General features: G+C 35.9%; 1 pseudogene; it reads right to left on the bottom strand.

Moving 5' to 3' along the window:
• Positions 1-21914: 21914 nt before the first annotated feature.
• Positions 21915-43120, bottom strand: LOC149186228 (3-ketoacyl-CoA thiolase 2, peroxisomal-like; annotated as a pseudogene).
• Positions 43121-72089: the final 28969 nt, after the last annotated feature.

Here is a 72089-nt window from a genome sequence, read left to right on the forward strand (position 1 = left end):
TGGAGACCATGATGATGTGACTGAAGTGATATTAATGATGTTTTCATGATGGTAGACTCAACTGAGTGATGAAAGTGATCGGCATATGAAATTCTTGAGAGAGTGGAAATAGCCCTAGACACACTAGCGAGTGACCAAATTTTTATTTGAAGACACACTCAAATGACAAAACATTGACTTGACACCATAACAACACCTTGTAATACCATATTTGATCACTAGTGACAAGCTAAACTGACTGACACTAACACCCTCATAGATAAACTTACTTTTTTTGCGACTTGGGATCCCAACCAATTCATTAGCAAAACAATATTGTGCCCAACCCAAAGTCTTCCTTTCTCTAAAATTGTTTTGTCCACGCCTTATCGTAACCATAGGCTTGCCTCCTGCAAATCCTATTATGAACTTCTCCTAAGACACTTGGAATTCACTGAGACTCCTTGGCACACAATCTTATTTGTTCATTTCCAAGCATTTTGACCTAGTTCTCCCTTTTGTTCCCCTGACTCTCCCTAACACTCCTCACCATCCATTGAAACTATCTATCATGTGTTAGCACACCTTTTCATTCCTTGGCATGCCATGACACTCCTTAGCTATCATGCCCTCACAACTACCCTTACTTTTTTTTAGACTTGGCCAGAACCCAACCAAATTCTTCCCCGACTACAAAAAATTAACCAAGTTATAGTTACTACAACTAGACTATGCCTTGTTCACCTAAGAACTACCTATAACACATCTTAGGCTACTCATGTCCAATCGCAACTCATCCCATTTAACAAGTTACCAATCAATGCTCACGTCCAACCATGGCCATAAAACAACTCAGAAACACAGTTTACATCTTAACATGCCATAATAGATGGCGCTTCTAACAATCCCTTATCCCTATGTGGCATGTGTTAGAATCCCCTACATTTCTTGGCATGCTTTGCACTCCCTATCACACCCTAGCACTCTCTGACATGCCTTGGCACTATAGCATGCCTTGGCATTGCCTAGCATATAACCTTGTCATTCCCTCCTTAGGACACTTGGAACTCGTTGACACTCCCTATCACACACTCTTATCTCTTCATTTCCATGCATTTTGAACTAGTTCTCTCTTGTGCTTCTATGGCACTCCCTAACATTCATTAGCACGCATTGACACACCCTGGCACTTGGCACATCTTGGTATGTTGCCTTGGCACTCTAGCATTCCTTAGCACTACGTAACATATCTTGTCACTCCCTCCTTACCACACCTAAAACTCACTAACACTCCCTGTCACACACTTCATGGAATTTCCTAGAACACCTCGGCACTCCCTACCTGTCATACCCTCATAGATAGCCTTACTTATTTTGCGACTTGGGAACCCAACCAAGTCATTGACAAAACAATGTTACGCCCAACCCGAATTCTCCCTTTGTCTGAAACTACTTTGTACACACCTTATCACAAACAGAGGCTTGCCTCCTTCAAGTACTATTCTGAACCTATCCTAACACACTTCATCCTTGGGACACCTGGAATTCACTGACACTCCTTGGCACACTGCACTCTTATTTGTTCATTTCCAAGCATTTTGACCTAGTTCTCCCTTGCGATGCCTTGGCACTAGCTAGTATAACTTTTCACTCCCTCCTTAGCACATTTGGAACTCATTGAAAATTAATTTCCATGCATTTGAAATGATTTCTCCATTTTTTTTCCCTAACACTTGGCCCTCACACTCCCTAGCATGCATGGATAAAATATTTGCAAAATTTGCCCATATCCTACTATCTAGGGTTTGGTTTTTTACTATATAAATCTGTTATAAATAAATATATAATCATTATATATGATATAAAAATCCTCAAAATTCATTATCCAAATATATTTGAGGTCAACCATGCCAAGTTTGAGGTCAACCAAGTTGAATTTCAAAAAGTTCTAGAACCCTATCAACAATTCTGGCCTATTGAAATTGTGAAATATGCGTCTCAAAGTGCCACCTGTAACTCCAAGACAATAACTTTTGTGTAAGAAATTAGAAAGGATTTTATTTTTGGGTATGTTATGAACAAAAACATCCTCCCATTTTCAAAAATACTTTACCATTTGTTCAGAATCCAAGATTGAAGTTGGTGACACAAAAACACAACAAAACGTGGCAGAAGCGCAACAAATAGTTGACTTGAAATTTTGATGACTTGAATGAGGTTTTGAGTGTTGTTGAAGACCTGTGAAGAAACTTGGATATCTCCGCTACATCCTGGAGCCTTCAAACCATGGGAAAACATCATTTTAGCCTCTTCAAACTTGATTCCAAAACTGACTGTCCAGAAGCACAGTGAAAAGAGAAGCAAGGAAGACAAACTCATATCTCTTTAACCATAAGACCTGTGAAAAAAATGGAGGTTATTGTGACTGTTTCCATGATTAACTAAAACCTCCTTTTGTTTTCCAAAATTATTTTCCATTTTGTCATAAATATCTTTTGAAAATGATGATAAAAACAGAGTCAAAAGCACAACAAGTCTTGTGTAGAAATTATATTTTGGGAATATCTCCCAAACGGTAAATCCAAATGGGCTGAAATTTTTATATAAAGTTAATATCATCATAATTAACCTCAAAAAAACATTTCAGCCCAATTAGAGTAACAAATATCGATAAAATCCAAAAATGGTTGTAGATGACGATGGATCATTTCTCAAAAACTGTGCATCATTTTGAGCTGAAATTGAGTGGGTGTTTTCATTTCATCCCCGTGCATCCTGTGTAAAAATTTCATGGAAAAAAGGTGTGAGTTTTAAGAGATATGACAATAACATGGTGACTAGGTAAAAGCAAAGCGCAAAAGAGAAACAACTTAGGGGAAGGGAATGAGAGGGAAGGGAGGTAGGAAAAATTATAGGAAAAATATGGGGGATAGGTATGGGTGTTAGGAAAATACTAGAAGTGGAATTTCTCAAAAATAGTGAGAAAAAGGGGGGCAAAAGGTCAAAACATAGACCTAGGGTAAAAGCGTAACAATTTTCTAGGGTTTTTGGTAAAATAAGGAAATGAAAATATTTTGATGAGGGGAATGATGGAGAATGGTAAGTGAAGTATGATGAAGGAGGTATAAGCTTGAAACGAAGGCCTTTGATTCCTGAATGAAGCTATGAACTATGGAAAAGTGAAAGTGCAACAAAAACCCTAGTAACATAATTTTGACTCAATCTCTGAGGAAAGAAGGTGAAAGTATGATTGGTAGGGTTTGAATAACCATGATTAATTAAAAGACTCATGAAATATGGAGATGACCTGCCATGATGAAATGATCTTGATTTTTGGAGTGGGAGTGGCAATGAAACCTATACAGTGAGTCATACTCTTCGCTTTATAACTTGGCAAATTTTGCTAGTATAGACCAAAATTTGACTTTTGACCTTGATTGACTTGAAATATTAACAAATCTCGATTACTATGGAACATGCGACCCTAACAGAGACCATATCAGATGTTGATCAATATCACTAGGTTTTATGCACAACCGTCATGCTTCTATACATCAAGTACCCATATGGAAGAGTCCTTATTTCATCTAGTATTTAACCAAGACATACCATGCACATGATTCCAAATATATTTCTACATCTAACTCTTCCTAGCATATTTTTGAGTACATGAATTCTACTTTCTAAAGAAGAGCTCTTATCTAAAGATGTTCATACCTCTTTCCTTCATTTTGTCATCTAGTCAGCTTTTTTCATGAACTGCCTCTTTCTTTGAAGAAAATGTCTATGATTAGGATCCTTTCTCAAGATGATAAAATACTTCAATTATGCCTTCATGCTACAACTAAACTAGTAAACGTCTTTGATGTTTGCTTCCATAAGATGCCAGACTACATCCACAAACTTCTAGTGGAATATACTCTTTCCAAGATTCTTCCATATATTGAAGAACTGTCTCATTAAGGATCCTTGTGATCCTTTCCTGCTAGAAGACTATTTCTATAACATGCCATCCCTGCAAAAGGACATCTCTGAGGTAAAAAATATTTCTCAATGTATCATCAGTGAGCAATTCAGCTTGTTTCAAATAAGGAAATGTACTTGTCATTGCTACAATATTCTTTTATGCCCAGTGTTAATGGTAGATATTTCTTAGTTGGAATTATGAGTTTTCAACATGGAGGACATAATGATGTTGTAGACATAATAAAGAGTATTTTGAATTTCACCCAAAATCATGGCAATGATATTCCTTGTGGTAGCAATGGTGATTGGTTGGAGATGGATAAACAAGGTACACCTTTTATTATATTTAATCAAAACCAAGACCACATGGAAAGATGAATCACATCTTATATTTGGAGGAAGTCTAGCGTGTTGTGTGTAGATTATGTATATTGGCCATTGATGTTTTTGAGCTTGATCTTAGCTAGAGTTGGTTTTGGGAGGAGTGTTGTATTAATATGCAACAATATAAAAACTTGTACTTATTTCTTACATGATATGGAGCATGTAAATAGTATGTTTACATAATATCTATGTATTACGTAAATGGTGTATCATTGTATGACTCTTGTATGAATGCATACCCATTATCCATGTGTCCTTGATGATCGGGATAACTTTTTTAGCACAACCTCTGATAGAGTATAGGCAGTTTGTTAGTTGAATTCTCTATGAGTGGATTATGTTGGTTGTAAACTCTATGGGGAGTGATAGGTCTAAAAACCTGAAGTTTCCTATACATTTAGGTGGAGTTCATTGAGAATATGAATGAACCATGTACTCGAAGGAGATCTTAGTGGGTTAGTAGTTGCAATAGTTAGGAACCCATGTATTTTGGTGGATTGTCACTCCCTTATGTGGATGCTAACAATTTGGTAATCTCTACATGATCGAGGAATGAGATGAAAATGTCGAGTTAGATCCAGGGAAAATTTTAGGGCTAATATTCGCCCATGGGCTAATTTTCTATACCTTTCCCAAAAAAAAGATTCGCTAATTTCCATTTTTTTGTAAAAATGATTTTCCCAAATTTTATTGAGTGAAATTATTTTACCCTTAAAATAGCCAAAAAATTGTATATAGACTATATAAAAATATTATAAAGTTGAATATTTTTACAAAAATATCTCCAAACATTTTATAGATTCCATATGATGGACTAGTGGGATTCGCCAAGGTTTCTAAACTTTAAGACAAATTTTCATCCTTAAAATTGTCCCTGGTTAGATCATATATATACTTTATTGATCAAGAGTGTCTATGATGCATTGAACCAATGGAAGATGATGATGAAGACTTACCTAACAAAGATAAAGACATGTGCAACTCACTAAGGGTGAAAGTTGGGATTATTAACTCCTACCTATTATATAGAATATTATGTGATGCTTATGATCGTACATGAAAGGGTTGTGGTTTGTTAATGTATTGATCATTGTGATGTAGAGTTGGTCTCAACATGTGTATTCTTCTTATGTGTTTTTAGGAGGTTGTTGGATCATGGCTTGATGAAAGTTTTTGGTCAACAATTTTTTTTTAGTTAGTGCATAATTGAAATTTCCTCAACAAGTTTTTAATCTATGAAGATAACACATCTATCTCAAAACAAACTCTTATTTATTTATATATGTACTATTACATTGTTAAATAAACTGAACACACACAATTTTGGTGTATAAAATATGTTCACTTTTATTATTTAGATTAAAATTTCAAAATTTTATTTTTAAATATATAAAAAGTAAAAAGAGACAAATTAATCTTACATGAATTGCATTCTATCACATGTATCCATAGGTTATTCATCCATAATACCTATACAAACCCATGAAAAGAGAACTTTATGGTTAGGTATATCATGATCTAGACAATTTTCCTCGTTAATGCTCAAACAAGCCATGTTGGGAGAAATAAGTGGGAAACAATTAGGGTAGGCCCACAATCCATATGGATCCATATGTTTATCGAGCGGGTTCACTTTAACATATTGATGTCACTTTTAGAAATGGTGTACCAACTACCCTCTATAGAATAGAGATTAAAAATTTAACCACCCATAGGTTTTTTATTGTTTTATCTAGATGGGAAAAGAGACTTACTTTTTTTGTGGCTTGAGAACCCAACCAAGCCATTGGCAAAACAATATTATGCCCAACCCAAAGTCTCCCTTTGTTTGAAACTACTTTCTCTAGCCCCTTATCACAACCATAGGCTCGCCTCCTGCAAGTCCTATTATGAACTTCTCCTAAAACACTTCGTTCTTGGGACACCTAGAATTCACTGACACTCCTTCACACACACTCTTATTCATTCATTTCCATGCATTTTGATCTAGTTCTCCCTTGTGATGCCTTGGAACTCTCTAACACTCCTCAATATGCATTGACAATGTTCGACATGTGTTAGCATGCCTTTTCATTTCGTGGAATTCCTTGACACTCCTTAGCTATCATGCCCTCATAACTACCCTTACTATTTTTGGGACTTGGGAACCCAACCAAGTCCTTCCTCGACTACAACAACTTGACCAAGTTATTGTTACTACAACAAAAATATGCCTTGTTTACCTAAGTGTTGGGAATCACGGTTGTCGTTAGACCAAAACCTGCAGGCATTAGTTAATGATCGCATCGCCAGAGATAAGGATCCACAAGAGGTGGTTAGTCCATGTCGCGAAACAAATGGGGATCGTTGGTTTATCCAATGTGCAATAATCTCCCCCCCAACATGATTCTGGTGTGTATCGAACTCGTGACCGATGCTCTAATACCACTTGTTGGGAATCACGATTGTCATTAGACAAAAACTCGTAGGCGTTAGTCAACGATTGCATTGCCAGATATAAGTATCCACAAGAGGCTTTTAGTCCATGTCATGAAACACACAGAGAGCATTGGTTTATCCAATGTCCAACACTAAGAACTGCCTATAACTCGTCTTAGGCCACTCATGTCCAATCTCAACTCATCCCACTTAACAAGTTATCGAGTTAAGGCTCACGTCTAACCGTGGCCATAGAACAACCAAGCAACATAGTTTACATCTTGACATGCCATAACACCTAGCATGTCTAACAATCCCTTGGTTGTGGCATGTGTTAGCATATGTTGCATTTCTTTGCATGCTTTGACACTCCCTAGCACACCCTAGCAATCCTTGACACACCCTCGCACTCTACCATGTCTTAACACTGCCTAGCATATAACCTTGTCACTCCCTCCTTAGCACACGTGGAACTCATTGACACTCCATATCACACACTCTTATTCATTCATTTCCATGCATTTTCAACTAGTTCTCCCTTATGTTTCTATGGCACTCCTTAACACTCCCTAGCATGCATTGGCACATCCTAGCACCTGGCACATCTTGGCATGTTGCCCTAGCACTCTAGGATTCCTTGGTACTACCTAGCATACCTTGTCACTCCCTCTTTACCACACCTGGAACTCGATGACACTCTCTATCACACACTCTTATTCGTTCATTTCCATTCATTTTCACCTAGTGCTCCCTTTTGTTTCTTTGACACTCCCTAACACTCTCTAGAACACGTTGGCACACCCTAGCACATCTTGGCATGCCTTAGTAGTTGGAATGTCTTAGCATGCCTAACATGCCTTTGAACTATCTAGCATGTGTTAGCACTTCCTGGGATTCCCTAGCACACCTTCGCACTCCCTAGCTATCATGCCCTTATAGATAGCCTTACCTTTTTTCATGACTTGAAAATCCAACCAAATCATTGACAAAACAATGTTGTGCCCAACCCAAAGCCTCCCTTTGTTTGAAACTACTATGTCTAGCTCCTTGTTGCAACCACAGACTAGCTTCTTGTCATTCCTATTTTGAACTTCTCTTAGGACACTCAATCCTTGACACACTTGGAACTCATTGACACTCCCTATAACACACTCTTATTCATTCATTTCTATGAATTTTGACATAGTTCTCCCTTGTGTTGTGCTAACACTCCCTAACATGCACTGATAGTCTTTGGCACACCTTCTCACTCCCTGACATGCCCTATCCACTCCATAGCATGCCCTATAACTCCCTGACACATATTGGCTCTTGGCACTTGGTGGAACTTGACAATTCTTGGCATGCATTGGGATTCCCTGGAATGCCTTGGCATGGTTTAAGATAAAATTTATTTGAGATCAATTATTCACAATTAAGAGAGAAGTAATAGAGGATGATTTGGCACTTAATACACACTAACACTTGGCCCTTGGCATGTATTAACACTAGTGTTGGTATGCCTAGCATGCCCCTCTTGAAAAGGTAAGGTCCTGACTTATTAACCCTCTTATGTGTTCATTTCTTTGCATTTTAACTTGGTGTTCCCTTTTGTTTCCCTGACACTCCTTGACACACGTTCACATACCCTAACACCTGGCACATCTTGTCATGCCTTAGCACATGGCATGTCTTAGCATGCCTGGCATGCATTGGCATGCCTTGGAACTATCTAACACGTGTTAGAGGACCCAAACACTTCTTAAAATACCCTAGCATGCCTTGGCACTGCCTAACACGCCTTGTCACTCCCTCCTTGGCACGCCCGCCACTCGCTGACATTCCTCAACACACCCTTGTATTCATTCATTTCCATTCATTTTGACTCGATGATTTATGTTTAATGGGGTGCATCTCTAGAAAGAGTTACTTTAAGAGAATACAAAAATGATCACACCATTACTGACATAAGTAATTGTGATATTTTACTTGAATGAAATTAGGAAACTACACAAGAGATTTTAAGAATGACATTTTTAGGCTTTGTTTTATGGTGTGGGAATGGTAAGAAGTGAGTGGTTAATATTGTGATTTTCTTTCTCATTAAGGTGCCTATCCTTATGAGAGACTCATCTTGAGAAAACGACAGCCTCATCATGCTTACCCTCCACCTCCTAATCTTCTCAAAATAAAGGCCAACTTACATAGTGAGGGAAGGCATGTTAGTCTATGGTGTGCTGAGTGACTAGGTGAGAGTGTTAATGTACTATGAGAGGGACCAAACCATTTACTTTGTGTCCTCTATGGATGATATGTTTTAGGAGTGTGTCATGGGACCACAGGGCCACTAGAAATATTTTGTAAGATATAGCCCAACATAATCAATGCCTTGAGAGAAATCTATGGAGAGGGAACAAAATAAATTATATTGGTGAGTCCACCAAAAAATATTTACAAGAGTGACACCATGGTGATCAATGCCACACATGGAGTCTTTTGAGCTAGGCCTTTCTTTTTCTAAAAATGTGTTTGGAGTGTCACCAAATTGGTGGAATTTTCAAATTCATGACATTGTAAATTATTTAGGAACTTTGTTGCTTTTGTTATAGAGGCTAAGGTTTGCAAGGAGAATATAGGGTTTGTAGGGTCTTAGGGTAAAAGAAGCATCAATTTCGAGCTCTTTGATATACCAAAGAGTTTCTGATAATAATATTTGGTCAAATATTCCAAGGCACTAACTAAGGAGGACATATAGTGCCCTCACTTGTACTACTCAATTTCTTGGTATGCAATATTGATCTCCTCAAATGTTTTTCTTGATGTATTATAATAATATTTTTTATAGGATTATGTTATGCAAATTTCAAGTGTTCTTTAGGGTCTTCCACTATCCTTAAGGACATGTGGAAGACAACTCTATATACAAGTGTTGTTTGATGGAATACTACTTCAACGCACACCAGCAAAGGTTAAAAGGGTGTCCAACCAAGTGATGCCAACAAGATGGATGATATGATTATGTTATGTTGGTTTCAAGTGCTCCTAGGGGGCTTCCAATTTTCTTGAGGATATGTGGAATACAACTTCATATACAAGTGTTTTCCGATATGATACTATGCAAAGGGGTACTAATAGAGGTTAGAAAGGTGTCCAACCAAGTCATGTCACTTGTATTTTCTATGTGTATTTTTCCCCAACCACCGATTTACCTATTAAAAAACAACACCATGATATTTAGAGACATCAAAACACATCCTTGGTCTTTTTTTTTCTCTAAACTAAGAGTGCATGCTAGCAAAACAAAGTGCTATGATACCACTTGTGGTGTTCCTTGTTTGTTGAAATATAATAGTTAGAGAAAAATATACATAAATATAATTGCAAGAAGTAAGTAAACAAAACCAAAATTGGGAGATAAAAATAGTAAGCAAACCTTTATTAATATTCAAAATTGAGTGCAATGTTCAATTTCCTCCTAGAGGGGGAAACCCCAAACATAATTAGATTTCCAAATACAATAGCATTTAAATGGAAATTTCTTACATAGCTTCTACTAATGTATATACTTTCTAATTGACCAAAACCCTAACCACTTAGTGGAATTCTCTTAGTGAGGCCTCAACCACTAACTAGTGGACCTTCTTCAATGAGACCACTTACAATTATTGATTTGACACTCTATTACCTCATGGGAATTATTCAATAAATATTACCCTAATACATTAAGTGATAGTCTATTCTCCTAATTAGGGGAGTTAGCGTGGGACCCTAAACACGTTCTAATGAACAAGTCAAAATTTCATAATGCATAAATAATATATATTCTTTATCTATTCAAAAACTATTGTACATATGCTTCATGCTATTTATTACTTTGGTTCATAATCAAAATACCAAGAAAACAATAGATAGCCAAACATAAGAACATCCACACACCACATTACATAATATAATAAGCTTTTCACTGGAGAGTGCTCATAGGTAGGAAACTCTAGGTCTTATTATGAGTTTGTCAATCCAATGATTGGAAATTAATAAGAACAATTTCATTGATCTTTAAATTGTTGTGGATATTCTATTGGAATAGTTTGTCACACTAGTTCTTACAATGTTTTGAAATATTTTATTATGTAGTTTATTATCTTAGATCTTAGATTAAATATTACTAGTGTAGCACTCCAAATTATGGATATATTTGAAATCAAAATGGAAGAAACGATAAAATAAACAAATCATCCACACAGATTAATAGAATATATTACTTGGGAAACCTAAGACGAGAGAAAGCCTAGCTAGAAGGTGAGGCATATGCTCCAGTCTCTCTTTTTCAATTATGAAATATAAGTACAAAGAAAGGGGATGGAGTGGGCATGGACATTGGGGCATGAAAAGGTTATTACAAAAATCTTCTACCTCCTATGTTATGCTCGATATCACATTCTTTGATGCCATGCTTAACTATGGAATAATAATAATGCCTAAAGAATGGAGTCCCTTCCTTTCCTAGTAACCTAGTACAACACAACCTGTAGTCATTCAACATCAATGTTAGGGTTTTTACATGCTTCAACCCTCAAATAGTGTCTATATTTTGGAACACCCCCACATGTGTGAGTAATGGGGGTTGACATGGCATCCACTCAGTGCCATGGTGGTAAATAAGGTAGGTCAACTTACGAGAGGCGTAACTTTCACATAAAAACTTCATTTGGGGTGATTTTCACACAGTTGGAAATATTCTAGTGTCTCGAGTAACATCAAAGGGATGGAGCTATGCAAGAAAAATGAGCTCCCAATTGAATCTATGAGACCCCAAATCACTAATGTGGAACCTGACTCTAAATTGGTCCCTATAAGACAATTCCCCCATTTTTTCCACCAAGAAAGTATGAAGATATATAACAAAATATACCATGATCCATTTTGGATTATGAGTTCCATGGTATATAGGAAGAGTTTTCAATGTTTGACACTATCGACAATGGAGTTAGAAGGATTTTAAGCAACAACCCTCTTATTCTCCTTCTCCATAAATTACATTAATAATATCTATATCAACCAATTTCTTAATGTTTAACAACTCTACCTTATATCTTATTTGTCCAATAATAAGTTCTATAAATGTTAATGATGTTTTTCCTCGTATAATTGGTGTTACCAATCATTACTTGGATTATTCCTAAGAAAAATTAATACACTATCTGTTAGATGTATGTATTACACTAACATGCCAACTCAATTTCATACCTTACCCCTTCAATTAGACTCCAACAGTAAGTAAAGGATCATGTCTTGAGAGTCTTCACTGCCTGACACAATACTCAAGAATTTGTTGTTATTCACCGAAGAAGGAGGGTGGTTATTTTTGCATCCCCTCTATTAACAAATATGTCCACTAACCATGTGACATGACCTATTATCACCATATTAAGAAAAGTTTGTCTAGGTGGTGAAAGGTCAAAGGGGCTCCTTACACGTGTTACAAGGGGAAACGCCCTATAATTATAGTAGTTGCCATAAATACCCCACTTTTATCTAAATCCTTTGAACCTGCATTATAATTTGCAAGAGTAGGTTCATACAAATCAATGTGTTATCATACCATGCGAAACTTTATGAAGGCTCTTTATCATAAAATAATATTTCATTGCATTTCGTTCACAAAAAGCAAAACACTTTAACATGAACAACAATCTAGGAAGAATTAAACTCTGTGGCCTAAGGAAGATTTTTTCCTAACAAGATTGCATTCCATCTAATATTGGAAGGGTAACTGGCAACACAAAGACTTTTGCCAAGCCCATGTAGATTTGGCTAAGGGAGAAAACTAGAACACATGTTTTAGGTTTTTAACTCATCTACAATGGAAACACCATGAGTTACAAACACTCAAGTATATTAATATTTTATTTACAAGTATATCCCCATCATTAATGATCATACAAAAAGGACTCTCTATGGCCTTACCATCGACTTTCATAGGGTTCACCAAAGGGAGACCTAGGTTTTTTCTTTGGACATAATAGTTTGTTCAAATAACCCTCAAGGATAAGGTTAAAATTAAGCCACATGAAATACATATTAGGTTCATGTTTCATGAACATTATAAAACTACCCCATTTTCAATCTCACCACCAATATTTAGGTGATTGAATTATTAACATAAAAATGAGATCAATTGAATCAATTTATGAACTTGTTCAAGATAATATTATTAGGGTTAGCTAACATGTATGTAAGCTTAAACCACTACTATGGAAGCCAAACACTTAGATGCTAATTTAGGTACACACTAACATTTATTTGAAAAGAACAATAGCCAATGATTGGTTTGTAAAATATTTTAGAGGAAATCAAATGATATTGGTTTATTCAAGATTAAGTGAAAGTCTTGGTGTCAATTGATTCCTTCAAAATTTTAGTGAAAGTCATAACATTGGATATAGTTTAGCTATTATCAAAATTCCAATAAGATTTTCACCAAAATTTCAATGAGGTTTTGAGTCTCTTAATTAAATAAAAAATTAACCTTAAACCATACTAAGTAAATGAAAAATATGTCATATACTAAGTAAATGAAAAGTATGTCATACTTCGAAGAGGATGAACTTTTTCAATTTGTATGAAATAATATTTATTTCGGATAAAAAGTTAATAAAATGCATCATCTTCTTCCATATTTTTTAATTAAAACTAATAAAATGTATCATCTTCTTCCATATTTTTTAATTAAAACTTAATTAAATTCAGTTATACATTATTGGATGAATTTTGTCTTTGTAGGTTTTAATAACGATTCATTATTTAGGCAACATGGTTTCAGCTAACCCAACCTAAAAGGCCACATGAAAACCCAAGTGACCAAGGGCAAAGATAATTTCCTCAGCCAAAAACTTAAACCCTCATACTTAATTCAGTCGTTCTAAAGTTCATCTCTGAACAAAATCTTGTCCTGGAAAAATGTCGACAAAGGTTCCTCCCAAAGCTTGGCATCATCAAGCGAAGACTTAGCATCATCATCTTCAATGATCTCTTGATTGTCATCTTAAGCTTCCTTATAGTGCTCTCAGAGTACCCCACATGCCCCTGAACATGCCCTCCTTTTCCCTTCCCTCAGCCACTACTATCTTCTCCTCATCTTGGCCACCTATTTCTTGTTGTTCTTCAGCTTCATCTATATCATCGTCGAGCTACTAGTCATCGGGAGTGCACAGGATCCTATCCCAGGGAATGCAAAACCAATGGCCTTCTCTCCAGAAGAGTGAACGAGAAATATATTATCGTTGGAGTTTATGTTCTTTCTTGGTGATATGGGGATAATTTTGCTAGACTTGGCCCTAAACAAACATAGAGCGAGGAATGTCAAGTCTCTTTTTCGGTGACAGGGGTTTCTTATTATGCGATCATTTATATCATGAGTATGATATTAGTTCACATCAAAATTTTGTTTTATTTGAGTTAATTGGGGTTTTGGATAACAAATCTAGATGTTTTAGGTCCATTGTTGTTTTAGTAAAACATTTGTACTGTTATTTCGATTTTATGTTCAAGACTGTGAGACCTCTTCATCCCTCACCATGTTATTATTCATTGGTTGACCTTCCTCTATTATGTAGGTTTAATTATGAGACTGGGAATTATAATAATCGAGAAGTGTTGGGGAACGATAAGCTTAAATTGTTGACTAATTTATCATTTGATTCAACTTTCCTGTAGAGATCTGCCAAAACCACCTTGACCTCAAATGTCTGATTCTCCATTTTGTCGACTGATTCTTGTCCTTTCCATATGTCGCCACACTATATGTTTTCACCCTTATATGCTCTTGTTGTTGTTCTTCACAATCTACAGCACCGATCGTGCACTTATCTTCCTCTAAATTTTTGATAACCTCTTATTTCTCGGGTTCCATTTTTTATAATTCAGGAGTACCACTCTTTGGGTTAGCGTGGGAGTGAGAATCCCTTTCAAAGATATGCTCATGATTTTTCTAAAATTATGGCATCGATAGTCTCTTGCAGCTAAAACACTAGACGATATGCAGCCTTCCTTAACTCTCGCACAAATGACTTCACACCCTGCACATAAAGAAGAGCATATATTATTTAGTTAAACTTAATGGTAAATCTCATGTAATAATTAAGGTTTCATGCCCCATTATTAAAGGAAAAGGTAGTCAAAATAAATACTCCAATCGCATCAAGTCTGAGCAGCAGAGACATGATCTGGGAATTATAATGATCGAGATATTCTCTCAGTTTCTCTAACTGTGTTCGGAGTTTTCTTTTTTGGGCGAAGCCCCACCTACCAGATATATAAATGTGAATTTGAGTTTTATTAAATTCAACTGAACATTTATCCTCTGGATGAGTATTATTTTAAAATATTTACGTGATCTTGTCATCCCCAAAAGCCCATAAATTTCTTGCCAAGATGGAAGATTAAATTTGGAAGGTCCTTTTTAAAGTATCATGATATGGCCCTCGGCTATATGTTCTGAAAATGGAATTGGAAATATGGATATTTCCTGCAGCCCATGTCACTTGACCAGATAGCATCCCATATCCAGAAAATGTACTATACAAATAAAGAAAAAGTAAGCTGAAAAATATTGCCTTCATCCATCCTCAACAAACTGATAATTTATATGAAAAACAAGAGTAATAGAGGACTGATAACTCTGGAAAAATGCTGACAAGCAGGTTGCATCAATATGATAACTAGGAAAGGTAAACACAGATACTCAAAGCTAGTTCATTTGTTAAAACATGTTTTGCAATAACAAAATCCAGATAGAGACTAATGCTTTAGATCCATACAAGAATTATTTATTCTAGAACATATAAGTTGTAACTCAACTAAAGAATAAAAGCGTCATGGCTTAACACTTGATAAGAGGAGCTAAAACAAATTTTCAGATGAAATGAATAGAATTCATCTTCTAGGCTTCTGACCACCGAAGAGATGCAATGTTGCTCAACTGTTTTTCTTATCCAGAGAAAGCCATGCAAGGAAAATTTTAAGGATGGAAAATTTTCTTGAAGTTTAAAACATTGGCGAATCTCACTAATCCCTAATATGCAAATTATAAATGTTTATTGATATATTTGTAAAATTAATCAAATTTATAATTATTTTATATATAGTCTCTATATAATTTTGGCGATTTTTAAGGTAAAATAATTTTATATTCTAAAATTTGGGCGAATCGTCTGTTATAAAATTGGAAATTGTCGAATCTTTTTTGTGGACAAATCATGGAAAATTAGCCCACTGGGCGAACATTAGCCCCTAAAATTTTTCACTTAGCCATGTCTCGATAATTAAGAACAATCCATATAATACATCAACAAAGTAGGGTTTGGTTCATCCAAAAAACATAGAATCTTCCTTTTCATTGCGGATATATGACTTCCCCATCCAAACATCTTCTCATCACAATCTCCAGGCTATTATTCACGGAAGATGGTAGAACATCACAATAATGTCTCCTCGGATACTACAAACACAAATCCACATTTTCTTAATTATTATAAAAAGGAGTAGAAATTTCCCAGTTTACTCACTCAAGTCAGAAGTTAAGATAAATCATAAATACAAGGATGTAAAATTTCACATACTTTCTTCCAGTTTAGTTGTGACTTCTGTGATAGAACGTTGATTTGTTGCAGAGCCTGAAACACACTTTTACCTAGTTGGCAACTAGCCCCAGTTTTCCTTATATAGGTAGTGGTGATTACCTTAGATCCAGTGCTAACACTTTTCGAAAATAAGACAGCAAGCCTCAGGAAAGGATTTCTAGAAACATTATGAGTGTTGAACATAAATTATCTATCATCGTTTTCCTCCAATGCATGAAATTCTGCTGAGGAGATTCGAATTCACGTAGGAATTGCAGGCTATCAAAAACATGTACAATGTATCCTTGGTGTAATCTATCATAGCGGATAGTCTGTTGAAGAATCCTACTAGAATAAACCTTCACTGCCTTAGAGAGATGTCTAAAGGCCTGTGTTTGATTCATATTAGGGAATATGGGTTCCATTGCATCTAAATGATGAAGTAATACCAAGGGTGTCAGTGGGTGAGCAGATAACTAGCCTAACAAGTTTCTACGAAAATCGACCTATTGATTGCAGAAAAATATAACTCAAAATCCTTGACCATGTATTAAGTTTCTGATTGCAACTGTTGAACATAAACTACTCTCTCATAGTTTTCCTCCAATGCATGAAAGTTTCTTTAGGAGATTTGAGTTCATGTGGGAACTGGAGGCTATCAAAAACATGTACATTGTAGCCCAATGACACATACAATGACCCCTGCCGCAATCTATCATAATAGATAGTCTGTTGAAGAATCCTACTAGAATCAACCTTCACTGCCTCAAAGTGATGTCCAAAAGCCTGTGTTTGATTCATATGAGGGAATATGGGTGCCATTGCATCTAAATGATGAAGTGATACCAAGGGTGTTAGTGGGTGAGCAGACAACCAGCCTAACAAGTTTCCACGAAAATCAACCTAATGATTGCAGAAAAATATAAGTCAAAATCCTTGACCATGTATTAAGTTTCTGATTGCATAAACTGTCACATGGTTAATTTTTCTCACTTATAACTTCTCACTTATGTGCTCAGATGTGCCGGATGGGATTTCCTCCTTCGGAAGGTTTCTTCATCTATGTCAACTCCAAACTCAAAGATAGATACTGTTATTTTGATTTTATGTTTTATTTTTTTCAACCTGAAGAAACTAAATATATTTTATTGATATGCAAAAGGTAGTTACATTCCGTAGATAGGTGTAACTTAGGTGTTTAAGAGCTTGTTCAAGAAATGCATGATGCTGCTCCAACTGGCAGAGTTCGAATAAGGAGATGTTAGCCCTTGTTCTCTTCATGTCCTTAGCCAGATTATAATTGATACCCAGCGAGAGCTCAGGACTAGAAGCTTTATTCTACGTGATTGTCTTTGGTGCAGGAGTGGGACTTGACGGGTTTGGAAGAAAGTGCATGTGATTTTTATTTCTTTAAAGGACCCATTTGCATAAGCTTGTACTGCTCCCTGGTTAGCACAACATCAAAATTCTCAAGGGATGGCATCTTATAAGCAGTTTTGAGTGCAGTCTTGGTAGCGTGGAAGGTAGAAATGAAAACAAAGTAATCAGGTTCAAGTTTGGCAAGAATGGACAAAACCAATTGGTTGTCCTCCTTGTCAATCCCACATAGCTTAAATTGTAGCCTTAGATACTTTAACATGGTGAGAAAGTCCTATATAGTGTTAAAGCTACTCGGGCTCAAGTTGATGAGCTCATTCTCTAGCTGGTGACCTCGGCTAATGATCGTATAAGTGCATATGAGCCCTGACCTATTCTTCATCGACCCAAGTGCATGTGAGCATTGTTATTTGCCTTGATCGACCAACCAAAGTACGTATGATCTTTCTTGCCCATAATGAGAGGTATTTTTTGTGTTTGCCTTGCTTCCATGCATGGGTCCTACCTTCGTGCTTGTTATGACAGGCCATAGCCACGATATTATATGAATCATTACATTCATTTATGAATCATTATATTTATAGCCACGATATTATATGAATCATTACATTCATTAATGAATGTAATAATATGAAGATCATTTGAATGATGGTAGATTCATTGGCCCCAACCTTCAGGGCCAACCTCCCAACTTCTAAGAAATGAGCGACTTCATCCTTTACATAATTATTTTCTTTTTTCCCTATCATATGTTTCCCAAACTTAAAAAAATTTGAGCATGTCATCCCCATTCAACTGTGCAACAAGTATACCAAGCTCCTCATGAAACTATAAACTCTCCTTGTCTTCATTTGTTATAGTAGGCCTCAATGACTATTGGATCCGGATCCAGAAGTGTTTCTGCATAAAGTGGTTGTTATTGTTAGCTCTTCTATGGTATATATTAGGGGAATCCAACAAATTTCTCCAAGAACCAAAGAAAGGAATCAATTCTGCCACCAACATTCTCAAATGAGGAAATGCTAAGGATGCAGAGACATTTTCTGATGCACAAAAATTATTGTCACAAGGGGAGAATAAGTGAAATCCAAATCATGATGGCCCCTAGAAGCCCTAGTTGCCAAATCACAGGCATCAGACATTTTCTGATGCACAAAAAATATTGTAACACAGGGAGAATAAGTGAAATCCAAAACATGATGGCCCCTAGAAGCCCTAGTTGCCAAATCATAGGCATCAGGTTCTACATGCACAAAGTCATTCAGACTGAACAATTAGTAGGTGATGGTCTCTGGAACCTGGTAAAATTGCCCATTATCTGCATGGTTAGAAGTTTCAAACTTCGAACACAATGCTTGCTTTGCCACTAAGACAAATTCTACATTATTCATGATGATCTTTGATGCGCAGATCAAATCATCACTGTACATGTGCATATTATGCATGTTTCTGAGTGAATAAGTATGAAAAAAAAAGATTTCACAAACAAGTTTGTATTAAAGTTTGAGAAGCATGTAGAACTGAATGTACAACTTGCAGCCAATTACATCTACAATATGTAAACCATAAGAATATTTGCAAAGAATTGAAAACGTATGTTATTGTGCATAGGCAAATGAGACAGGAATAAAAAAAATCTTAAATCCCAACTATAATCAAGTAGGATCAATGGAAAAGCATCCCTTCATGAAGAGTCTTTGGAAATACCCTTAACATATAGCTTGAGCATATGTCCAAATAGACCTTGTTTATAATGTGTTGTCTAGAAAGAAATTATAATCAAATAAGAACTATGAAAATTGTATTTTCACTCACACTTTCTTTGGAAAGACCTCTAACATATAGCTTGACTGTATGCCCAACCAGATGTTATCCAAAGTTGATTAACTAGGAAAGCATTGACAAATTTAAAATATTACACGAGCCAATAAATGGAAGCATGCCATATAATAATTTCCATAAAAGAAAGGTTGTGAAAATCAATTTGACAACATGAAATGGAAGGAACATTTATTCAGGCATAAGAAATTTAATCGACACATCCTTGGCTTAGCAGTATTAACAGTACTAGTCAAGAAGCTATGAAGATTTACGTATGAGCTTTCTTACCCATAATGAGAGGTATTTTTTGTGTTTGCCTTGCTTCCATGCATGGGTTAGGTACCAGTCAATTGTGGAAGTAGGTGGGACAATGGATGAATGACAAACAATGGTTTTTTGAGCTTATTCTTATAACATTCATTGTACATTATAATGTGTCTATTGTGAAGTATTGTTCTTTTGGATCCAAATGTCTTATTCACTATAGATCAATTTTGCTAAAAATAAAAAAACAAAAAAACAAAACTCCCAACAGCTTCTAAAACTTTATTCCCTTATCTGATTGCCAACATGAAAATAGAGTGTCAACAGACAATCGCTGTGACTAAGCTACTTTGACCAAAAATAAACAAAAATGTTATTGTCTGACTTTATTCATTCTATCCTTCAGAATAATGTGTATTCTATTCATCCAAAAGAGCCATGACGATAGCAAGGAAAAATCCCACAAATTTTGTAGCAGTTCAAATAGCTCAATTCATAGCCTTAACCCTATCCTGAAAGGTAAAAACACTAACCATCATATTCTGTGGTGATTTCCCTCTCTCTACAACAATCATTTTTTATTTTTTTGTTTGAAATAAAGAATGTCATTCTCCTTTAGGATTGAGGTTTATTGGTTGGAGATTGTTTTTCTAACTAACTTATATAGGAAATTTTGGTGATTTTCACCATGTATTATGATTGTTGTCTAATATAATAATCAATTCATCTTGTGAATTGAGTCTATCTCAAGTGGTTAAGAAGAAATTGTTATTCACCTCAACCATTTTCAATCTTTGTGATGTGTTCACTCTTCGTGAGCCAGTGGTTGATTGAGACTCTTTATGATCTATGAGGATTATCCCTTTCTTGTTCATTGGCTAGAGGATGGGTGGCTTGAAGGTGGGGTTGTAAGTTACATGTGAAAAAAATAAACATCTCATTTTGCATAGCTTACTACTAGAACATGTCTTGTGCTAATCTTCGATGAGATGCAGTTTCAAAGTAATATGCTATTCTCTTGTTTTTTCATGTAGGTAGAATTTCTTTTTCCTTGGAAAAAAAATCCAATAATTTTATATTGATAATAAGATTACATCCATATATGCTAGTAGGCATTCCTAAAGGCCAAGTAGCCTCAAAAACTATTTGTCGAGAAGAGTCCAGATCTACAAAAACTTAAAAGCATTTGTAGCCATGTGATTTGTCAAGTGACCACCCTCTCAAAAGGATACATCTGTACTCCTATTATCTATACAGACCCTTTGTCCATAATCCAAAATTTAATCATTTACCTGCCCCTATTTATATAATTTACATCCCTGTTATAGTCAAAATGACCATATAGAACTGCTGAAAACACTGATAAGATCATTTGTCATATTTGAGAAAAAAACATAGAGAGAGTAACAATATTATTTAGTGCCAAGTGTCATGAAGAAATTATGTTTGCTGGCCTTCCTTCAAATTTGTGACTTTCAATGAGGTTGGGTCCATTTCCAAGCCGACTTTGGACAATCTACCTGCTTCTTGATTCCTGTTCCTGGTCAAAGGAAACATAAAAATTGAAGGTAAGTTGTATGTTTTGAAAAAGAGGCTGCAAGTGGTAGCTCAAAAGTTTAGAGGCTCTTTTCAGCCAATTTATGACTGGCTTTGAGTCCCCATACGCATGAAGGTAGGAAATCTTGTATTCTTGAGCTAAGCTGAAACAAAAGTTTTAGAGACATTAAGTCTGCATAGTTTTCTAAGGCATGATTGATGCAAGCTGAAAAGGATATGGGTCCCTAATACTCTTTTTGTGTCATCCTGTAAATTTTTTTGCATGGATTCTATTTTGTTTTATGAGTAGGTTTTCATGTGTAAAAGTCTACAAGTAAAGCACAACCTTTTAAGTGGTGCACTTATGCATTTTTATTAATCCCAACAATGTTATGGTTGGAAATGAACTTTTGCATCAGTGGGATTTTAGTTCGGAACATTTTGTAGAAGGTGGAGGCAAGAGAGGTGGGAAATAGATGGTTTAACAAGATGAGAAATTTGCACTCATCCATTAAGCATATTTGTGGTTATAATGAAACTTCATGAATTGATCCTCTTGTTTTCTATTGTTCATTGTGCACCCTTTTGCATGGCCACCGCCTTCTTCATCAATATTACAACACCAACTCCATCACTTACTTGGCTTGATTTTCTTTTGTGAGATTGAAACAAAACATAGACATAACTCAAACATACTGAATACTCAACATCTAGTGCTTTACAATGGCATAAAATCTAGCATGCTGTAACTTTTTTGATAAAATAAACAACATAGAAAACATGCTTAGCATGCAATTGGGAAAGAAACTCTATACCAACAGTGGTGCTTCCCCTCTTCTTAAATGCACGTCTGAGTTTCCCTAAATCATAAAGAGAAGCATTAGGATGAAAGCCATCATCCACATATATCGTCATGGGCTTCTCATCTCCAGTTTTAGGATCAACAATCTTCAACACAAAAACAAGAAACACATTAAGTACCATTGTGGAAACTCTCCAGCGACTCCAACTTTGGAAATTATAGAACATGGGTGTTTTGTACCTTTGCTTCAACTGGGATGATCTCATATTTGAACTTCCCTACAATTATTGCTGCTATTGTGTGCCTATGAGATTCAACCTGAAAAACAATTCTAGCAGTTAATATTCAACTCCCATTCCTTACCTTCACTGATTAATTCATATGAACTACACCAACATTGACTTCACTCAAATCAAAATCTTAAAATATCATCCATATACCACTGCTTGATCTTGGTCTTGACGTGAAACTCCATAGTGGTCAACTACATTTTCTGAGATGATACCCATGGGAAAAAGACAATCTTGTGCTTTTCTGAAAAATTCAACCTATTGCAAGTGGCAACAAAATCCATTAGTGCCTTTCACACAAATCTTTAATGAAGTACTTATATATCTATCCTTGTGCAGGTGTATATATATGCATAAATATGAAGGATATATTAAAGACATAGAAGAGTATGGACAAAAACATCAAATTGAAACTATTGACAAAATTAAAAGCCTTATGTTTACAACATCATTAACTTTTATTGATGCCTACCTTTGAATTGATAGAACCTTCCCACACCATAGGATTGATAGTCATTAACTCCACTCCTGCACTAACGCCTGAAGAAAACAAATTGAAATCATAAACTTATCTAAACTCAAACCTGCTATGATAATCCAGTGGTAGAAAACATATATTGACATACCAATGTCATAAAACCCAGCTTTAATTGTAGCTGCAACATCTACAATTGCTTGTAGGTCTGAATATCATTGTCTATTGACAGTGTTGACATGTACAATCTCTGGAGAGATGATGTGGTAAGAAACATGCAATTGTCACAAAAAATCAGGCATCCAACAAGAAAATAATTCATTTGACACATGAAATGGTAGGATATACACTTGGGAATCCATCATAAAAAGAAACCATCCTAAACTCATTGGCATGTTGAGAGCCAGGTGTAAGAACAATACCCACTACAATATCACCAACTTCAATTGGATTAAGTCCAGTCTTTTCAATCAATGTCTGCAGGAAGCTAGAGAACATTCAGAGACAAATTTGTGCACTCATGCTTCATGGACCATAATGGTTAGGGGGAGAATTTTCAAACTGCATAAAAAATCATGAATCAATTTATCGGTGTAACCACTGATCCATACCTTAAAAACAGGAGCAAGAAAGTCATCGGTAAGAGTATCCTTAAATCCTCCACATTTAACCTTGCAAATAGGGGTATGATAAGCCTTGCAAAAGTGACAATCAGATAGAGAAAAACTAGGTGTTGATCAGCTAATCAACAAGAATTAGGAAAACTTTGAACTCAATCAACCACATATGATAAAATGCAAAGCATTGGAAGAGATTTCCTAAAAACCATCAATTAAGCTGGAAAAAAATGGAAACTTACGCAACAATGACAACATCATCACCAAACTCAACAACTCTTTCATAGGAAGCACTGTCTCCAGTAGCATAAACTGAAGCCTAGTAAAAAAAAATGATCGATACTTATATTCTCGCTAGAAGATCCATGTGTTAAATATACTCAACATAGTCTTGACTCTCTTCTAATGTAAAGAAGATAAAATACATTTTTAATAATATATTTATGGCAAAACCAAATTAACAACTGCCTAAAACAAGGGTACAACAAATCTAGTTAAGGGGATTCAATTGTTAGGATTCACCTTGACTCAGGAATGATAGTCTATAGCTAGTGGTTTTGGGCCCATGGTATTATGCCAGTTATATTTGGATGGAAATAAGCTTATAAATAGGCTTATTAGTCTCCATTGTAATGTGACAAAGGTTGAGAAAGTGTGGGCTCCCCGCCCATTGTAAGGGGCCAAGGGTTTACTAACTTGGCCAGGCTTTCATGGAATTCTATTAGTTGGGTTATCCCCATAGTTGGGGTTTTCCTAGGGTATTTATGGGATTGTTAGTGTGCGTGATTGATTCTATATTGTGTTGATGATTATGTTTATTTACCTTGACTTTTATACATGACACCAATTAAGTTGAATTTAACACAAGCATCCATTAACTCCCATACAATAGTACCTCAAGAATTCTGAATCCATCAACACATTTGAACATATAACGTCAAATTTATCATCTCAACACAGTATCAACTACCATACCCATTGCATAGAAAGTTATGAAAAATAGTTTTCACCCAAAAAGTCCACAAAACACAACACTCACAACCCCTGCCCAACCCCCACCCGGACTAAATTCAAAAAAAAAAAACAAAAATAGGAAGGTTGATATGTAAGCATAGAGTAGATTTCACCATATTTTTTTATTTCAAAGAATTCTTAGTGAGTATCCATTTGTATGGATTACTTTAACTTTATTTCTGGTGTTACAATTCCCTTTAGGCTTTGACACAAGACCATCATGTGGGTTGGGGCTGCCCATTCTTCAGGGCACATAGAGAGTCGAGTTTTTGCCTTTCACTCCCCTCCATTCTAGTAATTTTGTGGAATTATTTTGGGTGGTGCCAAACATGGTCCATTAGACTAGAATCATAGATAATCCTAAAATTTAACTATAACACTTAATAATTCCCAAAAAACTATAGCCTCAAATTGCACCCAATAACCAAAATAAAAAGGAAACGGAGCAGAAGGATCTAGGTCCATTTTGAAAAAAAAAACATCTTGTATGAAGTTAAGTTCTACTATAATTTTTAAAACCTATGTGGGAAAACTCATTAAAGTTCAAAGAACAATAATCTTGTAATTAAATTTAAAAATAAAGAAACCTCTTCATATTTTGGTTGCGAATACAATGACTTGCAACCTTGGCTCTCATCCATCATCACTGAAGAGTCTGGCCCTGATGTTTGCTACATCCCCCAACTCTCTTAGATAGTTGAACTGCCAATACCTTGGTCCACATTTAAATGGTTCCGTCTATTATTATTATTTAGGTTGTCATCTGTGATGCTATCCTCCAAGTCTGTGATTTTCCATCTGTGAATTTTGCATCATTATCCTATAGGAGCTTCAGTAGAATTTTCCATTTAAACTCAATGTTCTTAAAAACCTTAACTTCATGATGCCAATCCTCTTTGTTCAACTCCATTCGTTGTCAATCCCCTACATTCTCTAACTATTTTCTCCACCTTTTATAACATTAAGTCACGTCACATGATACAGTCTCTTCCTAGTGGTTGTATCATGGAAGTGATGCCACCATGGCTTGGTGAGCTAACAAGTTTGAAGGAATTGTACATTTAACATGACTAGAGGTGCCAGTATTCCCATACATCCACATGTGTAGCACGTTCTCTTAATTTCTTCCAACAAGGAGGGGTCTGAATTCTCACTTAAATTTTCTTTAGTCCCAAATGATCTCCTTAGTTACCTATCTAGTTCCTCATTTTTTGAACCATCTTGTTACATAGGAAAACCTTATTACACGAATCTTCACAACAAGACACCTAATTTCCTACAAGATATCTTGAATACTCCTATATTTGATACTCGATTTATTTGAAACCTGATTACTGGAGAGTAGAGACTCTTTCAATATTGAGCATATCATTTCCTTATTTAGTACATAAGTTAGTCCCTAAATTGGAGCCTCAAATTCAACCTTTGTTTCATATGCCAATGGAGAAAGAAAAAATGATACTATCTTTGTGATTCATTATTACCCCATCATTCCCAGATTTGCTTGCTTGGACCCTAGTTGCCCCATCAAGATTTAATATGAACCGACTCTCAAGTGGTACTTCTGTAGGCAAGGGGTTTAGTTTGGTGGAAAATTGTATCAAGTTGTGGATGTATGTCTATATGTGCTCTTGTTTTGACTATTTTGAATTTTCTTTTCTTTGTTGATAAACCTTGTTGTTTTTCTTTGTGTACCTTTTTTTTACTTTATTTATACTATGTCTAATTTTCACACAATTGGGAAGATTTGTGACACTACAAAAGATGATTGAATGGTAAGATAATATTCTTCGCATTCTATGGATTATTACTTATCTTTTGGTAGGCCTATTACATCATTTGGTGAGAATTTTTTGGTTGTCCCTTTGAAGAGGCAAAGTTCTGATCTGCATATGCTAAGTCTCTAAACTTATGGAATTGATAATATGTGTACTTGAAGAGGAAAATAAAAGTGTAGCCATTATGTGTGTACTTATATCATTGTTTCATAGTTCCATGCATTACACAAAATCTACAAATAGTTAGTTTCTCTTCAGACAAGAAATCTCGTGATTTTTCCTTCTTGAGTAGTCCATCATGAACAACTTTGTAAAATAATACTACATTGTGTCACATGTTTATTTTTTAGTTTAACTCTTAGTTTCATTGTGAGTAGACATTCTTGGGCCCCTCGCCAAGTTTTCCAGTCACTGTCTTTGACAATATCTTCTCAAAATATATAAAAATTGTTTAGAAACTACATCAGAATCTAGATCATATTAGATTGGTTGCTTGTAGAATATTCATAATTATGCTTGTATTTGTATCAAATAGAGTGCTCTGTTCTTCATTCATTTTAGCTATTCGACAGATAGCTGAAGAAAAGTAAAATTTTGAACTTTGAATGGCTAACAAATTTCATTTGGATATATTTGTGTGCATCAACAATTTGATTGCAAATTTACTAATAAAATTGTGATTATTGAAGCACTGAATTTTTGAGATATGCAGATCCATTCTAATTCTAACACTAGTTTCGAGGAATATTTGTTGCATGATTTTGATAGTTGTTCAACTATATTAACTTGGACTAGATTCTGTCCTGCATGAGTTTCACTTCTCTTCTTCCATATGTTATCCACTTATGACATTTCCTTTGCAATGTTTGGTGCATTTGCTAGTTATAGGTCATTTATAAGTTATAAATGTCTTCAGAGTTTCACTTCTAATTGAGTATTCAAATGAGCATATTGATTCTCTTATACATAACTATTTTTCCATCCACCCACTTTTCATAACTTCCATAACCACTAGGTAGGGACCTGCAGCTTCGATGCCACTTTTCTTATTTAGTAAGATATTGTCGAGACATTAATTTATTGAAAGTTGTAGAATTTACAATATATAAGTTTCAAGGTCTAATTTTTAAAAGTCTAATTCTTTAAAGGGTGCTAGCTTAATGGAAGAGCACCTACTTTACAAGCAAGAGGTTGGTGATTTGATTCCATCGTGCCCTGACATCCATATGGAATGGTGACGATCAATTTTCGGTGATGGAGGCTCTTTGACCATCACCAATGAGCTTTGTCGATATTTTTCAACCCTCACCAAAATATGAAATGGTGATGGTCAACGAACGCCACCATATATATGCATCAATAGTCATGACCCTCAAAGGTCGATAACCATAAATTGTTGTTGTTGATATGAAAAGGTGACGGTCATTTTTTGTCATTATAGTCATTATTTGTCACAGGCCTTGAATGTCACCACAACACCTATACTTCTAGTAATGTGGCTTTTGGTGACAATCCATCACAATAAATCATTTTTGTTCATAGGAAATGGTGACGGTCACTATCCGTCATTATAATCAATATTCATGATGGACCTTGAATGTCACCATAACACCTATATTTTTGGCGATGTCGCCTTTGGTGATGTTTAGTTTTTGGTGACCAAGACTATGGTCCGTCACCATAGCTCATATAAAATGGTGATGGTTGCTATCCGTCATTATAAATCATTATTGGTGACAGACATTGAATGTCACTACAACACCTATACTTTTGGCAACGCCACCTTTGGTGACGTTCAATTTTTTATTATGGAGGCTATGGTCCGTCACCATTGCTCATATGAAATGGTGATGGTCATTATCCATCATTATAAATCATTATTATTGATTAACTTTGAATGTCACCATAAAACCTATACTTTTGGCAATGAAGGCTCTTTTGACCATCACCAATGACCTTATGGTGACATTTTTCGCCCTCACCAATGTCCTTTTTTCTTGTAGTGTAGGGCTTAACCAATCAGATTATTCCACAGGCTTTGAGTGGACCTTCTCCTTGTATTTTGGATTCAGGAAATAAGGTCTCTACTTAACTGGCTTTGCGCCAGGTTTTAACGTGATCTTCATCACTCCTAGGTCTTTGATTATTTCGTTCAAATCTGTAAACTTGGTATGGAATAAGTCATGGTATTTGTAGAGAAATTTAGCAAGCTTACCCACTGTTGCGTCATCCCATCAGTCTCCAATCTTCATGAATTTTGGCTCTGCCTCCATACCAATGTTCACTTGTTTTATTTTCACCGGTGCGGTTATATCAGGGTTCTCAATCTGGAACCTCGCAGTGTCCTTCTATTTTTGGAATGTTGATCTTCTGCGGATCCTCATCCTCATCTTTAGTAGTTACATTATAATGTTTGAGCGTGTGACTTAGCTGAGTAGCCCATTCAGGCTAAATTAGGTCTAAAGCATCCTGTGGTATCCTAAAGATGGTTGCTTTCACCTCTTGTAGCGCCTCATCAATACTATCAAACCCGTCCTCAAAATTGAATGTCATCATGAATCCTTCACACAGGATATCCCATTGCCTTGTCACATCACAAAGCTCTGTTTATATATACCAATTCATTGGGATAACATCCAAGGTATGATAGAACAGGTGCACCCACTCAGGTTGGGGCTTTTCTCCATAAGCCTGCATCCATTTGGCCAAATGCGTGTGCGGATCATTCTGCCCATCGTACTTGTCTGTCAGTCATGTCTTACACTTCCCAAATCATGTTCTCATCATCCTCCTATATTCGTGCCAATCATAAAAGCTTCACTTGTACGTACCCCACCATATTGCGGGCATAGTGCGCAGTGCCCAGTCCAAGGCCTAGAAGCATTTCCTTTCTGGTACCTCCCTTTCAAATGCATCCAAAAAGATATCTACCTCATGTAGACCATCATAAGTAGGCATATTTCTTACCTCTGATGACACACAATGCAGCAACTGGGTCATCATGTTGCAATTCAGCGTAGTTACTTCATGTAACTGATATTGCCAGCATTCTATTTCTTCGTCAAAATCCGAAGTGCAGGAACTCTCACGATCCCATGTAATCAGTCCTTCCGTGGTGGGATTCGCCCAATCTTGGTCTCGTGCTGTGATCTTATAGATGCACTCTAGATCATCATCACTCTCATAATCGCGGACTAGTTTTGTATAGTGTGATCCTTCAGCAAGATCCAGGGGTATTATTACGTGCAGTGATTTCTTCTCAAAGATCATCTTTCACTTCTTCAGGTTGATCACCCCATTCATGTCAGTAGCCCAGTCAATTCCCAGGAGTGAAAGGTAGGGATTGCTATCATACACTATCTCTATTATTTCAAAATCCGCCAGCGCGCTCGCTTCCTCAATGTCCACGGCCACCCCCTGCAGTTGCCCCATGGGGATGATTTTTTGCTGATTTTCCATCCATAGCTGAATCAGAGACCATTGCAGTGCAGGTATCCCCATTCGCTCCCAAGTCTATTTTGGTAGGACATTCGTAGCTGACCCCAGGTCTAAAATGACTTGATCCATTTCGTACTCTCTTATTTGTGAGGTTAGTCTCATCTCCCGTCCCATCCTCGTTTTATGCTTATCAATTTTTCGTACTACGCGCAGCTCACCTGGCATGGTCATAGCACATATATTGATGAGTTCTTGGAACCCTTTCACAGCCTTACTGTCACGCAATAACTTCATACAGGTTTCCAAGAAAGTTGTGAGCATAGAGGGGTCCATCTCTGACTCAGGCTTACCCTTACTTCCTGAGGTGGAGACCTCGACGAAGCTCTTCTTAGCTTCCATGAAGGCTTCACGAGTGTGCTCCAAGTCAAATTCAACCTCTTTTGTCGGGGCTTTGTGAACCCATGTACTATCTTCTAGCTGTTTCCCCTTGTCATCCCCTGTCGTGATCCCACTCCTGAGCACTATGTTTACGTTCAGATCCTCCTCGCACGGTTCAGACCTCATCATCTGCAAGTTCTAAGTCAGTGGAGGTGGTAGCGCCCCTTTGTCTCGTATCCTAGCTATCAAGTGTAGGACAATCTTCTGCTTCATGATCAAACAACATGCAATAATTGCACGACAGACGTGTTGGATTAGTGCAATCACGGGCATAGTGTCATGTCCTCCGCAATTGTAGAAAATCAACTGTCCTCAACCTCTACTAGGTCCTCCTCCGCCTCGGCCTCATTCGCGCCCCTGAAACCCTGTCTGTGCCATTCCTGCATTCTAGTCGAGGGGCCGCGTTTCGGCTTGAACCTTGTAGGTGGGAGTTCTATCCATCATCAATTCATATCTCCTGCAAGTATGCTCATCATGTCCTACTGACCTACAAAAGTTGCAGAACAACTATTTTGGTGCTTGCACATACTTCTGTGGCAAGTGACAGTTATCTGTGGCATGTTTTCTTGCTACTTGACAGATAGCGCACCATAATGCAGGCCATGCCCTAGGTCTTGCTTGAGCTTCTGGCCATCAAGGCATCAATCCTCACCCTACAAGGTAATTTGCAAAGGCTGGGCAATTGTCTTTGTCATGACCCTGACTCTTGCATTTCAAGCACCATACTTCCTCACATACCTCTGGTCGAGTCGTCCTCTCCTGCTTTAGACCTTGCATCTCAAGGCATAGATTCTTTAGCTGCGCATGGATGCACTAAACTCCTAGATTAGGATCTTGCATCAGAGTCTCATGTAGTCTCATGGAAATCTCCAAGGCCTCTTCCTAAGTTGCTATCTTCTGGTGTGACAACGCACTCCTTAAGTGTGGTAGTAGCGAAGCCACAAACCACTCACGATGTTGTCCATCTATCAAATTCATTTTGGCTTCGCGGATTGTACATTTCAACCTCTGGTCTAGTTCCCAAGGCGTCTTTTCTGGTCGCATCATGATCTCTTTGAATCCCACAATCTACTGCACCTCAGATTTAGGCCTGCTAAATTCCCTATTTAGTGCTGCCTGGATGTCTGCCATTCCAACATTCATGTTATCATTAGAGTACTTAATATACCAGGTTAGCACGCGATCTTGCAGAGCACTAACTAGTGTCACCTTCTTTATATGATCATCTGTAACACCTTGAGCTTGCCATACCACCCTCACAATGAACCAGAACTGGTCCAAGTCCTCATCTCCCAAGCCTTTGAACAAAGGAAACTTCATTGTATTTGCCATACTGAACCATGGTGGATATGGAGGTGGTATGGGTGAAGTTGGAGGCGATGGCGGTGAAGTCGGAGGTGGTATTCGCGGGAATCCTTGTCTTATTAACTGAATAGCGCTTCGTGGAGAAACCTCGCTATCGCCTCTTCGTCCCTTCAAGAACATGAAATTAAGGGGCTATACTTTGGACCCTTATTTCCTTCGTTTCTGTAAATTTTTCCGCTTCGTGTAGTCCCGAACATCAAGGTAGCTGCATAACCCATTTTTCACACAACATCATTTTAATCCAAGTATTCAAAGATTTTACGCACTTACCTCACGATCCTTTGAGAAAGTTTCGCTCCACCTCGATGTAGCTGACTGATGTGTCGACCATGAATTCAGTAACAAATCCTCCTATGACACGATCGAGCCAATGATCGATAATGCGAGAGATCTTATCCTCTGATTCTTCCAACCTTCGCACTAGCTCTGGGGTCCACACAATAGGACCATCAAGCTTCCACCTTCCTTGGCTATCTACTAGCTTCATCATCCACTCGTATACCTCAATAGGGAAAGAGCAGAAAAAGATTTCGTGGATCTCTGTATACAAGTATCGGTCCAACCATTGTTCTTTTGATAGTCACGAGTTTCTTTTCTCCTACGCCGCGAATTCATGTATATTTCTATCCAACCATTCTCCAATCTCCTTCTTAGTTGGATTCCAGTGATACGACATCACACATCTCTTATGCAGATTCCAGTCGCGGCAACGGAACCATTTTTTGGCTTGAGGGGGCCTGACCCAGGTTTAGTGTTAGTTAGTCAAACAAATCCCTACACTACTAGCCCTTTCGGCATCAGCCCGTGGAGCGTGGACCGAAGTCTCACCTGAAGTAGTATGGGGGGATGCTGGAACCAAGTTTTTGCACCCTTGAGATGGTTGTGATGTCATTTGATCTCTTCTATCCCTACCTTCAAGCAGGTGATCTCGCTCTAGGGCTTGTAAGACAAACACTCTGTTCCAGCTTTCAGTACCTTCGCGAAAGTGAATGATTGACCTTCATGCAGCTCTAGCATGTAGCTCAGGTACGTTCGTGTTGTTAGGGCAACGAACTATGATATCTCTCAAACTAGGCTAAGTGTCTTACTTATCTTATTAACTGATCTTATTTAGCTTCGTGTAAATAGATGTTCTTACTTGCATTTACTTAGCCAACACATTTACATACATTTGCACATTATATAGGCATTATAAGTGAAATTAATATCCAACATAACAAGATGCATAAACAGGAAATAAAGACACAAAAATTGTACAATACTTCTCTTTATTGATAATTCCATACAATTACAGACTCGACCCACCCTGTGCACTCAACTGCAGACTTCTACCCTAGGCCTCTGTGCACTCAGCTGTAGAGCCTCTAATATGCTACGACCAAAACTTAGACTTCTACCTCCGAGCTATGTGTCTATCTTCTATTATTCCTTGCTTTCTTCCAAAATACTTAGAGCTTAGCTCTATTTATACAATCCCATGGTCCATGGTCCATGGACCATTGGTAGATCTTTTACAACCAACATTACATTTCCAAAATAAGGACAGACAACCCTATGACTCTTTAACACCTACACCCTATGCGACCACAAAGTGTGGAGTCTTTACACTTGGAACACAAAATTTGACCAAGATATGGGATTTTAGCTCCAAAACTACCCTTGGAGGATCCCAATGCTTGGTCAGTAGACTAGAGGGTGCATTGGTCCTAGGAAAGAGGATTTAGGCACAAATTTTCAAACAAGACTCAATGTAATCACTTCGTAGGTGTGTTCTTGGATGGTTGAAGTAGCAAAGGTCTATGAAAGAGGTAAATAAAACACAATGGACAAACAAACCACCAAGGGAATACATCACTCCCCAGTGGAGTAGCCAATTTGTTATGCGGGCTTTATGACTGCGAACATAAATATCTCCCGTAGGTTTGGTGGCTAACCTAGAACAACATAATGACATAGGACCAAATTTTTTCCTTAAAGTGAGTAGCTGAGGGGAAGAAAAGGCTTTGAATATGTCATATGTTTCACTCCTTCTTTGGCTTCAATGCTCGAATCCTAGCTCTAGCTACCAAAATTAGGACCTGCACAACAAAACAATACAAGCCAAGAAACTATGAGATATATGTAGCAGCATATATCTACTTTATTCAACACATCGACATGGTATTGAAATGTATGAAATAAATACATCACATATAGGAAAATAAAAGAACTCTTTATATTGATATAAATGGAGTGAGTTACAACAATAAATTGGTGTCAATCTTGTAAAAGAGCTCCTCCAAGTTGTTGGCTTGTCCTTCCTTGTCACAAAGTGTATCTCCAATCACCCTAAATGCATGAACGAATCAAATTCACAATAGCAGAATAAGGGTAGAAGCACTCTCCAAAAGACAACCTCTTGCATATAGATGGTTGTAAATATATAGAGGTGTTGGGTAAGTTGGGACTTCTTATCCAATTACCAATCTAAGGTTTTAGATCCACCTTTGATGGGAGGATGAGATCTAAGGATAATGGATGGAAACTCCAAGGTAGGATAGAATAGGATTCAAAAGTTTTATCTGAGGTAAATGGTTACAATAGATCCTAGAAGCTTATGGAAATGGAGGCTTCAGGATTCTCTCTTTTTCCCAACTTTCTAGAATCAACGTAGGTGTAAGGAGAGAATCCTGTCGGTGATCAACGTAGGCCACAGTGGAGAAACCGATAGGTAAACATTGTCCAACAAGAGATTGACATGTATTGGTCCTAAAAATGGCTCAGATAATGTAGTTTATGGTAGAACTGTGGGGAATGAGAGAGTCATGCATAGGGCTTTGTGAAATGATGATGTAAAGGGTGAATAGGATGTGAATGATCCCATTAGGGGATTGATTGTTCAGATGAGACAAAATATCCTATAACAGTGTGCCCTTAAAGTGTAAATTGAGAGATGATGTCTGATGAATGAAGTAGTTTACCTTGTGACAAGTTAGGATCAAGAACAACTGGCGAGATTGTCTCCTGTCACAATACATTTACAACATGATATCTCTTTTTCTGAGGGAGGGATAACCATGATCAACACATAAGCTAACATTACATGTAAAATGATCAAAAGACACGTCCACTCACGATTGGTTCTGGACCCATGACTGGATGAATGTTAGTATGATCATGGACATCATACATAGTGATATCAATATAACGCTTGACATCACAGCTCGAATGGAAGAAACTAGATCCAAGATCTTCTATCTCATTCATGCGACAAATCAACATACCAGTCTAACCATCTGAGTCAATGAGTTGAGGCCAAACATGGTAGACACCGTCTGATTACTGGTCAATGACATAAGTCGTTAACATACACAAGAGTAACCATCGATGATGTTGCTGGATTTCAAGGTACTCAAGTACAATCTGTATGGTGTGAATAAATGAGTTGGTGTCGAACACCACACAAAATATTTTGGTCGAAGGCCATTGATGTAAACCTATCATCGAGAGCGAGGAAACTTTCCATTTTTTTTATGAAAGCACCAAAGTACCAAAGGGTGTTTCTAAGTCAACCTCCTGGACAATGTGCTGATATTGACAGGATAAGGCCTATCACAAGAGGGCCTTGATGTATCCCCCATCAACGACACAAAATGGGTATCATGATTAAGACAAAATTATCAGAATGACGTTGATATGGAACTAGATAAGGAATGGAAAACATGGAATGAAGGTTTAAGATTATTGTAACAGATATCAACTAAATGACTTCTCTTGAACACACCGACGACATTGAATGGAGTTGCCAGCATTGACCCAAAACTGAAATGAAGGTTCTGTGAAGGTATGATGAACCGAACGACAAGCAGATTACCCAACCCAACAACCACAAAGATGAAGTGGAAGAGTGTCGTGTTCAAGGACGACTCGCTTCTAATAAAAAATGGAGTACCCTATTTTCCCAATTTCCCCAACCATACTGGTCAATACCTCTTTATTTTTTAACAAGCTTGAGGAGGATAACATATGCTTTATCTATAATTCCATCCTTTGGATGAATCCCTCTAAGTATATTTAACAAGCCCTGCGAATGAGTGGTTCAACCTTGTCATGTTTGACAACTCCATCATTGTTTGATATTTTAACGAATCCATCGAAGGTAAAATTCAACTTCTTTTTGATGTTTAGAGAGTTTGAAAAAGAGGCGAAAAAAAAATCCAGATGTCCCTTTTCATACATAGTCTCTCAAGTCCGAAAAGGTAGAAAAAAATAATCAATAGAACCTCTTAGCCGTGTTCGACTAAGGTTTTCCTTTTTCATAGTTAGTCTATCTCAGTCTAGAAAAATGTTAAACTTAAACTGAGTAAACATCTTTTCATTTACTTTTTCTAGTTTGAAAAGACAAGAGCTCAACAATCTTTTCATATTTCAGGAGTCTGAACTAAAAGAGGACCCCAAGGTGTTCCTTTTCATAAGTATAAAGATCCCCAAAAAGAGATAAACGTATACTTGTCAGTGAAAATCACCTCTGTAAAGCACATAAAATATGTTAATAGCTTTCGACCTACTCAAAACAACACAAAAAGGATTAAGCATACATGTTTCATGGTAAAAATGAATCATGATGAGGTGAAAACATTATATGTGAAAAAAATAATGATCAATATGACCATATATACTCAAAATAATTATTCATTTTTGCCATTTAACATTTACCTCTAACAATGAGAGTTTTGAGTACTTTTGCCCTCAATCTTCTACAATTGATTGCAACCAATCCAGTGGATGATTTCAAGTACCATTGCTTCCAGGTAAGAATTAAAACCTTTACCTTTCTTTCAGTGATTCCATTTTGTGATTTCAAGCAAAGTTTATAATTTTTTTAAGGCCCCGGGTTTCAAAATTTTGCCCTAGGACCAATGCAGGCCCAAAGGGTCGAAAAATGCATTGCACCTAGGCAGTCATGCACTACAAGCATAGGTGGAATGCTGTGGTTTTCTCTTTTGGGGTGTGTTGGGTGCGAATATAATGCTTGTTTATCAGTTTTCCCTTGAAATTTGACAAGATTTTTGCATGAAAAGGATCCTAATGAATCTCTTGTTGGTGTTTTAGGGGTTCATCAACACAAAATTGATTTCGTATGGAGAGAAAGAGAACACAAGGAACATGATTTAAATGCAACAAATGATCCTGCTACCATCCTCGCATTAAGGAACTGTGGATTACTAAAATTCTTTTGGCTTCCTGGTATGAGGGAACATATGGAATTGTTGAAATACCTTGTTCGTTCATGGAATGTTTAGGCACAAGCTTTTAGGTTTAGTGAACATCTACTTGAGATAAAGGTAGAGGATATCTAATTTTGACAAGATTTTCCATGACGGGTGCCCCCATATCTCTCCTAGGTGGGAGAAGTGGTGGGGAGATAATGAAAGATTATATCGCCACCTATTCTAGACTTCGAGTCCAACCAACAATGGATGGAAAGATCAATATAAAATATGTGATCCGGTTACCCCTAAGAATGATCATATTCATTATCATAAGATTGGCAGGTAGCTCCACATTACATGTGGAAAGCAGATCATATATGAAATATGGATTGGAGTTTCTGGAGCCAACGCTCTTCAACTCGAGCAAGGGAGTTCTAGTCAATATGAAAGAACAACTGACTAAGGAAAAATAAGGAAAACAAAATAAATTTGGATATGGAGAGATCTTAGTTTCTTTTGCATTGGAACCAATTCCATTAATTCAACCTCAACATATCATACTCAATCCTATCAATCCAAGGGTGCCATGGATGAGGATGTGGCTAGATCACATGTCCGACACCTAGGACCGTCGACGCTCAAATTTCACCATCCTTATTCGGATGGTTGAAAAAACAGTTTATCATAATCAATGACTATCCTTACCTAAGCATGGATTTCCACGATGACCCTGAGCTTGTGCTTCCTGAGGGTGAGGAATGGGGTGTTTCAGGTAAGAAATTTTGACGTTTTAAGTTTTGATAGTTTTACAGTTTTTTGTATTTTTTGATGTTTCAAAGACTAAACTATTGATGTTTCATGTAGATTTGCGACCAATTCGACCTATTGTTGCTTCATATCTCCGTTGTGCGGAGGAAAAAAAATAAGAGGAGGAAGTAGAACCAACACGGGTCGTTGTGGTGGGACAAGATATGCTATGGAATCCAGATATAGTAGAGGTCCTATTGAAGGTAGAGCGCCACATGGAAGGGTTGACACATGGAATTGAATATACCGCGGTCGACCAACTTCCACTATGACTTCAATGATACACTATATGAGTGCCTAGTCATGTCGGTCAACTACTGCGCAAGATGGCTCGCATAGTGTCATTCTATCATGCGCACATTTGATTAATGCTACCTAGATCTTGCATATATTTTTTCAAGTGTGAGGTACCTTCATAAGATTGTATCGATACCATGATGGTAAAGGGTGTCGCTGATAATGATGTAATTTCAGGCTTGGTAATGAATACGTCGTTGCTCCGAGCGACAGGTATTAGACTGGAAAGTCTGGGTCTGGAGATAAATTAGGACCATGGGTTAGATAACGAGATCAGAAACAACAACTCGTCATAAATAGAATCTTCAAATGTACATTCCGAATTAGGGGAAGGGAGATTACACATTAGTTCTGTGAAAATTAGCCATTTCTTCGACTTGGATTTGATGAACTCTAGGTCAAATTATTGTAATATTTCAATCCATTTTAAGTACTTCCCCCCTAGCAATTTACATGACAAAATGTGTGTCATAGGGTTGAAATATGAAGTGACCATAGTTTTGTGAAGCAATATGTAATGGAGAAATATTTGGACGACTTGAATGACCACCAATGCCAACTTTTCAACATGGGAATATCTAATTTTAGTATTTTTAAGATTCTGAATCAAATAGTAAATGGGATGCTTAATCCCTAAATTATCTTCTTGGATGAATACCATTGATATAGTAGAAATGGAAGAAACAAGATACAAGGAGTAATCACGTTGATAGTCAGGTGGATATAGAAGAGGTGCCTGAACCAATACATCTTTCAGGGCATCAAATGATTTTTGCATTGCGTCATCCCAATGGAAAGGAACCCTTTTTTCAGTAAGTGAGTATTTACCCTTTGCTCAATTCAGCTTAATTAGGGACGAATATTCGTAGGAAGTTATATCTCCCTTGAAGTCATTGAAGCCAAAGTAGTGAAGAAGGTGCATGCAAATCGAAAATTGCCTGTACTTTTAATGGATTGATACAAATTCCTTGTTTTGATATAACGAAACCTAAGAGTCAACCAGAACTGATGCAAAACACACATTTGTGTGGGTTAAGGTGAATACTATAATGTCTACAATGAAGGAAAATATCTTGAATATCCATCGGGTGATCATTTAGATGTTTTTGAGTGAGTAGGGACCTCATCCAAATATGTTTGAACGATGTGTTCGATATCATGAAAAGCATAATCCATGGCACTTTGAAACATAGCCCCAACATTCTTTAAACCGAATGGTAGTTTCCTATAGGTGAAACTTCCCTAAGGAAAAATAAAGGAGAATGTTGATTTGATTATAGCCCGAAAATCCATCCATGAATGAATAAATTTTGCAGCCATCATAATCATCAACAAAATGGTCAATAAGTGGGGTGGGATAATTTGGACATTCACGATTCACATCTCGATAGTTGACGCACACTCGAATGGTGCCCTGTTTCTTCATAATGGAAGTAAATTCGACACACAATCAGTTAAAGGAATGGGGTATATGAAACCAACTCAAAGAATATTTTCAACTTCAGCCTTAATACCAGCAGCCTTCTTGGGATGGACCAGATGAAGGGGTTGCCAAACTATTTTAACATCTATATATATCTTAATTTCATGTACAACTATATTTGGGTCGATATGTGACATCTCCTCGTAGGTCTAGGCAAAGACATCTTAGAACTAATGAAAAAGGGCTCGGTAAGCATGGATCTTGGATGGAGAACAAGATGCTCCAATGTGTATATTTTCAACAACACCTGGAATAATGAAAATGTCAAAAGGTATCGTCTCTTCGATATTTGAAAGGTTCTTTTCCAAATTGACCTCATGAATAGACACATAATTCATAAAAATTTCAACATAATTAGGCGAGTATATATCACTCAAACTATCCTCAATGGAATTAAGTAACGAGGAATGATGGTGATGTTCATCCCATGACGCATGGTCCAACATCATAATTTCCATGATTCTTTCGTCGATAGGGAATACATGCAAGAAAGGATCGAAAAATGTTCCATAGTCCAATGATCTGTCTACCCAAGTAAGTGAATCAAAAGAAGAAACTGCACAAGATGAATAAATGGCTTCATAATCTATCTCAAAGGGGCTTAGCAGCATTCGATCACCAAAACCTTGGATATTAGTTTGGTATAGTACAATCCATGGATTAGATAGGATACTAGAAGAAGATATCATGTTGATATAGGCTACCGAAGATGAGTTATCGGTAAGAAGAGGAGGAGGGAGTGAAAATGTCCCCATAAGCGAAGAATCCTTCAACAATCCAACTCTGACATGTTGATATGTCTATAGGGTTTCCCCCATAAGAGGGACACTTCCAGTAGCATGTGAATTAGAGGAAAAGAGGGTAAGATAGTCTATGGCTACAATCCTGTCTTTATGAGGAAAGGCGATCATACAAAATCAGGTCTAAATGACAACAACCATATCATAAACCCATGTGCGTCCCAATAAAATACTATAATCGAGAGGTTCGTCAATAACTTCAACTTCTATGGACAATTTTTCCCCCTAATGCAGCTTACATGGAGTTCAAAATCCCATAAGATTTGTATGTTCTGCTATCAAAGGTTTTCAATGTAGTAGGTGATTGACTCCATTGAGGAGAACTAATCACCTTCCAACAATACATGGACATAATGCAAGTCGAGGCTCCCTCATCTGTGATAGAACGATGAATATTCTTACCACATACGACAACTTGGGTTATAAAAGCCTACTGAACTAGAAGCCAAGGGGTATATTTTTCATGAGAGAAAACAACAAGGTTGGAATCTGATGGATCCACATGTCATTTGATAGCTGAAAGTAAAGCCCATTTTTGGGCAGGACAATTCTGCAACACCTCAAGAGTCGACATAGTCAATGGGGACTAAGCCAAGTCTTCAACTACGTTATAATTTTGAGCAGCTCTTGCACGAGGGTTGAAAGCTGACTTATGAATAAAGCCCTGTGGAGGTTTAATAGTCAATTCAGCAGGAATCGAAGGCAGAGTGGGATCTAACGAGGATGGTGTCAAACTCGTAGGTTGATTTGTAGCCTGACTATTCAGTAGATTCACATTACCATCATCCTTGTTCCGAGTAGCTACCAAAACATCGGATCTCAGCTTTGAAGAGGATAACATCAAAACCGTGTTACAGGAAGATGGGTCCTCAGCAACCATATGAGTCTCTTGATTAGGAAACAGGTTAGTCCACACTGCAGGAGAAGTGGAGGACTTAATAAATTGATTCACTTCAGCACAATGAGGAAAATCACGTGTAAAGTGTTCCTCATTGCAAATCAAGCAAGGATATCGAGGCTTCTATTTCTCATGAGAACACGGATTTAATTATTTATCATGTGAACCTAGATCTTTCTTTTTCTTACCTTTTCCTTTCTTCTTGCTTCCAAGTTGTTGTTGAGACTTTCCTTTCTAAGATGAAATGACATTTATCTAGGAATCAGAAGCCGTGGGAGGTTGGGATTGAGGGTTTTGAGTAGATGTGGGTGGAGCAATACCAGATGGTTTACTCACCATCTACATAATGGTAGAACTAATAATGCCATCAGTGACATGAGATTCTTTACCAAGGGTAAGAGGAGGAGAAATATTCGAAGGTCTCAGAGTGTTTGGTATCTTATTGTAGAGCATGCCAGATTAGTTATAAACCAAATCCAGATATTTCACATGATTAATTACTTGCTCTTTTGTTAAGACTCCACCTTGGGCCACATATTATGTTATTGGTGCCAATAGAGATTTCAAGGTGAACCATTCTGCGAGCAATTGATTCACAACATAAGTTTTGACAAACTGACAATGACACCTCAACTCATGAATGTCATTAGAAATGTGAGTGGAATCTGATTGTTTGAATTTGATTAACAGTTCCCTTCAAGTCTTGTATATGATAGGTAACTGGAAATGTGTGAGGAAGGTTGTGGATAAGGTACTAAAATCATGGAATGAAGCTCTAGGTAACTTAATATACCATTTAGTAGTGGTACCCATAAGCCTTCTTTGGAAAACACCAAGTCAAATAGAATCATCATTAAGGGAGTTTGATGAACACCATAGATGATACGTCATGACATGCGTCGACGAGTCTTCTCCTGGATTCCCATTGAATTTAGGGACATAAGATAGCAATTTAGTAAGAATAATCATCCACCAAGGTGAATGAGCGATGGGATCATTAGTGACCCAAGTCAAATATGGAAACTCGAGAGTGGCCACAAAAGGAAACTGTCAATTAAAGTCTAGTGGAGGATGACCTAGATTTGAAGGAATAGCATGGGAAACAGGAACCTACATTCCTGAATAAGGAGGGTTCTGATAATAAGGAACCTAGTTACCAAAATAAGGAGGATTATGATAACCAGAATACAAGTATCCTTATTTACGAGCCCCAAGATAACCATAAATTTTCTTACCTTAGAAAGGGACCTGAGGAATGCCCTGATAAGGTATATATTGTAGCCCAATGGTAGTTTGAATTCTCCCATGGTAAAGAGGGTTCGTTGATACTGTTCCATATCGCACACAGTCTGTCCTATTGGAATTTGAGGAATACCTTGTGTAAGAGATTGATACTGTAAAGGAAATTGTAAAGGTTGATTAAGTGGGACCTGAGAGGTGTCAGATACTGAAGGAATAGGTTGAGATGCGATCATAGAATGTACAGGTTGAGTTATATGAATTTGATCTTATTGAGGAACAGATTGAGGAATAGGAACTTGATATGAAGAAGATGCATGTTGGGAAGCAAGTAATGAACCCAACATCGAACCAGGTTTAGTGAGTAAAGTAGGTTGCCAAATGCTAGTAGCCATCCTAGGATAAGGAGGACTATAATAAGGTTGGTTACCAATTTGAGGTATACCAACAACAAGTTTCCCCCCACCAAAGGAAAAGGGGATGATGGAGGAAATTTTCACCCTTGCGGAGGGTACCCAACATAAGGATATTAGGTTGTTCAAGAAGACATTGCCCACTAACATAAGTGCCAACAAGTTGTTCAACTATCGGTGTAGTAGCAGGAGAAGGAGCAGGTTGAGCAGCACTCATAAGAGAAATTCCAGATGGAATTCCCAAAGGGGATGACATGTGTGATGTCCATAGACTGGAAGATGCACCAACAGAAGTATCAGATAAGGACTGACAAACTAGTGGGATGGACATGCCACCATACAGATGTGCCTCTGGTGGTGTTGAAAACATAGACGTGGAAGCAACATTTGATGTCTCAACCATGGTTGTGGACATAGCCTCAGAAGCCATATCGGTTCTGTTAGTGTCCATTAGTCACAGTGATAAAATTTACTCTTTCATGTTCTTTATAGGGTCTTATGTAAAATTATTATATTTTCAAATAAAATTTGACATCTTTCTTAGTTGTCAAATGGTCCTAAGTCATTGTCTAGGTGTCATCGCTACTCCCTCCACTTATTCAAGGTCACCATCACCCATCATGGTCATGTCATCATACCTTGTCCTAGGTCATAAAAATAGTTAGTGGGTCACCATATAGGTCATGGTCTAGGATATACGTTGGATTGTCATCATTATATCAGTCATCAATATCAAACAAGAGAGTCATGTGATCCATTTTGGTCATCATCATGGGAGTTATAAATTAGGGAAGAAAGTTTTTCAAAAAGAATCCAAGTACATCTATGTCACATGGAGATGTAACCTTCCAATTGAAGAAATAATGCTACAGTACCAATCACATCATCAACCACTACTTCAAAATACATATGAGGTTATCATTCCACTCCTTTCCCAGCAACCCTAATTGCAACTACGCTTTTAGCAAATCCATATGTTTTTTCCTTTTCACCACCTTTTTTCCTATCCCTTTGCAAAATTCCACTTCTATCATATCCCTAACACCCACCCCTACTCCCTAAAATTTCCCTATAATTTTCCCTCACTCCCATCCTCCTCATCTCACTCTTTCAAAATTGTTGTGCTTCTGATATTGTCGATTTGTTTTCTACTTTCCATGGTTGTTTGATAATTTTGAGAAGAAATATCATGGTTTCTAAGCCTACATACCCTTAATTACCCTCATTAACCACTCCTCATAATTCCCCACTCTCAAATTCACTCATTTCATCATTTTCCTCCAGAGACCTAACTAGTTGTTGCACTTCTGGCTTAGGACTATGTTTTTCCCTTTTTGCCCCTTGTATTTTTCTCATTTTGAGAAATTCCACTTTAATTATATCTGGAACATCTATCCATACCCCACATAAGGTTCTCATAATTTTTTCTACCTCCCTTTCCACTCATTCCCTTCCCTCAAGTTGATGTGCTTTTAGCTCTATGTTGCTATCCTACATATTCAACACGACAACTATTTGTTGCACCAACTTCAATCTTGTATTTTGAACAAATAGGAAAGTATTTTTGAAAACTGGAGGATATTTTGTTCATAACATACACAAAAACAATAAACTTTCTAATTTTTTGAATATACTTTATGATTTGGGAGATATGCCAACAATACAAGTTGCTGCAAGAGAGTCACTATGCTTTTGAGTTTGCTTTTTGTCATCATTTGTAAAATAGGTTTATGACCAAATGAAGATGAATTTTGGAAAATGAAAGGAGGTTTTTGTTAAGGATAAATCCATTCACAATAACCGCCTTCAATTTTTACACAGGTATCATATATTAGGCAATATTCAACTTTCTTGGAGGCCTATTTTAGAAAATCAAATTCTCCAATTTGTCTTGTCTATTTTAGTCATTCGCTTGTGGCATGTATTCCGAGAAGATGGGAAAAAATTTAAAAAAATGGAGAGAAATTCTCCTCCAAAACAACCTTATCTACAAAATCATCTCCTAGTTCTGTAAAATGTATTATGGTTAAAGAGATGTCAGTTCTACTTTGACCCCTAGTTTGTCGCTGTGCTTCTAGAGAATTTATTGCGTTATGTACCTTAAACTTTTTCACTGTATTGTAAATGTTAAATTTCAATTAGGTTGATGTGGATAGTTGTTACCTAATTTTACCTAAGGTAAATGAGTTTGTTAGGGGTTACTAGAGTAAAGAACCTTGTAATTAATGTTTTGAGAGATAAGCTCAATCAATTAGCTAAAAAGGGGAAAGTTGTCTTTGATTCCCCTAAGATTTGACAGTGATAGGATAGGTTCATGAATCAGTCGCTATGGAGTAGGATTTGACCTCTTAGAGCATAAATATTGTTTTTCTTCTATATGTACTCAAAAAAAAGTCTAAGATGGGGTTGGATACTTGAAGCTTAGACTCTTGGACTAGTGTATTGACTATTTGCAAAAATATAACACATAGTTGCAACTATTTTTATGGGATTCTTGTGTTGCGGTGAGTGGCTATGTTTTTCCTATGTTTTCTTATATATTTGATTATTATCAGCCATATAATTTCTTCTTATGATTTATCTCATAATTTTTAAACATAAATAATCATTTATTGCTCTGTTTTGTTCGGGATTAGCATTCAATGTTTTCCTACTAGATAAGTGAATTCATGCTTTTGCTCAGTTAAACTCCTACTCTATTCTCCTCACCACACTAAAATGACAAACCAATTTGTGCCACTAATTGCAGCTATCTTGCCCCATCTTATGACTACAACTGACCTTTATAATTTCTTAGCCTAATTCTTAGACCTAGTGCTCTTTATCCAACAAACCCTAATCAAACACTACTAAGCTGATACTTATTCTAAAACCTTGATTTTCTCCAGCCATTTCCATTGGTTGTGAGGTTGTTTTAGAGAGAACCCTCTCTTATTTTGTACAACTAGCAACCAAGTCAGAAGTTCGTCTGAGGTTACCTTCTTGGCTTCCTTTCTTAGCCTTGGAAAAATTGAGTGCTAACAAGTTCCAGTAATGGTCAATAATCCCAATGTGGATTTTCGAATGAAAATCGCAGGTAAGTTAAAAGAACCAAGTAAAGGAGTTTGTTTAGGAGGTGGAGGAGGAAGAAGAGGATGGGTTGGATAAAGGAAAAGTCCCTCCAAATGAGTAGATTACAAGGCTCTTTTTGTGGGATCTCCTCGATAGTCACAAGTCCTGGTGGAAGTGGCTCACCGTTGGGCACGAGATATATAGTAAGCACATATGTTTAAGACAATGAAAGAGAGGATGGAATACCATAAGTAACAGGTAAATATGATTAAGGCTCCTCATGTTCAATGACCTCAGGAAATAAATTTTATGACTCATGAAGGTCAGACTTTATAACCTCAGGGAACAATGTCTCAGGTAATTCAATATCAGTTGTGTCAGTTTCACGACAAGAGTAGATGTAACCTCAAGCTCAGTACTCAAAGGGATGGATGATTATGGTCAAGAATATTCAGGAGGAGGACCATAAGTGGTTCTCGAAGTTCCCGATTCGGTAGTATGCATGTTCTTATGCTTCTCCCAATAGCCAGGAGTAGCCTCCAGTGGGAGAGGAGGCGTATTTTGCATTCTATGTGAATGATGGAGTAGGGGATCTTGTTGTTCCACATTCGATGATAAATTTAATTAACAAAAAAAGAAATAAATCAAAAATAGGGTAATCTAGGCATAAAGGTTTACTAAGCAACCGTGAACTGCAATATACACCTTGGTGAACCAAGAGCTTAACGTATGACAGCCAATCTCCTGGAATGGTATGTTTAGTGTATCACAGTTTACATGACGACATACTCAGTTACCTATGGATGGAAAGAAACCTATTGGGGAATCCCAAAATATATGCGACGGTACGTGGGAGTGCAGTCCATAATAGTGTTGTCTAGTGCATAACTATTCGATGAGAGTGATCCCATATACTTTATGTGCATGGAGCGCCACCAATATACCCAAAAGTGTGTGGATAACGATCCTATAGAATCATATACGTGGAACAAGATTTCACCCCCAGGATGCAACGCTTGAAAACAATGAAAACTCCTACATTTAACAACGCTAAAACGTGTCTCTAACCCAGACCTCTATATTTTTTTGTTAATGTTACAAATGATCCTTAGGTTGATTTAGTGAATTTTAGGTTGATATTGAATTCACTTATCAAAAGCATGAATTCACTTCAATGCTAGTCTTCTTTTTGGAACATCCGGGGATTTTAATTTCCACAATGCTCACATGAGTGAAGATCAAAACACTGATCTTTCACATATCCAACTTAATTACACTGTTGACATCAATCAATTTGTTCTGGAACAACACCATCTAGAAATCCAACACTACAAAATTTTATAGGATTAGAAAAAACCGGATGATGAAAAGATACATCGAGGACATATTTGTTATATCCCAAACCAGTTATCTGTTTGTTATGCATAATCTCTTCCCATGGTCTTATAATTTTTTTGGAAATGACAAGCTTCTCATAAGAACTTTTGGCTTCATCCATTTTTTTCTTGAAATAATATCATCCATCCCTGATTGTAGATTAGAAACAGGCTCAAACAAAGAGTTTTTTCTGAACAAACACCAGTACAAAATCATAAATTTTCTTCTGAAGTTCGTATCGTTCTGACTGTGACTTGAGCTCCAAGAATTCAATTTTTCTTTGAGCATTTTGCAAACATGTTTGGATGTCATAGAATGTGTCCTTGTTGACTTGGACATTGTTATGAACAATAGATAACGTTAGATTTCTTAATAATTGTAGAAAATCATTGAGTCTGGTCATTTTCTCTAGAAAAATTGCAATGAATTATGAAAAGGGGGTGTCGACTACCATCGAAAATGCACCCAATACAAACAAATTTACAATGATTTAATTGGGTGTCGGGATCAACCGATCATGCACCTGTTTACAATGTAAAATCAACAAAATTCATGAGATAATAAATAGTGACATTATCAAATAAAAGTGTAATTGTTCCAAACAAAATGTCACCTTCTTGCTCTTGCCTCCCAACCAGTATAATAAGTATCACAACCTCCAAAATTAACTTCCCTTTGTTTTGTAAAAATAAAATTATCAAGAACAAAGATTTGAACTTGTGACCTTTAATATACCAAATGAGCTTTCCTGCCCATGATCCCTTTTCCTTTCTTGATTTTATACTCATATATTCTATAATTTAGCCAAATCAAAATAAATGCTGAACAAAAATTAAAACCTGATGCGTGCAATGCAACAGGGTCTACAAGACGAAAATATTAATTTTGAAATTCTACGGTATCTTTTTCGGCTGTGGTTATTTAAATTCATGTGGTACTAGAACTTCACGTTGAACTTATATTCTTACGGGATTCATCCTTCTTAACAAAGAACTTAATTTTTTTTTTGGGTCACATTTACTCACAAATGTTTATCTGTAAACTTGTAATGACTAGTATCTAATATATTTAATCATAAATTTACAACGGCCAATAATTGAAACCTCATGCAGTAATATGTCAAGCCTGCTCCACAAAATATGACTCCAAAAATCGACTTTTACCACGTTTGGAGCAACGATGCGTGGAGATCATGGTTGATGGTTGGAGAATCGGAAGTTGATTAATCCTTCGAGTTGATGAAGACACCACATGACGTTAGAAAATAAAATAGCATAGTCCATTTTTTCATATATCAAGCAACCATATTCTCCAAGATGTATTGGTCGAGGGGTTTCCTTTGGAATATTTAGGACATAATCCGATACTTTACATATAAACAAATTTCTTATGGTTATTGTGACAATGGTTTTTATCCCTGTGCAATAAAAAGAAATTGTCTTCCTTGTTCCCACTCTTCGATTCTCTCATTATAAAAAAATCGTGGGCAAATTTTAAAAAATATTGTACATGTGTTTGTGCTCTTTATTATATTCCGATAGTGAAGGTAGAGCTCGTAGAGCATAATGCTGAGAATCAACCCAACAGTGATGGCCTTCGAAAGATAATTGTATGTCATGGACTATTAAAGAACTGGTCTTCCCCTGATAAACCAAGAAGATGTTCGAGTTCCCCTAATAACGCAACCAGTTCAAAGAGTTGACTCATTCCGATGGGAGAGCCACAGGCGAAGCCTTCGGGGAATTTTTAAGTGTCGTTGATTCAAATCACGCTTTGAGGAATGACATAAAAGGTCGGAAGAGGCATGCAAAAAAAATAGTTGGCAAAAGACAAAGTACAACGATTAACGAATTTGATGGAAAAAGGTTTATCTTAGAGATTCTTGCTTTGTCGTGCTCAATGCCCACAACAAGATTCAATTCCTACAAATATTGTGTGCAGTATTGTAAAGCCTAGATTCATTCCTTCTCAATTGGCAGTTTGATTCAAACTCTCTTGGCCCTCAATAGTCAACTCCTTCTTTCTTCAACATTGATACTCACACCAGACGCTTACTTTAATGGCAATCACACGTCCACAAGGGCTTCAGTGACATCTCTTCTCAAACTCAATACTTTGGATGACCACAAAACTAGTGGCACAATTCAATTAGCAAGGTGGATGGACAACCACTGTAAGATACACAATTGGAAACCAAACTGAAACATATATTAGATATTGATCACAAATGAATGATATTAGATATTGATCACAAATGAATGATGTATAATTTGTACAGATAAATATATAAAAGAAACTATTGAATTAGTTTCCAGGTCTTCTTGGACTCTAATAACCACTCATCATAACACACTAATCCAACCTAATCCAGGTTTTCTTGGACTCTAATAATGACTCATAATAACACAAATTAACCCAACCTTAATCCCGAGGATTTGCTGTCTAACAATTTTATTCATTTATATTAATTATATATATTTGAAATTTAAATTTAAAAATGAGAGTGATCATTAAATTTAAATTTTATGTATGATATGATATCCAATTTTAAGGTCACAACCAAGCCATACACGAATTGGTGTATGAGACCCCCTTGTTTCAAGAACAAGGGACCCAACTCTGCCCCACAATTTGGCTACATAAAGGCATGCATACTCTACCCCTCGAGTTTTGAACCTATGACTTCTTAAAAAAATACATACTCTTAACTATTAGGCCCACTCAAATTGTATCTATATAAAATATAATATGCTAAATTGAAATTTAAAAATTAAATCAATCATTAAATTTAACATTCATATATATAAAGTAAAGAAAAAACATTTTTAAAAACAATCTATAAATCAAATTTTATATATGCTTTATCTACATCGTAATTAAATATTATGAATTTTGTAATCTCATAAAATATATTCGAAATAATTTTATAAAACTTTTATGCGCAATAAATTTCATATATATATATAAGTAATATTTTGATTTTATATTCACGATTAGTACACAACAATGTTATGCCAATACAAACATCAATGTTGTTACAGTAAACTTAAAACACAAACACTATGCTACAAATAAAGCATCCACACTGCACAACAGGATTCTACCATGGGAAGATTATGGGATAGAAAAACGCAAGGGAATTTTAAATTATGTTAAAACACATGTAAGCAAAGCCGTCAATCCACGGTAATGTAATTTTTTTAATTTAGAAACTGAATGTTCTTTTGGTTCTTATTATTGTTTTCATTTCATTTCATTTCTTCATCACACCGTGACAAGAATCTCGCATATTCCCAGTTGAATCTAGAACACTTTGACTCTATTTTCCCTGATGATATCGAAATGCAGGTATTTGTTAGAAATAGTAATTATTGCCTTATGCATGTAACGTAAAGATTTGAGTTGAGTTAATATTAGAAAAATAAATCAAGTCTAATATTAAAAGTGTGAAGTTTAGAGTAAGTTTGCATCTAGATAAGTTCGATAAAATTAAAGTCTACTTAAAATTTATGTGATTTCATATTTATATTTAGTAAGTTTGTTGTTTATATATCTTGAGTCATTGTAATAGTGAAAAAGAAGAGAATCAAGCCATAACTTGGTTATTGTAAAGCAAATTAAGTTTTTGGCTAATAAAATAATTGAGCTCAAGTCTTTTGTTTGTATTTTTGTGACTTTCTCCTCTATGTTTCCATCAAATTTGTATCAGGGTGAGGTTGAGTTACAAGATCCTAGGAGCCGGAATATCCAAGAATCTGATTTATTTTAGGAAGTGAGCAACCTGCAAAGCTGCCACCGTATTAAAAAAAAAAGAGCCAACAGAAATAGTAAGGAATCCAGTTGCTTTCAAGACCGTGAAGGCCATAAGCCAAAATCCATGAGCGAAGAAGACCCAAGCACAAAACTCCTGCGAAGATTGCCAAATCAAAGTAATGCACCACATCAGCAATACGCCGTCTCTATTTCGAACGGCACGTTATCGAAAGGTGCAAGTGCATTATCGAAAGGTGGTGGTCAAAATTCGTCCACAACGAGGACTCATGGGAAAAGTCCCTGAAAGCTCGCAACTGCATTCGCAGAAAGAAATAGAAGTGTGCTTAACACTGTTATTACTTGCATGAAAAAACTGCCGATTTATCTCGGTTTGACTGGAAATTTATCTGTTGAGTACGTTTTATAGTTTCCCCAAGTTTAATATATATGGAGAGGTCGATCGTTGAAATTTTAAAGATATCAAGACTTAAGTTTTTCATGGTCTTATGTAATTTTTGAAAGGGTCATCTTCATTTATTAAATTAAAGTGTTATTTTTAAAAGGGCTCCCACGGTGTTGCTTTCAAAGTGTTCATTTAATTTTTCAAAGGGGTTCCTCTGAATATTCTTTTGATAAAAGAACAGTTTAAGAATATATATATATATATCATTTGAAAAAAGAGTTTAGACTTTTATTTTATTATTATTTAAAGAGATTAGTAAAAAAGGAAGTGAAAGAACATATTTTATATTATGGGGTATATATTGAAACCATAATTTCTCTTAGGATTGATATGGAAAAATATTGTTGCAATAAGGTAAAAAGATAGAAGAAGCATGATAGTTATGGGTTGCAAAGAAAGAATAAAGTAGATTAGGAAAAAAAAATCAAAAGGAAGAGCCAAAGTATTTTGAAGAGTTCATAGAGGTTTTTGGTGTAGTCGAGGCACTTAAATGACAAGCAGTGAAGCACATGAAGGAGAACAATTCAAGTATGAATGGGTCATAATGGATTTGGTAACAATTCCAAAATTTACTAGTAAAAATTTTGATTTTGGGTTGTCAAAATGAAAACTTTTCTTCAATGTAAAGAGTTGATTGAGTACCAGTCTAATAACTCATATGATGAAGCACTTAAATGACAAGCAAATGAAGTAGAACAATTCAAGCATGAATGAATCATAATGGATTTGGTAACAATTCCAAAATTTTGATTTTTGGGTTGTCAAAATGAAAACTTTTCTTTGATGTAAAGAGTTGATTGAGTACCGGTCTAATAACTCATATGATGAAGTATCTGGTGTTTTAGTATTGGATATTGTAAAATAGGAATGGGATGAGAAGTTTTTTTGCAAGGTAGCAAAATCTACATCTTCCCAAGAAACATGGAAGATCCTAGAAGCTTAATTTTGTACCAATGAAAGTGACATGCAGTAGCAAGTTGTGTCGCAATCTATTGAAGCATGAATAGAGAAGTCAGTCGTAGGTCTGAGAGTAACTGAACAAGACTTTGGGAGGATAATAGAGCTTAGATAATCCCACTCAAATGTGGAAGATTATTGTCAATATTGTAAAAGTGAAACTCATTATGTAGACATGCATATGGATGAAGAAGACACAGAAAAGATTGCAAAGAGAGAAGTTGAAGCCTCTGTGTTTGAAGCAAAGGAAGAGCATATACATGCTAAAAAACTCCAATATAACGTGGATGGTGAAGCTAATAATGACATATTTGCATGAGAGGTTGAGACATTTAATTTTGAGAATGACAAAAAGAGTTTGTTATATGAAGTAATGGTTTGTTGGATTGGGAAGACATCTATTGTGAATCCAGCAATAGTTGATGAATTTGGTGAAGTTGAAATTGTTAAAGAGCACATGCATGCTCGGATATCCCACCATAAAGTGGACGAAAATTATGTTGATGACATCTGTGGTCTCTTTTTTGAAATATGGACTCATTGTGGAAATATGGAAAGTGTCATGTATGATGAAGAATTGAAAGTTCAAGTTGTCACTGTAGCAACAACTGATTTAGAAAAAGTTGATGCTCATGAAGAAGTGCATGAAAACAACTGAATTTGACAAAGATAAAACTACCAATGGAGCAGTAAGTGGTTTGGTGGATCCACCAATTGAAATTGTTGATGTTAATTTTGATGAAAAACAATTAACTAGGTATGAGTGGTTGCATATGATGCAATAAAAAGATCTCATTGATATGTTTTTATTTGATGAGAGAGTCCTACTTGTATGTAGAAGCCAAGAGGAAGACAATCTATTTGCAGTAGTAGAGGTTGGTAATGAAGTGAAAAATGAATATTATGATGTAGGGACAAAGTAAAAGAAGGCAGATGGAGAGAAGGAAGAGGAAGAGGAGAAAGCTCTAAGTGTAGAGCATAATGAAGATGTTTTTAACGTTGATTTTGAGTGTGCAGGTAAATAGTACAACAAACCAGTTACACTTATAACTGAAAGAGAAGATGAAGAAAAATATGCAGGAAATGACATAGAAGTTTCTTAAGATGAAGAAGAAAACATTGAAACAAACTTTCAGCAATGGAGTCAAGCAGAGATCAAATTCTTCTATCAAGAAATAGCGTAGAAAGAAGATCAAGAATATGAAGCACAAAATGCGGAGCAAACTTCACAGTTTGAAGATGAAGAGTTGTGGAAACGGTCCATGAGTGAACGAACCTTTGAAGAGGAAAGTATAAAAAACAAGCTTAGAAAACGAAAGTTGATTTTCAAAAGAAATACAAGAGAAGTTAAAGAAATGTTGCAGCAGTAACAAATGAAGAAATATGGAGCTTACAACAAGAAATTACAACTGAGAACGAAACAGTTTTGAGGGTATAGAATCTGGAAGAAACCAAAAAGAAAATCCAACATTTTAAAACATTTTTGAGCCATTGTAAGTCTAGCTAAGACTTAGGCCACAAGGCATGTTTAAGTTATGTTGAGTCATGATTAAGTTAAGGTTTAATCATATGATCCTAATTAAGAGGGAATACTAGAAATAATAATTACTCATGTATGCATGAAGATTTGAGTTGAGTTAACTTAAAAAAAACAAAGACGAATCTAATATTAGAAGTCAAGTTTAGTGTGAGTTTCCATTAAGTAGTAAGACGGAGAAAAGCCAAATCTAGTTAGAGTTTGCATGATTCCATATTTAGTAAGTTCGGTGTTTATGTACCCATGGTTGGGTCACTGTAATAGTGAAGCAAGAAGATAGTCGAACCACAACTCATTGATTGTAATGCAAACCAAGTTTTTAGTTAATAGAGTAATTGAGTATCAGCTCACATTTTTTGTGTGTATTTTTGTACTTTCCTCCTCTACCTTTCCATCACTTCCATGCTCCCTACTTTGTCTAGAATTTCCAAGGTTTCATCTCCACTTTATAGATGAATTAGTCATGAGTGATTCTCCAACAACAATGCACAAACCCGGAAGCATCACATTCTTGTACCAAACAACTGTTACAATAGTACAACCTCTGCTCCCAAAGTTACTCTCTCTGAGGTTTTTCCTTTACTCTCGCTAGACAAGCAAGAAAGCATCTCATCTCATCTCGCATCTTTTCTCTAGAGGGTTAAATTCGTAGTGGCTGTTGCTTTGGAGATTCTCCAGTAAAGTTGATACAGGAATGGGGTTGAGAATCACCGATTATGCAAAACACAACCCAAACATATTATTGAACTATATGGGATCTCTCATCGTCTTCATGGCCTTAATAACTAGGAGCAGAATGGAGGCTTGTACAGAAAATTGATGAGATTTCCACAAAAGCAAATCTAAAGGGCTCCTACTTCCAACCAAACTCTACACAAGAAAAACGGATATTCCCTTATGAAGTTGCAAGTAGTGAAATGCATAGAGAGGTATCTGCGAATTATTTCTCCGACGAAATGATATATGTCCATATCGAGCACATATTGCTCGTTTGTTTCTTGTATGGTCCCGTAGACTACTCTACTCTACGCTGCCATCCTCGCTGCTAACGAAGACAACAGACCAGATTATAAAATTCATCGTTGAAGACGTCCTCACTGTGAAAGCTCGCGTTATAAAACCTATCATTGTTTTGCGTTGAAGGCGGCAGTGCCGGCCCACTGAACCCCCTGTTGTCAAACAATGATTGGACTGACAAAAATCATGGGACTGATATTCCAAGTTCCAAGCGAAGACAAATTCTTCGAAGTATTGAACGACAAAGATTGATCCTCTAGAGTTTGAGTGTAGAGTTGAGTCTCGAGCGTGGACCATGTCAATGGTAGTGATAGCCGAGCTAGTTTGCAGGAATATTGTAATTTGTTTAGTTTGAAGTAATACTCTCACCTGCCCCAAACGTGGGGTGTTGCTATATTGACTTGATACAAATTCAAATTCTATTCTATTGTGACCGAGAGTGCGACTACATTGCCCTTTACTTCTATGGAGTTGGAGCTAGTACCCTTTGGAGTTTTCAAGGCCAGGAATGATAAATATGAAGGTAATTAGTACCCTTTGGAGTTTTCAAGGCCAGGATTGATAAATATGAAGGTAATTAAAAAACATTGTGCAGTGGTGTATACTCGTAGAGTCTAAGATATGTGTTAGTTTTTCGTAAAAATGTTCAATGGGATTAAGTGATTTATCAAAATTATGGAGTGGTAAATTTAAATAGAAAATACAGAAATATCTTAAAGAACGCATTAATAAAGTGAAGTTAAGTTGATGATGATTTGTCTTTGAATAGATCTGCCGAATTGATATGAGAAAAAGAAATTTAATTTCAAAGAGATATTTTAATTTCAGAGGGCCTCAACCGTTGCATATCAATTTTTTAAAATATTGTTTTTGATGATTGAAAAGTTAATTTTATAATACATAGGTTTAATAAGTGATGTAATTGAAAATTTTAACCTATCATCTATGGATAGTAAATAGAAACCTAATTTAAAATAAAAGAAAATAAACCGTTAATAAAAACTATGTAAACATTTCTATACAACCCCTCATTAATATGTATAAATGAAGGTGGCTAAGTTGGTAATTGGTTCAAGCACATAAGATGACTTATATATATATATATATATATATATATATATATATATATGAGAACCTAAATCAAATTCTATCTACATATATTACATAGTGTACTTCACTCTGCCTATAAACACACACTACACCCTCTTTCCGTGTGTGTATATATTTATATTATCAATTGAGTGTTTTATCCATTGCATACATTGCAGATTTATGTCTTTTCCTCTAAGCCACTGATTATCAAACATGACATGGCTACAACTTCCTGAGGTTAACATCAAGTAGATTAAACATAATGTATCATCATTCCAATTTCCTGAACAAATTATTAAAGTGATTAAAGATTTGACATTGATAATTAATCTGATTGTTCTATCTTTTCCAATTATTCGTTCTACTTCTTGGATAATTGCCTTTTTGTGAGATAATTGTTTTTTTGGAAAGGTTCGAAACCATTCTGAAACATCTTGAATTAATTGTTTATTGTAAACCAGTCTGAAGGCTCTTGCTGATGTTCCTGCTTTTTCCCATAATTGATCAAATGGGTTAAATGATAAATCATCTGTTAAACCAATGGTTTCCCATGGTGTAGATGTCATCCTTAAATATTTCAGAGATCTTTCAATGTTTTGAGATATTCGTATCTCTCTCTTTTTTGTGCATCTTCCATCCTTTATTATCCAGTCGGCATGAGGTTCCAGAATATTAAACATGGGAAAGTTGTCATCTGCTTCATAATCTTCTCCCCAACTTTGATAGAAAGCCCGATTTAATTCTTCCCAAAAATTTGGGATTCTTAATGACCTAAGCCATTTTGCTATTTCTTCTTGGATAGGAATATTTTCTTGATCTAAAAATTTGGCTGAATTATATATCCCCATTCCAAAATCTACACATTTGACTAACTGATAATAGTTGATGATTTTTAGAACCTGTATCATTTGTGGTGTCCATGTGATAGACCACATACTTGTAAGTGATCTGAATAATATTTTTACCTTCATCCCTTCACAGGGATAAATTTTGCAGAGTTTGTCCCTGATTCCTAGCTAAGTACTGATTGTTCTTTGTTTTATAACCTATGATTTTGTTAATCCATTCATTTCTTCTCATTCTCATTCCTACCAACCTTTTTATTTCATTTGTAAGTTGTGGTATTTATTGTTCTAAAAGTTGAAGCCTTTGTGTTAATGTTGTTTGGCTATCTTCTATTCCCAACATCTCAAAAGGAGAATTTGATCGAGTATGAAATCCGAATCTGAACATCTTGTTCATTTCACTTGTTAACACATATACTAACCAATTTGAGTTTCCTGGTATCCATTGAACTTCAAATTCATATTGTTGGAACCATATTTGCCAGGATAGTAATCTGCCTCTAGCCATTTGCCATCCAATTTTTGCATTTAAGAAAAATTGAAAATTCTTGCAATCTGTTCTGATTATAAATTTAACGGGTGCAAGATATAATTCAAATTTCTGGATTCCATTGAATATAGCCAAAGTTTCTTTTTCTGCTGTGAAATAATTCTTCTGACTAGGAGAAAACTCACCTGATTTATATGCACAGATTTGTTCTTCTTGATTTTCTCCTTTTTCAAGCAATACCGCTCCCTAGTATTCATCTGATGCATCTGTCTGAAGAATTAATTGTCCTGTTCTTGGAGGTTTGAGTTTTGGTAGGCTCTGTGCTTCCTTTTTTATCTATTGTACTGATTTGGTTGCTAAACTACTCCATCCACAATTCAAGTGTTTTCTAATAGCTTCTTTTTTTCAAATAATTTAGGAATATATTTATGTGCATAATTCAGAATTCCCAAAAATATTTGGGTTTGATTTTTGTCTTGTAATTCATCTGGGAAACTAGTTATCTTTTGTACAATGTGAGGCTACATCTGAATTTGTCCATTGATGACGATTATTCCTAGAAACTCAATAGTTTCTTTGAACAATTCTATTTTTCGATCTGATAACACAATCTCATGTGCTTCTACTTCTTTTATGAATATGTAGAGATGGAAAATATGTTATTCAATATTTTCACTATGAATTAATATGTCATCAATATATACAATTATCAAATCATACCTGCTAAAGATGTTGTCCATTCATCATTGAAAGAAAGCAGGTGCATTTTTTAGACCAAACGACACTGCATTCCATTGGAAGAAACCGACCAGGCAAGTGAAAGTTGTTTTGTGCTAATCTTTTGGTTTAATCTGTATTTGATAATATCCGCTCTTCATATAAAATTTTGAGAAGATTTTTTACTTTTGTGTCTTTTGCATTATAACGTCTTGCCTTGGTAGTGGATATTTGAAGTCCTTTGTGATTGCATTAAGTAGTTTATAATTGATTACCATTCGGGCTTTTCCCCTTACCATTTCTGCATGATTTTTAACAATGAACGCTGAGCACAAATACTGAGATGTAGATTCTTCAATTAAATTTATTTTAAGAATTTCCTTTACCTGAGCTTTCATTTCTTGTTCATCTTGAGGTGTGCATGGAATAACACCTCCTTGCACTCTATTATCATGGAGTGTTTCAATGTCCTGCATTGGACTTGTTTTGTCCCAAAATTCTTGGGGATCACTAGAACAGAATTTGAGTAACTTTCTTTGGATTTCTTTTTGTTCGTCTGACCAGCTTTCTTCTCTGATAGCTTTATTAAGATGATGTTTTTTTCTTTTGCTTCATATGTTTGCAATACTTCTTGCCAATAATTGCTATCTTTTTCTGGTTTCACCATCTTTTGTTTCTTGTTCGTTTTTCTACTTTTTACATCTGATTCTGCTAAAGAAATTCTATTTACACAGATTGCCTAATTCTTGATGTTGCAGATGATTTTATCTTTAGCTATTGTCATTGGGAGGACTGATCTTAGAAAGGGCATGCCCAATATCGGACTGCTTGACTGATCACAATGCTTGATTGCTGAAATTTTTATAACGCCCCCTCCTATTTTCATAGGAATATTATCTACATAATGGGTGAGAGTTACATTACCTCCAATGGTTTCTAAATTGATTATGTTCCTTAACGGTTCCATGAGGATTTGAACATATTTGGCCTGGCCAAATTGTTTGAACCTCTAGAATCGATGAAGGTATCTACCTCAACCCAATCCTTTCCTGATTGAATTTGAATTTCTACTGTTATGTACAATAGGTCATTTGCTCTGACTATTTTCTTCATCAGGTTCGCTTCAACTTCTAAATCATACTGTTGGGAGAATTCTGTAGAGTAACCAATGTTCTTGGGAACTGGACAAAAACTTGGAGATTTTGAATATATGTCATTTACCTTTCCTTTTCCTTTGATTGTTGCCAGTTCTGCATGTTTCTCCTCTTCCTCTAATTCTTCTGATATGTCGTCTGTTTCATTGAATTCTATTTGGCTGTATTCGCTTATGGTTTCTGATTCTGATTCTATCTCACAATCTGATCCAATACAAATATTCATTTTCTGGCTTGTATCTAGACCTTCTTCTTCTGCTATGTCTTCCATTTCAGATAGAATATATACATCAAAGCATTCATCCTCACTATCTACAACACACCAATTACCTAAAAATTCATCCATTTCCATACATTTTTTCAATTTTGATGAAGTATTTTTAGGACATTTAGCAGCAAAGTGTCCTTTTTTTTTATAGATAAAACAACATCCATCTTTGACTAGAGCATATCTTTCTTTTTATGTATCTGTATTTTGGAAATGGTTTCCTTGGATTTTCTACCTGTTTTATCCTGTATTTCCCAAAGTGTCTTTTCTTATGATTTGTTCTTTTCATCGAATTCCATGGGAGTATTTCTTTACAACATTCTTGTGATGGTTTGGTAGCATTTTCTTGAGCATTTTTCTGCGAGGAAAGATATTTCAGTTTTTGTTTACAATGATTTATGAGATCTACCCAATAGATAGCTTGCATCTTTTTATCCCTTTCTTCTAGATCTTTCATTACTAAGTCACCTATGTTGTGTGGGAGTTTTGACAGAAATATGACTTTAGTCATTAAATCATTGCTTATCTCAGTTGTTATTACGAGCCTGAAATATTCTTTGGAGAACTCTTGTAATCTTTTGGCATCTTTTAATTCCATATGGGCTAGATCCACCATTGCTTGTTTCTTAGAGTCCTCTGGTTCTATACAGAACTGAGTCCTAAGTAATTGCTCAAAAACTTCTAATCCTGCCTTTATGACCTCTTCTCTTTCTTCTTGTGGTGGTGTTCTCCACCACATGTAGACTATTCCAGTCATTCTTTTCTCTGCCAAATTAAAGATTGCAGCATTATCTAATTTGGTTGTTATTTGCATTTGCCATAAAGCACCAATCCATACCCTAATCGAGTCTTTTGGGTTGTTTGTATGATCTAAATATAAAATATAGACATTGCTATTGGATTCCATTAGATCTTCTTCTACTTTTGGATACTTTGGTATAGAATGGAAAACATGTGCTTTGTTTAAACTGGGTCTGATAAAGCTTGGAAATTTCTTGGCTGCATCTTCTAATTTCAAATCACCTTTTTTAAATCCAAAGAATACCTGTTGCTTTCTACTTAACCCCTCCCCCTCAGAAAAAGACAAAACTTCTGTCCTACTGGGTTCAGCAACAGATTGAGAACTTGTAGCTTCAGAATCTTCTTTATGGGATTGCCATATGCCTAGATTTTCAAATCTGTTAGATTTTGACTTTTTCTTTTTCTTTTTTAAGTTCTCTTTTCTTCCTTCTCTCATCTTTTGCTTGTTTATCTAAAGTTTGATTATCGTGGATTAACTTTAGATTCTGTAGAATTTGTTCTACTTGACAACCTAAATCATCTATGGCTACCTCTGCATGATTACACCAATTAGAAACATGATTTGAAAGTTGATAAGATTCTTCTAAATCTTTCAGGGATGTTGTTGAATGGTTTATCAAAGGAGCACAATCTGCTCTTGTTGCTGGCTAACGTGATCTATTGTCACTGGCTGTGCAGCATTTGGTCTTAGGTGGCCATTTGCCACCTTTGTGAAACCTTTTATTTTGAAATTTCCATTCCTCCATTGGGAGTATTGAGGATGAACTAGTAGTTTTGAAGGCTTTCTGGTTTATAGAGTCTTTTAATGACTTGTAGCCCTTTGGTAATGATTTTTCTTGAAATGTAATCCCTTCAAATCTAAATGCTTTGGCCATGAAAGGTTTTTCTTAGGGAATAATTAGACGACTGCTACTTTCAGATCTGTTCGACCTACTGTTGCTGGGTCTGCTAGACCTTTTTGTGTCTACCAGATATTGTGGGATATCTATATATAACCTAGGTGGTCGAAATATAGGTCTTTCTATCTGATCTAAATGTGAAGGAACGATTTGAATCTTTCCTTCAGATGAAACTATACTTCGTGGACGGTTTTCTTTCTTTAGTTCTTTATTTGCAGCTTGATATTCAAAGTACCAATTTTTCGGTAGTCCTACTTCTTCATATGTCAACCCTTGGGCATCTGCGGTTGCTAAGCCTGTAGTGACATAGTCTTTAAGTATGGGTTGTTTCATTTTCAGATGAGCTATATTTGTTAGTTGGAAAGAAGCTTGCATTATTATTGACAAATAGTCATACTCTGGTAACATTTTTAGATGTTGTACTCCCACCATTAACTTCCATGCATCTTTTAGATGTTTATCTGATAGGCTCATGGTGTAGTTTGGATAAATAGTACCATACTGACATCCTACAATCAGGTTGCTTGTTATGGACCCAATTCTAACCTGCTCATATTCTAGATGTCTAGAGTCAAATAGCTCTGCTAAGACTAGAGTATTTATTCCATTCTTGAATAATGGAACTAAACCAAGTCTTATTCCTCCAAAATGTATATATGCATATTTTTTGGCTTTTACATATTCTTTAAACTTTTCTAGCTCCTTATCTTGAAACAGTTTTAACCCAACAATTTGGGTTGCTTCCCCAGAGATGCAGATTTTTAATTCAACTTCTTTAAGAATGATTTTCTTTATAAGTACAGACATAGTAGTATCTTTATAGACTTGGGAGCTTGTGAGCTCAAGGGGGTTCCACTTGGACGAGTCTATTAAAGGGTGTTCTTCTATATCATATTCAGCTTCTCTACTACTTACTTCATCTATACGAGTTCTATTAACCAAAGAAAATGCTTTCATCATTCTATCCATGTTAACAGTAACTAGAAATAGAACGGGGCTCCGATACCAAAATAAAACGATGTTGGACTTAGTACTTACTTGACAAATAGAAAGACAAACGTCGGGCTAATTCTCTCACTGAGAGACGTGAACCACGACCATTCCTCAGGTCTTCCTTTTCGCCTTATACTCTCCAAAGTCTTTTGAGAATTACAGAATTGTCCTCAGACAGGCGGCCCAACAGGCTTCTATATTAAATCAAGAAAAAAGGTGCATACAATGTGAATAACAACATAAGAGAGCCCATTCTAAACGATGCTCCTTCTTTGTTAAGAACACTTATTTATAGACTAGAGAAGTCTCTTCGGATCTGAAATCTGGATTTGAAGCCTAAACTAAGCATCTAGAATGATGGAGGGTCTTGCCGAGAATCGTACCCGCACAACGTCTACTCAATCTTTCTTTTACAAAAGTAAATATTCTTATGTACAATAGTATTCACTATAACTGTAGTCATAGATGCACGAATCCATTCCACAGTCATTGCAAGTCTTATTGGCATCTTCCACCTTTTGTCTTTCTAGAGCCTCTAGAATATATTCGATATCCACTTCCTCTAGAATGGGGTCTGGCTGAGCATCTTCGTACCATGGCGGTGCTGGATCAACCTCTTTAGTTTTTGATGATTGTCTGATTTCGATCTTTTTTTATTTACCCATCATGTCGTATCTTTCTTTTTTGCATAGGGCATCTGCATGTGCTAGGTTGTCTACTTCGAAACTTTGAATCCAACTTTTATCAACATTTAGATGTTTGACATGATTGACAGGTAGTTCTATTCCAGCAAGATCAGAGAAATCGATTTCTTTATCAATTGAGTGTTTTATCCACTGCATACATTGCATATTTATGTCTTTTCCTCTAAGCCACTCATTATCAATCATGACATGGCTACATCTTCCTGAGGTTAACATCAAGCAGATTAAACATAATGTATCATCATTCCAATTTCCTAAACAAATTATTAAAGTGATTAAATATTTAACATTGATAATTAATCTAAATGTTCTATCTTTTCCAAATATCCGTTTTGCTTCTTGGATAATTGCCTTTTTGTGAGATAATGCTTTTTCTAGAAAGGTTCGAAACCATTCTGAAACATCTTGAATTAATTGTTTATTGTAAACCGGTCTGAAGACTCTTGTTGACGTTCCTGCTTTTTCCCATAATTGATCAAATGGGTTAAATGATAAATCATTTGTTAAACCAATGGTTTCCTAGGGTGTAGATGTCATCCTTAAATATTTCAGGGATCTTTCAATGTTTTGAGATATTCGTATCTCTCTCTTTTTTGTGCATCTCCCATCCTTTATTATCTAGTCGGCACGAGGTTCCTCAATATTAAACATGGGAAAGTTTTCATCTGCTTCATAGTCTTCTCCCCAACATTGATAGAAAGCCCGATTTAATTCTTCTCAAAAATTTGGGATTCTTAATGACCTAAGCCATTTTTCTATTTCTTTTTGGATAGGAATATTTTCTTGATCTAAAAATTTGGCTGAATTATATATCCCCATTCCAAAATCTACACATTTGACTAACTGATAATAGTTGATGATGTTTAGAACCTATATCATTTGTGGTCTCCATGTGATAGACCACATACTTGTAAGTGATCTGAATAAGATTTTTACCTTCATCCCTTCACAGGGATAAATTTGGCAGAGTTTGTCCCTAATTCCTAGCTGAGTACTGATGTTATTTGTTTTATAACCTCTGATTTTGTTAATCCATTCATTTCTTCTCATTCTCATTCCTACCAACTTTTTTATTTCATCTATAAGCTATGGTATTTGTTGTTCTAAAAGCTGAAGCCTTTGTGCTAATGTTGTTTGGGTATCTTCTATTCTCGGCATCTCAAAAGGAGAATTTGATTGAGTATGAAATCTGAATCTGAACATCTTGTTCAGTTCTCTTGTTAACACATCTACTAACCAATTTAAGTTTCCTGGTATCCATTGAACTTCAAATTCATACTCTTGGAACCATATTTTCCAGGATAGTAATCTGCCTCTAGCCATTTGCCATCCAATTTTTGCATTTAAGAAAAATTGAAATTTTTTGCAATTTGTTCTGATTATAAATTTCACGGGTGAAAGATATAATTCAAATTTATGGATTCCATTGAATATAGCCCAATTTTCTTTTTCTGCTGTGAAAAAATTCTTTTGACTAGGAGAAAACTCACCTGATCTATATGCAAATATTTGTTCTTCTTGATTTTCTCCTTTTTCCAACAATATCGCTCCCCAGTATTCATCTAATGCATCTATCTGAAGAATTAATTTTCCTGTTGCTGGAGGTTTGAGTTTTGGCAGGCTCTATGCTTCCTTTTTTATCTGTTGTATTGATTTGGTCGCTAAAATGCTCCAACCGCCATTCAAGTGTTTTCTAATAGCTTCTGTTTTTTCAAATAATTTAGGAATATATTTATGTACATAATTTAGAATTCCCAAAGATCTTTGGATTTGATTCTTGTCTTGTAATTCATCTGCGAAAGTAGTTATCTTCTGTACAATGTGGGGCTGCATCTGAATTTGTCCATTGATGACAATTATTCCTAGAAACTCAATATTTTCTTTGAACAATTCTATTTTTCGATCTGATAACACAATCCCATGTGCTTCCACTTCTTTTATGAATATATAGAGATGGAGAATATGTTCTTCAATATTTTCACTATGAATTAATATGTAATCAATATATACAATTATCAAATCATACCTGCTAAATATGCTATCCATTCGTCGTTGAAAGAAAGCAGGTGCATTTTTTAGACCAAAAGGAACTACATTCCATTGGAAGGAACCAACCAGGCAAGTGAAAGTTGTTTTGTGCCAATCTTCTGGTTTAGTTTGTATTTGATAATATCTGCTCTTCATATCAAATTTTGAGAATATTTTTTACTTCTGTATCTTTTGCATTATAACCTCTTGCCTTGGTAGTGGATATTTGAAGTCCTATGTGATTGCATTAAGTGGTTTATAATTAATTACCATTTGGGCTTTTCCCCTTACCACTTCTGCATGATTTCTAACAATGAAAGCTGAGCACGAATAATGAGATCTAGATTCTTCAATTAAATTTAGTTTAATAAGTTCCTTTACCTGAGCTTTCATTTCTTGTTCTTCTTGAGGTGTGCATGGAATAACACCTCCTTGCACTCTGTTATCATGGAGTGTTTCAATGTCTTGCATTAGACTTTTTTTGTCCCAAAATTCTTGGGGATCACTGGAACAGAATTTGAGTAACTTTCTTTGGATTTCTTTTTGTTCGTCTGACCAACTTTCTTCTCTGATAGCTTTATTCAGATGATGTTGTTTTTCTTTTGCTTCATATGTTTGCAATACTTCTTGCCAATAATTGCTATCTTTTTCTGGTTTCGCCATCTTTTGTTTCTTGTTAGTTTTTCTGCTTTTTACATCTCATTCTACTAAAGAAATTCTATTTACATAGACTACCTTATTCTTGATGTTGCAGATGATTTTATCTTTAGCTATTGTCATTGGGAGGACTGGTCTTATAAAGGGCATGCCCAATATCAGACTGTTTGACTGATCATAATACTTGATTGCTGAAATTTTTATAATTCTCCCTCCTATTTTCATAGGAATATTATCTACATAATGGGTGAGAGTTACATTACCTCCAATGGTTTCTGAATTGATTATGTTCCTTAATGGCTTCCATGAGGATTTGAACAAACTTGGCCTGGCCAAATTGTTTGAACCTCCTGAATCAATGAAGGAATCTACCTCAACCCAATCCTTTCCTGATTGAATTTCTACTATTATGTACAATAGATCATTTTCTCTGACTATTTTCTTCATCAGGTTCGCTTCAGCTTCTAAATCATACTTTTGGGAGAATTCTGTAGAGTAACCCATGTTCGTGGGAACTCGACAAAAACTTGGAGCTTTTGAATATATGTCATTTACCTTTCATTTTCCTTTGATTGTTCCAAGTTCTGCATTTTTCTCCTCTTCCTCTGATTCTTTTGATATGTCGTCTCTTTCACTGAATTCTATTTGGTTGTATTCGCTTATGGTTTTTGATTCTAATTCTATATCATAATCTGATCCAATACAAATATTCATTTTCTGACTTGTATCTAGACCTTCTTCTTCTGCTATGTCTTCCATTTCAGATAGAATATATACATCGGAGCATTCATCCTCACTATCTACAACAGACCAATTATCTACAAATTCATCCATTTCCATACATTTTTTCAATTTTGATGAAGTATTTTTAGGACATTTAGCAGCATAGTGTCCTTTTTTTTTACAGATAAAACAACATCCATCTTTGAATGGAGCATTTCTTCTTTTTATGTATCTGTATTTGGAAATGATTTCCTTTTATTTGCTACCCATTTTAACCTATATTTCCCAGAGTGTCTTTTCTTATGATTTGTTCTTTTCATCGGAGTCCATGGGAGTATTTATTTACAACATTCTTGTGATGGTTTGGTAGCATTTTCTTGAGCATTTTTCTACCAACAAAGAAATTTTAGTTTTTGTTTACAATGATTTATGAGATCTATCCAATAGATAGCTTGCAGCTTTTTATCCCTTTCTTCTAGATATTTCATTACTAAGTCACCTATGTTGTGTGGGAGTTTTTACAGAAATATGACTTTAGTCATTAATCTTTTGGCATCTTTTAATTCCATACGGGCCAGATCCACCGTTGCCTGTTTCTTAGAGTCCTCTGGTTCTATATAGAACTGAGTCCTGAGTAATTGCTGAAAAACTTCTAATCCTGCCTTTATGACCTCTTCTCTTTCTTCTTGTGGTGGTGTTCTCCACCACATGTAAACTATTCCAGTCATTCTTTTCTCTACCAAATTAAAGATTGCAACATTATCTAATTTGGTTATTATTTGCATTTTCCAGAAAGCACCAATCCATACCCTAATCGAGTCTTCTGGTTTGTTTGTATGATGTAAATATAAAATATAGCCATTGCTATTGGTTGCCATTAGATCTTCTTCTACTTTTGGATACTTTGGTACAGAATGGAAAACATGTGCTTTGTTTAAACTCGGTCTAATAAAGCTTGGAAATTTCTTGGCTGAATCTTTTAATTTCAAATCACCTTATTTTAATCCAAAGAATACATGTTGCTTTCTACTTAACCCCTCCCCCTCAGAAAAAGAAAAAACTTCTGTCCTACTGGGTTCAACAACAGATTGAGAACTTGTAGCTTTGGAATCTTCTTTATGGGATTGCCATATGCCTAGATTTTCAAATCTGTTAGATTCTGACTTCTTCTTTTTTTAAGTTCTCTTTTATTCCCTCTCTCATATTTTGGTTGTTTATCTAAAGTTTGATTATCGTGGATTAACTTTAGATTCTGCAGAATTTGTTCTGCTTAACAACCCAAATCATCTATGGCTACCTCTGCATGATTACACCAATTAGAAAGATGATTTGAAAGTTGACAAGATTCTTCTAAATCATTCGGGGATTTCACTGAATGCTCTATCAAAGGATCATAGTCTGCTCTTGTAGCTCGCTGACGTGATCTATTGTCACTGGTTGTGCAGTATTTGGTCTTAGGTGGCCATTTTCTACCTTTGTGAAACCTTTTATTATGAAATTGCCATTCCTCGACTGGGGGTATTGAGGATGAACTAGTAGTTCTGAAGGCTTTCTGGTTTATAGAGTCTTTTAATGACTTGTAGGACTTTGGTAATGATTATTCTTGAAATAAAATCCCTTTAAATCTAAATGCTTTAGCCATGAAAGGTTTTTCTTCGGGAATAATTAGACGGCTGCTACTTTCAGATATATTTGACCTACTGTTGCTGGGTCTACTAGACCTTCCTTAGTCTACCAGATTTTGTGGGATATCTATAGATAGCCTAGGTGGTCAAAATATGGGTCTTTCTATCTGACCTAAATGTGAAGGAACAATTTGAATCTTTACTTCAGATGAAACTATCCTTTGTGGACGTTTTTCTTTCTTTAGTTCTTTATTTGCAGCTTGATATTCAAAGTACCAATTTTCCTGTAGTCCTAGTTCTTCATATGTCACCCCTTGGGCATCTGTGGTTGCTAAGCCTATAGTGACACAGTCCTTAAGTATGGGTTGTTTTATTTTCAGATGAGCTGTATTTGTTAGCTGGAAAGAAGCTTGCATTATTATTGACAAATATTCAGACTCTAGTAACATTTTTAGATGTTGTACTCCCACCATTAACTTCCATGCATCTTTTATATGTTTATCTGTTAGGCTCATGGTGTAGTTTGGATAAATAGTACCATACTAACATCATGCAATCAGGTTGCCTGTTATGGACCTAATTCTAGCTTGCTCATATTCTAGATGTCTAGAGTCGAATAGCTCTGCTAAGACTGGAGCATTTATTCCATTCCTGGATGATGGAACTAAACCAAGTCTTATTCCTCCAAAATGTATATATGCATATTTTTTGGCTTTTACATATTCTTTTAACTTTTCTAGCTATATATCTATATATGTGTGTGTGTGTGTGTGTGTGTGTGTGGAGACCCATATTATTAAATTTTTATTATCAATTTATTTGATTATAAAAAATATTATAAGTTTTAGAGTATTTTTTTAAATTAATATATAAAAGTTTTAAAAGTAATAATATTCATAAAATAATAACAAATTAAGTTTATTAAAAAATTTAATGAGAAATATTTTAATATTTTTGTATGATTTGCATGTTAAGGTGGATCTGTGAAACTTGATTTAGTTAAGTTATTTGTGGTTTTAGGCTCCAGGTTTATGGGCATCCATGTTTTTGTCTATGATATTTATTTCCGACGAAACCTATTTAAAGACTAGAAAAGTCAATGCTAAATTGTCTCAGTGGCCATTGGGAACAAACAAAGGTGTCTTTAGGCACCACCATCTCTCTAGATGTTGAGTGATCCTAACATATGGTATTAGGCCACCCATGGTATTTATCTTGATGTATCCTATGTATAGACCAAAAAACTCCATGATTATATGTCTTGCTGGCCAGTGAGATCAAACAATGGTGTCTGTAGACACCACAATCTCTCTTGGTCCTCTGTGATCATAACATCACATACTTGGGAGAGGAGGATACTTATCATTCCTCTCAAATATCAAAGATAAAATCCAATAAACAATTTATTAATATATGAGAAATATTTTAATATAAACACATCACATACTTGGGAGAGGAGGATACTTATCATTCCTCTCAAATATCTAAGATAAAATCCAATGAACAATTTATTAATATATCATAAATATTTTAATATTTTATATGACTTTCATACTCGTTGGGGAGGATACTTATCATTCCTCTCAGCTTTTTCAAATAGAACCCAATGAAAAATTTATTAATATAATCCGCATTAATAATTAAATTTAATATATTGATGAATATTTTAAGATATTTAAGTTAGCAAAATATGCATCAAAAATATTGTTGGCATTATGATACAAGTGTTGTCCTTGATGGCAACTCTCACAGATGACAGATCATAGTGTAGCAGGTCAGTAGCAAAGAGTTGATGATCAGACTACAAAGATTGAAGAAAGAAGAGTATATACGCAGGTTCACTATGTACCAAGTCGTGTACATATGCAGGTTACACGCAGGTTCACTATGTACCAAGTCACGTATATATGTAAGTTCACTATGTACCAAGTCACGTATATATGCAGGTTCACTATGTAACAAGTAGGGTATACACGCAGGTTATACACACAGGTTCACTATATACAAAGGTGCGTATACACGCGGGATTGCTATTCAAAAGTCGCGTATGTGTATGCACGCACTTTCATGCACGGAAAAGCGTGTACATGTGGGAAAGCTTATTTTTGGGTCCATGGTATTTAGACCTATGGTTTTGGTCCTTGGTATTGCGTCCGAAGTATTGAACCCAAGTATTGGGTCCCTAGTATTGATTCTAAATGGTTTTGGACCATGGTATTGAGTAAGGCCTAAGAATATGAAAGGAGAAGAAGATCATTAGGCAAAGGCATTCAGAAAGTCTTGAATATCTGATGATGTATGAGATCCATTATGCAGGTTATGGGTTCATGATGCTTTGCTTGATCTAAGCTAAGGAGGAATCTCAGCGGTTGATGGAGAACGAGATCTAAGGATAGATCGGGATCATGAGGCTTGGAATGTATTATCATTATGTGATTTAATCATGGATAGTCTAGATCTGAATTATTGACGCATGTTTTATTATATGAATGTTATGATGTGGGTATGACTAATGTCTGGAACAGTTGCAATGTTATGAGTAAAAATTTGTAGATCTGTACGCGGGTTGGCTTTGGTAAAAGCACGTATGTACGCTGGTTTGGTTCATCATAGTAGTGTATACATTATGAGGTATGATCTAGAGATTGTTGCAGAGTTCTGTTGTTTGTTTTGTGTTCTGGTGATTGGGTTTCAGTGATTCAGTATTGGATGATTCAGAGATTGATGATGCTAGTGTTGATTGATTGTGTGCTTCAATGATATTTCCAGTATGAAAATTAGATGAAACGTGGCCTTTAGATTATGATGTTGTGTTCCATGAGTATCCAGTCTGAAAATTTATGAAACGTGGTACCTGGAGGAAGAAAGAGAAGGTTGTAGCCTTCTGTAGGTCGGCACCTACGTACTAGTACATCAGCTAGTACAAGTGCTAAGGGGGTGGTATCTCCCTTCCAGTAGCAGTTGGAGAACGAGTAAAGGTTGGAGCATTTCTGTAGGCCGGCACCTATGTACTAGTAAAGAGATCGGCTAGTACAAGAGCTAAGGGGGTTGTAGCTCCCTTCTAGGAGGGTCTGAAGAACGAGAGAAGGTTGTAGCCTTCTGCAGGTAGAAGCCTGTGTACTGGTATAAGATTGCACCAGTACAGAAATATTGTAAAATGAAGTTTCTTATTAAAAGAAGATAGAGACGACTTGCAGCAGGTGGTTTTCACCCACATTGGGTTTCCACCTTATATCATGGTGTTCATGTGTGTGTGATGATCTGTTCTATTTTACTGCACCTACTTACCGTTCATATGGTTAATGAAGTTCTGATGCACTAACTAAAGATCAACATTTAATGGATTAACTGAATCATAAAGTATTATGGATATACACTAGTTGCATTAGACACAGTTGCGTATACACGCGGGTTCCATTAACTGAAGTAGCGTATATGTATCTAAGTATGGAAATGAAAACGTTTTATTGATTTGCTAATACTGATTCACCCCCCCCCCCCAGTATTATTTCCAACAAAGATGCAACCACAATACAAAAATCATGGAAGCCACCAAAAAAAATTAATCTTTAAAGAAAATTCTTAGAAATGCACATATAAATAAATACAAATACTCATGTAGGAAAACAAGTGCATAATCCATGTAAAAGATGCTAAATATGATAATTGTGAAACACTTCATATAAAAAATCCAAGGAAATAAAGAATACTAAACTAAATTGTTGGGTTGTGTGTTTCTTAGAGTTGGAGCATTTAAATCTAGAATGGGAGGGTTCGCTTATATTATTTGTTTCCATTTTAAAATAACCCTGAGGGGAACTGCACTACTTGATAGTTAAATGGTGTTCTTGGAGGTCCCCATATTAAATTTGAAGGGAACCACATTCATCTGAGATCAAGTTGATAAATTTACAATGTTGGACCAAAATTTCTAGATATGTTTCCGCCTACATTGCTACATTGGAAAAGTGGACTTGAAGATGATGGAAGAGTGAAGCTCTTCAATTTTTCAAAAGAGCTTATGAAGGGTGGACCTAAATAAGGGAGGAACAAAAATGAGCTAGTGAAGTTAGAGGACCTTGAATATAGGATGGGAAGAGTAATATAGAGGAGAGATGAAGATGAAACTGAGCACATTGTTGAACGGTGGGTGAGTCCTAACTATCAATTTAAGCCTTAACAAAAAATCCCATCAGGGAAAATTTTAAGAACCCCCCCTAAATTTATAAGTATAATAAATGGGCGAAT

The sequence above is a fragment of the Pinus tabuliformis genome, chromosome 3_1, assembly GCF_031772625.1.
Source record: "Pinus tabuliformis cultivar Carrire ecotype Pingquan chromosome 3_1, CPIR1, whole genome shotgun sequence".
In the NCBI taxonomy this organism is placed as follows: Eukaryota; Viridiplantae; Streptophyta; class Pinopsida; order Pinales; family Pinaceae; genus Pinus; species Pinus tabuliformis.